Raw genomic sequence first — 72,089 nt, 5'->3', positions numbered from 1 at the left:
TTGCTTTAGTCTAAAATAAGAAGGCTAAGATTTTAAATACAAAACCAAGGGCAATTGTGTTAATGGTCTATTTCTTTCTTTGATGAGTATCTTGTTAAACTTTTCCTGAGACTAGGAAACAGGCAGACCTTTGCCCTGTATGATTCTAAAATACTACTTTGACAACATCACCTCCCAGCTCAAAGCCTCAGATAATTTCTTCTTACCCACTTTCTCTGTCTCTCTCCCTTTCATAGCTCTCAGCCAAGGCCAAGTAGCCATTTCCCTCACATGCTGGAGCCAGTCAATCTTTCTGGTCTTATGCCCTCTAGTGTTCTAGCTGGAGAAGGCAAAACATATAACTCTACATCTACACATCAGAACTCTAAATGCCTTGTAGCAATTACAGATCTAAATAAAAATAGCAATTGAATTGCTTGGATTGTAAAGGGAGGATGAAACAATTTTAAGTAGTTATTCTAATAATCTGCTGAAATCCCTATATAAACTATGACAGAAGAAGACTGCCAAACTGGTTGGAATAAAATGGGAATTAGACATGAAACTGCAAGAAAAACAAAGTAGTGCCTTTTTCTCTTTTTTTAAATTTTTAAATTTCTAAAATTGACATATAAAAATTGGATCTGTTTATGGGGTATAGTGATGTTTTGATTCCTATGTTGTACAGTGATCATAGCAGGTAATTGGTATATCCATCATCTCATTTATCATTTCTTTGTATTGGGAATATTCCTTCTAGTTATTTCAAACTACTTAACATATTATTGTGAACCATAATCATCCTACAGTTGTATAGAACAGCAGTTCAAAACCTTTCTGGCACAGGGACTGGTTTCACGGAAGACAATTTTTCCACAGACCAAGGGTTTGAGGGGTTGGGGTGGACAGCGGGGATGGGAGAGATAGTTTGGGGATTCAAGCACATTACATTTGTGGTGCTCTTTATTTTTACTATTATTACTATTATTATAACATATATTATTATATATTATATAATATGTATTAGTAATAATATATATTTTATTAGTAATAATAAATTATTACTACTATATATAATAAAATAATTGTACAACTCAGCATCATGTGGAATCAGTGGGAGCCTGAGCTTGTTTTCCTGCAACTAGATGGTCCCATCTGGAGGTGATGGGAGACAGTGACAGATCATCAGGCATTAGATTCTCACGAGGAGTGTGCAACCTAGATCCCTCGCATGTGCAGTTCACAATATGGTTCGCATTCCTATGAGACTCTAATGTAGTCACTGATCTGACAGGAGGCGGATCTCAGGCAGTCATGTGAGCAATGGGGAGTGGCTGTAAAGACAGATAAAGCTTTACTGGCTACTGTGTGGCCTGTTCCTGACTCCTGGTATAGAACACTGGAACTTATTCATTGTATCTAACTGTAGTTTTGTATCCTTTATCCAATCTCTCTCTATATTTCTTTAGGTAGCTGCTCTGGGCCAACATCACTGACGCCCATTTTCTTTAAAACCTCAAGCAGAATGTCTCCTGCCAGCCTGAACATCAAGAACAAGACATTCTTGAGGGTTTTTTTGTTTCGGTTTTTGTTGTTGTTGTTGTTTTAACAAATTAAACCCAAACCCTGGACAGCGTGTCTAGGAATTTATGGCTTTCTTAAGCTGTGTGCACCATTCTTACATTATTCTCATTCCATTGTGTTTTGATTTAAGTTTTTAAACTGGTATGTGTTGAACGATAATACAAGGAAAGCAATCTTTTTTTTTTTGAGACAGGATCTCACTTTGTCACCCAGGCTTGAATACAGTGGTGTGATCATGGCTCACTGCAGCCTTGACCTCCTGGGTTCAGGTGATTCTCCCACCTCAGCCTCCTGAGTAGCTGGGATCACAGGTGTGCACCACCATGCCCAGCTTCAAGGAGGGCAATTTCCAGAAGGGCAGGCTTTGCCAAATGGTTTTGCCTCTGGCACCAGACTTTGGAAAGAAATTGTCTTGAGAAAGTCCAGGGTCTTAGAGAGAGGAACAGGGAATGAACAGAGCTGCTTCTATCCCAGATAGAGCTTAGCAAAAAAGCCAGGAGAGTCACTGGCCCCAGATCCTGAGTGACCAAGTCTTCAGAGCAGATTCATCACCTTCGAAGTCTCTGTCCTCTCTGAAAAGTATAACTATGGAGGGGTAGGAGTTATTTCACCTGGGACCATGGTACAGAGGTTGTGTTATATACAGAGCTCCTATTCATTAGAAATAACACTGACGGGAAAAGGGAACACTTCTACACCGCAGATGGGAACGTAAACTAGTACAACCACTATGGAAAATAGGATGAACAGTCCTTAAAGAACTAAAAGTAGATCTACCATTAGATGCAGCAGTCCTACTCCTGGGTATTTACCCAATGGAAAATAAGTCATTATATGCAAAAGACACATGGACACACATGTTTATAGCAGCAAAATTTGCAATAGGGAACCAACCTAAGTGCCCATCAACCAATGAGTGGATAGACAAAATACACCATGGAATACTACTCAGCCATAAAAAGGAATGAAATAATGTCTTTTGCAGCAACTTGGATGGAGCTAGAAGCCATTATTCTAAGTAAAGTAGCTCAGGAATAGGAAAACCAAACATTGATATGTTCTCACTTATAAGTGGGAGCTAAGCTATGAGGATGTAAGGGCATAAGAATGACAAAATGATCTTCAGGGACTCGGGGAAGAGTGGGGGTGGGGTGAGGGATAAAAGACTACATGCTGGGTACAGTGTACACTGCTCAGGTGACAGGTGCACCGAAAATCCCAGAAATCACCAGTAAAGAATGTATCCATGTAACCAAACACCACCTGTACCCCAACAATGATTGAAATGAAAAAAAAAAGAGAAAAAAAACTATACTGACATACTAGCAGGTGAACTGTTTACAGATGAAATGATATTATGCCTGGGCTTTGTTTCAAATACTACAATGCTGGAAACTGTCAGAAGTGAGAGAGTCTAGGGTAAAAACAATGATAATGATAAGATGTCCAAGAAATGGCTAATCACTAAAACTGGGTGATTCATGGGATCTCATCATATTATTATCTCTAATTTCATGTATATACAATAGTCTATAATTTAAAAAAAAGAATATAAATTATCTCTTTCTTGCAGAAAAACACTCCAACCAACCTGGCCAGAAACTCTGAATAAAGTTGGAAAAAAATCACATTCAGTAATGATGGATCACAGTTCTCTCACTCATATTATTTCCAAGATGGGTTATTATTATTATTATTTTAATCGGCAATAAATATATTTGTGAATAATGAAATTTATTTTGCATTCTGTGTGCTTCCTTTAGGCTATATTTTATAACATTTTTTACGGCAATTAATGTTGATTCCTTGCCACACCATTTTTTTCAAAAATAATAATAACATTTTACCCTCCTCCCAGCAATGATTGGAGCGTCTCACTTTACTCCCCAGCTCATAGAGAGCAAGTTTGCTTTTCGTTTTTGTGATCACTATAGAGTTGCAGTGTTTCCAGTTTTAAATAATTTTATTTCCTTTACTGTAAAATATTTTTTCTCCCTTGTCACACTGAGCCTTTTTTTTGGAGATGGAGTTTCACTCTTGTCACTCAGGCTGGAGTGTGGTGGCATGATCTTGACTCACTGCAACCTCCGCCTCCCAGGTTCAAACGATTCTTCTGCCTCAGCCTCCTGAGTAGCTGGGATTACAGGTGCCCACCACCATGCCTGGCTAATTTTTGTATTTTTTAGTAGGGATGGGGTTTCACCATGTTGGTCAGGCTGGTCTCGAATCCTGACTTCAGGTGATCCGCCTGCCTCGGCCTTCCAAAATGCTGAGATTACAGGCATAAATCACCACACCTGGCCCATATTGCACTTTTGTTTGTTTGTGTTTTTTCCAGGTGATCTTCCTGTAATAAAGGTATTACCCATATCTACCAGTCACATTTTTTCCAACAGCCTTTCCAAACCAATTTCCTCTTGAATTTTATTTTCTTTGTATATTTTAGATACATTATGGCCATAATTACCTAACAAGCTTAAGAAATCTCTTCTCTTTCACCAATTAAATTAGATCAGGGCTTATTACGGTCATGAAGGAAGATATTTAGAATCAATATCTTCAAACAAAAACCTATCAGCTACACTTCACAGTTAATTCTGTTTCCTTAGGATTTTAACGACTGAAAAGAGAAACTCATCCAAAAATTCCACATTCCTGGCTTGCCTTAGCAAGGTGCATGCCCAGGCTTACAGAGATCCAAGAAATGTCCAAAAGAGCTTACTTCTGTTCTACATTGGACTATATTAGAGTAAAGTCATGCACTCTGAATTGGCTTTGCTTTCAAACCAGGCATAGGAAACCAGCCAAGGCATATGACCATCACCCAAGATTATATTTATTCATTTCTTAGCCTGACTGTATTGCTTTTCTTTCCTTCTCAATCCTTTTTATTTTCCTCTTGTTGATTTTTTTTTTTTTTTTTGTGGAAAAAGGTAAAGTTCTCTGTAAACAATCATCTGATCCAATTCTGCTTTGTTTTTATTTTTAAAAGTACAGCTTACTGTAATTTTGTTGTTCATCTTGAACACAGAATTTTTTAAATATACTGTTACTTATACATGTATCTGGTAGTAATCAATAGCACTATTTAGCAGGTTTCAAAGTAAATATAACTGGTAGAATTTTGTTGTGCCGCCCCGCACTTGGATTACTTCCAATCGTTTACTATTACAGACAGTGCTACACTGACTTTCCTTTTATATAGAACTTTATGTAAACATTCAAAAGCCTTAAGGTACAGGCATAGAAAATTCACTAGATATTGCTCAATTATTCCCCAATGGGTCATGCGAATTTTTGCTTCTCTCAGCAATGTAAGAGAGAATTTTCTTCAAATCTTAACCAGCACTTTATAGTTTATGCAACACAGAGGTTTTTCATCCTTCATTTGGATATTTTCTAGGTGGCATTTGTGTGTGTGCTCCTCCTGCATACAACATATTTCTGAGGAATTTGAATTCAACTTGTCAACCTTTGCTTTTGAATAGGTGAATACAATACATATGAATACACACATACATGCAAACACATACCACATGCAAACACACAGACAGACACACACATATACAGCCATGTGCTAATTATTCATTATTTGAATAATTTCTTTTTTTTTTTCAGCCCTTTTTTTTTTTTTTTTTTTTTTGTTTTTTGAGACAGAGTCTCACTCTGTCACCCAGGCTGGAGTGCAGCAGCTGGATCTCAGCTCACTGTAAGCTCCGCCTCCTGGGTTTACACCATTCTCCTGCCTCAGCCTCCCAAGTAGCTGGGACTACAGGCACCCACCACCTCGCCCGGCTAGTTTTTTGTATTTTTTTAGTAGAGACGGTGTTTCACCGTGTTAGCCAGGATAGTCTCGATCTTCTGACCTCGTGATCCGCCCGTCTCGGCCTCCCAAAGTGCTGGGATTACAGGCTTGAGCCACCGCGCCCGGCCACTTTGAATAATTTCTAACAATTATTTTTATTTTGTGATTTTACTCTCTTTTTGCTTCTCCTCTTCTTCCTACTACTCTTCTTTCTTTTGGATTAATTTTTTGTTGTTGCTTTTTTCTTGCTTGCTTCTTTGGAATCTATATGTTTTATTTTTATTCTTTTGGCAGTTACCATTACATTTTATTGTAAATATTGAATGGATATTATTTTAATATCATGTAAATGAATTATTTCTAGGATACTCTTGACTATTATGGATCTCTTATGATAACTAACGAATGATGGAGCTCTCCATTGTTCTTACAACTCAAAAGGTGGCCCATTCTGTATTTGAAACTTTATTAAATTCTAAGGTATATTTTATAAACTTACAGACATGTCATTGTTTCTCATATTCTTCTCTCCATATGGAGAATTCCACAGTTATATGAAATTACAGAAATTTATCTTTTCTGTAAGTTATATATTCAAATAATTTAGTCTTTTAATAAAGGTCATGTTAGGTTCCTATATATACATATATTATATATATACATAAATGAATCTTTATTTTGTCTTAATCTACAGTTTCACCACATAATCTCTATATGTGAATTTACCGATTTGAAAACTGCTGAATGCTTTTAAAAATTGACATATAATAATTGTACATGTTTCTGGGCCACATGGTGATGTTTTCAGTCTTAGTCTAGAATAATTAGCAAATCCATCACCTCAAACTTTATTGATCGTTCTTTGTGTTGCAAACATCCTTCTAACTATTTGGAATTACATAATATATGATTGTTAACTATAGTCACCCCGCCGTGGTACAGAACACAAGAACTTATTCCTCCTGTCTGGTTGTAGTTTTGTATTCTTCAACAAATCTCTCCCAATTCCCTTTGTCCCGCTAACATTCCCGGCCTCACTATCCTCTCTTCTACTTTCCGCTTCTATCAGAGCGACTCTTTTTCGCTTCCACATATGAGTGCGAACACGCAGTGCTTAAACTTTTGTTTCTGACTCATTTCACTTTTAATCTGAATTTTGGACCTTTCTTCAATTCTAGAAGATTATCAGTAATTATCTTTCTGAACATTGCCTTGTGACATTCATTTCATTGTTTTGGAAGTTTCAAATATTTATATAGATCATGGAAACTCCATCTTTTCACCATTTCTTGAATTCACTGTTTCATATTTTAACTTCTGGGTCTTTTTTGTGGTATCCTTTGATTCTCTTTCTTAGGAATATCTTCTAATTCACTATTTCTTGCTTCAGTTATATCTGATGTAGAATTTGTTTTGAATATATATATGGTTGTATATAAATGACTGCATTTTTACTTCACAAGAGTTTCCATAACCATCAGTTCTGCTTAATTTAATCAAGTTTTGATTTCATATTTTTTTTTAGTGGATAACACTTCTCTATTATTATTATTTTGTCTTTATTTTTTTGAGATGGAGTCTTGCTCTGTCACCCAGGCTGGAGTGCAGTGGTGCAATCTCAGCTCACTGCAACCTTCACCTCCCAGGTTCAAGCAATTCTCGTGCCTCAGCCTCCCGAGTACCTGGGATTACAGGCATCTGCCACCACACCCAACTAATTTTTGCACTTTTAGTAGAGACAGGGTTTCACTGTGTTGGCCAGGCTGGCCTCGAACTCCTGACCTCAGGTGATCTGCCTGCCTCCGCCTCCCAAAATGCTGTTCTTTGTTATTTTGACTATCATAAATATACTTAAGGACTTCTTCAATATTTTTAATAAGAAGATACCTTTTCCTTGAGTTATTTTAGGTCTTAACACTGATTTTTGATGCTGTCATTCCTAGAATTATATTTATTTATAGATTTTGCATTTTTTATTCACTGTTTTGTGTTGATGGGGAGTATAAAAACAGCTAAATGAGAGATTATTAAACTGAAATGGTTCTGATGCACCATAGAAATGGGTTCTATGGAAGCAAACCAAAAGCTTTCATCCTTCATTTGGAAATTTTCTAGGTCAGATGTGGATTTAGACGTTTCTTTTCATAATTTGTCAGATGTAGATTTATATATTTGTTATAATTGTTCATTTCCTCTAAGTGGCTAATTTATAGGAAAACAAAACTTTAGCTCAGTCAGTCATAAATGGCCAACTGAGCACTGGTTATATTGTCTCGAACTTTCTACAGAGATAGTCCAAATAAGGTCACTGCTTCAGCTTTAACCAATCACATTTTTGTTAATGCTCTGCTCCTGCCTTCATCCTATAAAAGCCTCTTTCATCCTCCTTCAGCTGAGCCCCAAACCACTTCCCATGTGAAGTTGCCAGAGTGATGAATCCCTGTAAAAAACTCAAATAAACGTTTTAAAATATGAATGAGCCAAGGTGCGTCTCTGAACAGTTTGGATGCGGTTTGAAATTGCTTTTCTTTAATTGGTTGACTTGCTCTCTGTCTCTCTGAGACTTTGTATTCCCCATCTCCATGCTTGCCTAATGTGGTTGCCCCTGCCCACCCACTCCAGGTCGAAAAACAGGTCTTTTTTTGTAATTTTTATTTTAGTTTCAGGGGTTCATGTGCAGGTTTCTTAGGTAAATTGCGTGTCATAGGGGCTTGGTGTACCGATTATTTCATGACCCAGGTAATAAGTACAGTACTCAATAGGCAGTTTTTTATCCTTACCCTCTTCCCTCCCTCCACCCTCAAGTAGTCCCCAGCATCTGTTGTCCCCCTCTTTTTTTCTGTATGTACTCAATGTTTAGCTCCCACTTGTAAGTGGGAACATGTAGTATTTGGTTTTCTGTTCCTGCATTAGTTCTCTTAGGATAATGGCCTCCAGCTCCATCCACGGTGCTGCGAAGGACACGATAGCAAAGACATGGAATCAACCTAGATGCCCATCAAAGGTGGATTGGATAAAGAAAATGTGGTGCACATACACCATGGAATACTACACAGCCATAAAAAAGAGTGAAAACTACATCTTGTAATGACATCGCAGTTGCAATGTCTCACTTTCAGCCTTCCACACAGCACACTTTTCTTTGAGTCCTCACTGTGAAGCCGGTCTTTTATTGTCCTCTCTCTGTAGCATCACGTCATGCTTAAAATTGTAGCACCTGTGCAGCTCAAAAAAAAAGGGTTGCCTCCTTTTTCAAAATTATTATTTTTGAGGTGAAACTCAGTCATAAAATTAAATATTTTAAAGTGTATAGTTCAGTGACATTTAGAACATTCACAATGTTGCACAATCACCTCTGTCTAGTTCCAAAATATTTTTATCACCCCAAAAGAAAACCCTGAGCCCATTAAGTAGCCACTTCCCAATAACCCCTCCCTCAGCCCCTGTACACTATATTATAATAATATAGTATAATATCATATAAATTTGACTATATTGTTTACTGCTGATATTTTGACAGGCAATTATCCAGGCAACCACCAAACCTCTTTCTGACTGTATGAATTGACCTATTCTGGAGAGTTTTTATAAGAGGAATCATGTAATATCTGACCTTTTCTGTCTAGCTTCCTTCACTTACAACGAAACAATGTTTTCAAGCTATTTTCACATCAAACTCTTTTTTGATTTTTTTGCCCCCTTTCTCAAGGTTGTGAGAACCGTTTTCATCATGGATATTGGTTTTACACTGCATCCCGGCTTTTTTCCCTATTTGTCCTGAAAGACGTTTAGAACTTAGCCACGACATCAACAGACCTCTAGCCCCCTCTACCTGTCTTCTGATCCAAAGTCAAGAAAGCCCAGGGCATCCAACCAACTCTCTAATGTGCCCTTCTTCCTTTCTTTTCTTTTCTTTCTTTTTTTTTTTTTTTGAGTATATTTTTTATATTCTGGCTAAGTCTTCTTAATGGAATCTTCTACATTTTATTAGTCTTGCTTTGTGTCTTGTGTGGTGGTGGGGAGTAAGTCAGTGCTTATACTGCTGTGCCGTCTTGTTCAGAATACTCTCTTGTATATCATTATTAGCATTAAAAGCAGCCAGAGGGCCAGGTGCAGTGGTTCACGCTTGTAATCCCAGCACTTTAGGAGGCAGAGGCTAGAGAATTGCTTGAAGCCAGGAGTTCGAGACCAGCCTGGACTACAAAATGAGATCCCATCGCTACAAAAATAATTATTATTATTTTATATATATATATTTAAAAAATTAACTGGCATGGTTGTGTGAACCTATAGTCCTAGCTACTTGGGAGGTTGAAGTGGGAGGATTGCTTGAGCCTGGAAGTTTGAGGGTACAGTGAGCTATCATGACACTGCACTCTAGCCTGAGCAACAGAGAGAGACCCTGACTCAAAAAAAAAAAAAGGTTGCAAGATGTCGCCTAATAGAACAGCTAAAATACACTGTTCATCTGTAAAAGCCAAAAGTATAGATGTCCATTCATCTCTGCATCTCTTGTATATAGTGCAGATCTAGTACATGCAAACATCAACAAGATCAACAAGAACTGCTCACAAACAAACACATTTCAAGCAAACAATTCAAAAAATCTCCTAGAGACATAAAGAATTGCAGAGGACATTATTCCATGTTACAAAATTCTATGCTCTTCTGCACTCCAAAATCCTTTTATCCTTCTTCGCTTTTTCTCTTTTGTGCGTTTATCACCTTCTAGCATATGGCAGTCAATCATTTAATATATCTACTTTTATTCTTTCTTATGAAATTCAGAAGTTAATGTTGAGTGATGAGATTTTTGTCTTTTTACTTTATTATTTTATTTTTAGTGCCTGTATAATTGCCTGTCAAAATATTAACATTTAACAATATAGTCAAATTTATACTATACTATATTATTATAATATGGTATACATAGCATATACTAAATAATAACATATTATAGTATATATAATATATATTACATATACTATCATATTATATATATGCTATATAACATATAGTATATATATTATATAGTGTGTATATATATCTCTAGCCTCTGCCTCCCAAAGTGCTGGGATTACAAGCATGATCATATTATTACTAAATAATAATATATTATATAGTAAATGCTATATATACTGTATGGCATATATAGCATAATATATAATACTATATATTATAATATAGCATATCATTTTTGTGAAGACAGGGTTTTGCCATAGTATGGTATACATAGCATATACTATAATAATATAGTACAGTATATGCTATATATACTATATATTATGTTATATTATACTATATATTATTATATAGTATAATATACAATATATTATATATTATATTATCAAATATATACTATATACTATATTATAATAATATAGTATATAGTATGCATTATACTAATGATGTGTGATGAGATTTTTGTCTTTCTAGTTTATTCTTTTACCTTTAGTACATAGATAATTGTCTGTCAAGATATCAGCTTTTAACAATATAGTTGAATTTACATTATTATATTATATTATATTATACTATATTATTATATATGGTGTTATGTTGTATTATGCTACTGTGCTGTATTACATTTGACTATAATATACTTGTATTATTACAGTCTCTTATATTTTACTCAAACTTACCTATTTTTCATCACTCTGCCCTCATCACCTACATTTAAGGGTTCAGATACGTATCTGCATCTCCCACTTTTGTCCATCTTCCTTTTCATAAAGTTTTCAAGAACTTCTTAGTTTTTAACTTACAAAGTCATTTGTGACACATATATTGCTTAATTTTATTATAATGCTTTCAGTTAAAAGATTAATTAAGTTTCTGCTGTGTACCAGAAAGTAAAACTCAAAGTCTCTTAAGTGGTTATCGAAGACAAGTGATGCTGATTATAGTTAACTGCCCCCATAACCTGCTGACGTGGCCAGGCTGTAGCAACCAGGTAAGAGCCACAGTTCACAAGTGACCTGTCGGCCTCACTGATCAGAGAAGCTAAATAAGAAGAAAGTGTGTCTGACCTTCCTCCAGTCTCAAGTTGAGCAGGTCACTGGGTTCAGATCTTATAACTCATTATTCCTCTCCATAAAATGCTTTCCTTCCTCCTGCGAAATGACCACTGGGCTTCCACCATGACAATTAGGAGCTCAGGAAGGCTGATAAATACAATAAAATGAACAGAGTGGCCTTATGCTCAAATGCCTGCAGCCTCAGTTTACACACAGCACATAGTAAGAAGTCTCCCAGCCAGTTTAGTCTTCTTCATGTTGGGGATTTTCATAAATCAGAATGGCAAGAAGAGACGTGACTTCTCACATGGACAAGTGAAAACTCTTACTTCTCATCATAGGCCAAAGTGCAGAAATTTGAAATGTGAGACCATGGGGGCAGGAAATAATTCATCAACTAATTTTTCAGTGTAGACAAAATGGGTCGATTTGGGGAAAAGGGATGCCTGCTTTAAAAACGTGCATCCACAATAAAGAGAAAAATATGGTCTATAACTTTTAAGACACTGATTTATACTCCACTTGGGTACGAGAACACTGTAGGGTTAAACCTCTCTTATTCATTTTGGATTTAAAAGCACATTATTTGTAAACAGACTTCCAGAATTTAATCTGGAAGTGGTCACTTCATCACTGGGGGCACTGAATTCATTTTCTTTCCGTATATTCAAATATGCTGAACCTCAGAAAACAGCTAAAGCAGTGATTTTCATTTATATTGGAGATTACGCCACAAGGGAACAGGGCAAAAGACACTTTTGGTTGTTACAACTTGGAGGCTGCTACTGGCATCTAGTGGATAAGCGCCAGAGATGCTGAAAAACACTCTTCACAGGACGGCCCCTCCAGCGAAGCAGTATGCCTCCCAAAATTCAATAGTGCCAAGGTTGAGAAAACCTGATTTAAATGTTCCCGGGAAGCAGTTCACTAGCTTTGCATATAAGATATCAAAGGAACAACTTCATTTTCTCCATAATTAATTAATGATAGGTTTATAGCCATCTCATGTCAATATCCACCCTCTAGTTTATATTCCTAATGCTTAATTCTACTTTCCTTCATATTATTTGTATTGTTTTGGATTGCATATAGCTACCACTTTATATGTTTCCTGTATCATCCTTGATCTTTCTTCTTATATTTGTAGGTTTGAAGCTCATCAAATCCATATTTGTAACACCTTTCATGGTCTTCACATTTCATGTAAAGAAATTTCCTCACCTTTAATTTCCAACATCATTGTGTCTTTTTGCTGACTGCTCCAGTTCAAACTCCCACGACTTGGCTGCGGGTCTAACACAACAGAGTTTATGAAGAAATCTATTCCTGGAACGTAGATACTTATATTTTTTGAATCATCAAACTGGAATAAATATGCAGGTATGAAGCAGACAAGATCAAAGGAACACAAGAATTGCTGCTTGAAGGCTGTCACTGTTCCTCCTTTCAACACTGCTGGTGTTCCCGCCAAGTTTAAATTCACCAGGGTCCAAGAACTAAATAATAAACTTACATGCTGGTAGCCAATTTTCACCCGCAGTCTACAAATACACTCTGAAATATGGGATGAAGGGTAATGTGCCCACCTCTGTGGTTCATCTTTTGATAAGCAGCTCTTTTGAATTAAGGCCTTATCATGTTGACACAGGACAGACATGTCCTGAAATACGTAGAAGGAATTCATAACTGAGCTACTGGGAAAATCCATCCCTACTTTGGCTCAGATGAGATCAGTAGCAAACTTCCTTTATAGACTGAGCTCAAAAATTCAGGATGATATACAAAACCATAGGCAGAAGAACCGTCAGTTTGCAGTGCCTCACTCACGGTTCTTACTAACCCATCATATTAAAGCAGATATATTCTCTCCTGAAAATGTAGATTGCAACCCAGGCAGCATGTGGCTACCTCCAATCAGCAGGGGGTACTTCAAGCACAGGCAGGGATCCCTATTGTCTGTTGCAGACATATTTTTACACTTGATTATACTCCACGGAAGACCAATTTATACATCCCGGCCTCACTATTCATGGATTTCATTGTGAATTCATAGAATGTTTTGCTTAGGAAAGCCCTCAGAATCACAATATACATAGAAGAGTATTCTGGGTTAAAGAACCTGCCCGCAATCCCTCCCCAGGTAATAACAGCGTCTGGATGTGAAATCTTCGGATTCTATTGGAACACAATGCTGTTTCTTCTCCACTCCTGTCTCCGAAGATGTAAACTCCTTGATAACACAGTTCAGAACATAAAAGTAGGTGTATTTCATTGTAGTTACCACAGAATTAGGTATTTGTCAGCTGCACAATAAATACTTGTCAGACTAGAATCAAGGGTAAGAGTCAGCTTCAGACGTTCTGCAGTTCTGCAGAGGGGCAATGTATTCACTCTCATGCTGACTGCATCATGCACCGATTCAAGACCAGGATTCTTGTCTTTACACAGATCTATGACCAGATGCTTTGAGGAAGCAACTAAAGGCAACCCAATGTCTAGGCGGCACTCCTGCTGAAGAAGCCAGGTTGAGCCTGGACTCATCACTCAGAACAGAACAGCAGCAGGAAGAGATATTAGCATCTTCCACATTTGAGAATTTTCCCACCAAGAATGTCTTAGTTCATTCCAGCTGCTATCGCAAAATAGCACAGATTGAGCTGCTTCTAAACAACAGACATTTATTGCTTGCAGTTCTGGAAGCTGGAAGTTCAAGATCAAGGCGTGGCAGATTCAGTGTCTGGGGAGGATTTGCTTCTTGATTTAGATGATGTTTTCTGGCTGTGTTCTCACACGCTGAAAACAAAGAACTGTGTTCTCTTTTCCTCCTCAAGGAGCACTGTGCTATCATATATATGATAGGCTTTTGTTTATGGTTCTTGACTCATAGCTCCCATAGCTTATGTTATAATGTTGGGACGCTTTAAGTCTCAGAAGACAGAATCTCTCTCCCTGACCTTCTCCTGCCTTACTTTCACCAACCCAAGGCAGGACACTATTTTTACCTTGGGTTTCTTTTCTTTTCTTTCTTTTTTCCTTTTTTCCTTTTTTTCTTTTTTTTCTTTTTTTCTTTTTTTCCTTTTGAGACACAGTCTCATTCTGTAGCCCAGGCTGGAGTACATTGGCACAATCATGGCTCACTGCAGCCTCCACCTCCTGGGCTCAAGCAATCCTCCTACCTCAGCCTCCCAAGTAGTTGGGACTACAGGCATACACCACCATTCCCAGCTAATTTTTGTAATTTTTGTAGAGACAGGGTTTTGCCGTCCTGCTCAGGCTGGTCTCAAACTCAAGGCTAAAGTGATCTGCTCACCTCCGTCTCCCAAAATGCTGGGATGAAGGGCATGAGACGCAGCACGAGGCCCTTCTCTGGATTTCTGATTGTGGGTCAAAAGACTCTCATTTCAGAAGGGGTCCTGCCACACACCCGAGAGGAGGGAATGCTGTAGAGACACAGCAAGAAGAACTGGAACAGACAGACATTGCTGGGTTCCCCCACACAGTCTATTAGTGTCAAATCATAACCCTTTTGTCCAATCACATTCCTACATGGTTGTCAATCATGCCTAACCAATGAAGTCCCCATAAAAACCCAAAAAGACTGAGTTTGGAGAGCTTCTGGATAGCTGAACACATGGAGTTTCCAGGAGGGCGGTGCAACCCAGGAGGGCATGGAAACTCCGTGCCCCTTCCCCCATATCTTCCTTTATGCATCTCTTCAGCTGTGTCGCTGGTAATATCCTTTATAATAAACTGGTATACTTGCTTTTTAGAGCTCTGTGAGATACTCCAGCAAATCAAACCAATCTACATAGGGAGTCATGGGAACCCAACTTGAAGCTGGCCAGTCAGAAGTTCTGATGGCCCAGACTTGTGACTCCTGGGAAGAGGGTGCAGTCTTGTGGGACTGAGCCCTCAGTCTGTGGGATCTGACGCTGTCACCATGTAGAGAGCATCAGAACTGAATTGGAAGACACCCAGCTGGCATATGCTGCACAATGGCTTGCTTGCTTGCTTGCTTGGGGTGTGGGAAGAAGCTCCCACACATTTGGTCATAGACATCTTCTGTGTTGATTGTTGTGGTGTGAGAGCAGAGGAAAAACAATTTGTGTTTGTGTGGTAGGGCGGGGGCGGTTTCCACTCACGGGAACTAATCTCATTAATGAGTGCCCCACCCTCATGATCCAATCACCTCCCAAAGACCCCACCTCCTAATACTAATACATTGGGGATTAGGTATCACATATGCATCTTGGGGGAAAAGAAAAGTTCAGGCCATAGCAGAGTTTCCACTGCACTTCAAAAGCACAGCTCTGGTCCTTAAAAAATAAAACTGCATGTGAATTAAAAGAGAAAGCAAATACTCAAACTTTCCAGGGAGCAATGAATCACTAAGCGAAGGGTATTTTATTGCATTTCCTGAAACAGAGAGAAGAGTGGCTTATATGAGTGATTGTTAAAATATGGTTAAAGACTAAGAATTTTGCAGAATTTAGGGAAGTAAGAACCCTTATAAAATATTTCTTTGTTTTAAAAGAAATATGCATCAAACCTGCACAAGTACCCATGAATCTAAAACAAAAGTTAACAAAAAAGAAATCCGGTCTGGGTGCGGTGGCTCATGCCTGTAATCCCAGCACTTTGGGAGGCTGAGGTGGGCGGATCACCTGATGTCGGGAGTTCGAGACCAGCCTGACCAACATGGAGAAACCCTATCTCTACTAAAAATACAAAATTAGCCAGGCATGGTGGTGCATGCCTGTAATCCCAACTACTCGGGAGGCTGACTCAGGAGAATGGCTTGAACCCAGGAGGCGGAGGTTGTGGTAAGCTGAGATCAAGCCATTGCACTCCAGCCAGGGCAACAAGAGCGAAACTCTGTCTCAAAAAAAAAAGAAAAAAGAAAAAAGAAAAAAAAAGAAATCTGAATTTGATATCAAAGAACAAACAAATTGGATATTAAGTTATACGGGCTTGTCTGAGAACAGAGTAGTAAACATGGGCTTCAGTATTTGGGAATGCCAGAATAGTCACATTGGAGTTCACAGCTTCAAAGTTAATAAAAATGGTGTCAGATTGTTTTATATAGAGAATATTATGTGTCAAATTATTGTCCCAAAAATGATATGTTGAAGTCCTATCCCCTAGCACCTCAGAATGTGACCTCCTTTGGAAATAGGGTCTTTGCGAATGTAATTAGTTCAGATTTGGTCATACTAGAGTCAGGTGGGCCCCTAATTCACTATTCCTGATGTCCTTATAAGAAGAGACACAGGGGAAGTCCATATAAAGATGGAGGCAGAGATGGGACTGAGGCAGCCACAAGCCAAGCAATGCCAAAGACTAATGACCACCAGTATCTGCCCAGAAGAGGCAAGAAAGGATTCTCTGCAAAATTTTGAACAGAGAGGATATGCCTGGTAGACATGCTGATTTCAGATGTCTAGTGTCCAGAAGTGTGGGACAGACTGGGTATCTTCTAATCAATTGTCATAAATATATTATAATAAACAAACAATATTATTATTATGAGACACCCTGTTAATAGAAGTGTTCATTATTAACAGGCACTGATACAATGAACTATCTAATTTATTATATAACAATTTATTATTACATAACCAGAACTTAACACAAATCTAATACATTTATAATACATATAATAATTTATCAAATTAATAAATTATTATATGCCTGATAATAAATAAGACAGCAGGCATGGATGGAATGAACTAATTTATTATGTAATAATGTATTATTAAATAATAATAATTTATTTTAAGACAAATATAATAAATATAATATTGATTATAATAATTTATTACATTAATAAGCTATCATAGACTGATAATACTAAGTAAATTATTATTATGAGAAAGCAAGCATTGATGCAATGAACTGATTTATTGTATAATTTATTATAAATTTATATCTTTATTATATGATAGTTTATTATTATATATTAATTATTTAAAGACAAATATAATGAATGTCATATTAATAATAAATTATTATTATAGACATATGATAATAAATAAGTAATAATTATTATTATAGGACAGCAGGCTTTGATGCAATGAACTATTAACATCTAATTTATATATAATAACTTATTATATAATAATTTATTTTAAGACACCTATATTTATTATTATAATAATTTATTATATTAATACTAAGTGATTATTATAGACAGATATTACTAAGTAAATTATTATTATAAGAAGCAGCCATTGATGCAATGAACTAATTTATTAGATAATAATTTACTATCATAAATATATGAATTTATCATATAACTTATTATTATATAATAATAATTTATTTTATGACAAATGTTATAATAAACATTATATTAATAATAAATTATTACTATGGACATATAGTAACAAATAAATTATTATTATAAGAGCAGGCATTAATGCAATGAACTGATTTATTATTATATAATTATTTTAAGACTTAAAGACTTACTTAAAGTAATTATTATATAATTACTTTAAGTAATTTAAAGTAATTATATTATAGAATTACTTTAATACTTATAACATTTATTATATACACATATATTTATTATATACACATAACATTATATATATAATAAATGTAATATTTATTATAACATTTATTTTTATAATAAATTATGATAAACAGATAATAAATTATTGTAAGACAGCAGATATTGATGCAATCAACTGTCTAATTTATTATACAATAATAATTTTTTATAGACACCCAGTCTATGGTACTGTGTTATAGCAGCTGTAGAAAGCTAACACAGAGGATGAACGTGAAAAGGATATTGTGTCAACAGATTCAGTTGACTGTAATTTGAATTTCAGAAGCCTAAGTTGTTATCTGGTCCCTATTTGGCTACCCAGATTTTCTGCATCCTGTAGTCTAGGAATAACATCTTTCTTCTTGGTCAAGCCTGGACTTGCTTCGCTGTATAGATCTTACATGTCCAGCAAGGTGTCTTTTTCCCACTTGCATTCCACCAATTAAGTCAGGAACTCTGATAAACAGCCATAGATTCTTTAGCATTTCGTTGATGCTGATAAAAATGCCACTTCTCCATGACTTTTCTCTTTAGTATCTCATTCAGACTCCAGAGAGCCTACAATTACTGTTGTAAAAGTTATTCCCTGCATTTTAGCCTCACAATTCAAAGTGGCATCTTTGATTAAAGCATCCCATCGCCATCTAAAGCTATCAAATGGTACTTCAGAACAGTTACTTGAATTTTATGTCTGTTTCAACTGAATCCATCCTCTTTCAAATTGTAATCAGGCATAGGCTTGGCTGGGGGAAAGGTCACCTTAATGCCCACAATTACGTTGCTGAATGGAAAGCCCAATAATACTTGCATCTCCGAAGGACATGGCCAGATATTTATTTCGTGGCATAAGCATAGGTATGAAATGCTTCTAGCTTTCATGTAGAGAAGGAGAGCTGAAGGGAGAAGCTGAATATCTGCTTCACCTTATCCCAATTCCTTGAATTCCACAATCATCACAAATTTATGCTCACTCTCCAATTTAAAAACACTTTTTTTTCTCCATATGCTAAGCAATGGGTGTTGGACTCATTTCCTAGGGTGAAAGCATAGGGCCAAATGAAGCTGTATATACCCCAGGAGCAGTCAAGAAAGAAAAGACTCAGAAATGTTGTTAGGGGTTGAACTGGGTTTCCCAGAAATCTATGTTCCAGTTCTAATGTCACGGGATCTTTAGGGTGTTGCTTCACCAGCCGGAAATCTCTGTGGCCAATGATGCCTTCTGCCTGAGATGCTCACACCCACTGGCCTCATTCCGCCCACTCGGCCCAGCAGGCTGTGCTCAGTTGGCGCTACCAGCCTGGATCCCACACCTGCCAAGGACAAGCCAGGAGCAGAGTGGCAAGGGGTGTGTGGGTGAGCAAGCACGGGTTCTAGCCACTGCACACAGCTAGCCATGCCAGGGTGGGAAGTTCCAGGCGCCAGTACAGGTGCTGGCTCCATGCGAGGCTGCAGCTAGACCAGATGTACTGTACGAGGCTTCCACTGTGGGCACCCACATCTAGATGAGGATAAGGGGAACGTGGTGGTTCCCAGAAGCTTGGAGGTGCCAGGAACCACAGAGCCCCAGAGAAAATGTCACAGCCCTGGATCAGGGAACCCCTAGGTCTGGGCTCCCTGAAGAGCTGCAGTTCTCTCTTTCTCGTCACCCACAATGTGGCAAGCAGTGGGGCGTGTTTCAGTCCTGTTCCTGTTACAGCTCTTTCAGTCCCACTATTTGGCACATCCTGAGTTCCTGTCCTGCATCCAGGAAGAATGAGGTACATGAACATGAGCAAGGCAGAGAGGAACCTCACTGAGTGACAGAACGGCTCTCAGGTGACCCGAATCAGTAGCTCCTTTCCACAGGCAAGTTGTCCTGATGAGTGTCCAGCTCTCAGTGGAGAGAAGACTCACGGTGGGCAGCTCCTTCCCACAGCTGCTAGTCTCTGTGTCTCTTCAAGTCTGGCTGAGTTTGGGGTTTTTGTGTGCTCAGAAGGGAGAAAGTGCATGCTGATTTGTCCATGGATGGCCATGGGTGGGCCCAGAAAAAGCACTCCACCTGGAACTCACTCCAGTCCACAGACTCTACCTGGAACGGACAGCCTGGACCCCATGCTTCAGGCTGTCTCTGGCTTGAAGGTGGGGCTTCACTGAGGACCCACCCCTTTCCACCCAGGAGCCTGTCTCTTTCCGGCCACTATCAATCATGTTGTCCCTGGTGCCCAGGCAGTTCATGCCGAGGGGCACCTGCAGGCCCACCCTGAGCCACCCTCAGCCCCTTCCTTGGCCTCCCTCTCATGCTCCTCAGTGCCCAAAGTTCAGAAGTGGCTGAAGCAGCAAGGGGCTGGCATGTCAGCACTGCCCTGAGCATGCACACACCTGGCCGGGTTGTGACAGTGCCCAGGCTCAGCCTCAACTTTGCTCCAAAATCAGAGTGGATTTCAGGAGTGGGGAGAGGCCAAGCAGTGGCAGCAGGCACTTCTGAGCCTGCGAGGGTACAGGAGACTTCCTGGGCCTCTGAGAGTGCAAGGATGATTAGGTCCACAGCTGCAACTAGGCGGCTGCAGCTGCGCCCAGGAGGGTGGCTCTCCCACCCCACCAACTCGGAGGGAGGCAGGGCTCCCACTTGTTCCTGGCTTCTACCAGCTCAGTGGAGCATACAGCCCTGGCGGTGCCACCCCTGCTACAGTCAGCATCTTTATAGCGGCCGCTCCAGATGGGCCACCGCTGCCATCACTAACATGCAATAATTCAGAAAGTGACTTTATTTGAAATTAGAGTGATATGCTTTCACTCTGTGTCCCTGTCCATATCTCATGTTGAATTGTAATCCTCAGTGTTGGAAATAAGCCTAGTGGGAAGTGATTGGATCATGGGGGCAGATTTCTCTTGAATGGCTTAGCACCAATCCCCCCGACATCGGTACTGTATAGTGAGTGAGTTCTCATGAGACCTGGTTATTTAGAAGCGTGTGGCACCTCCCTTATCTCTCTCTCTTTGTCCTGCTCATGCCGTGTGAGACGCCTGCTCTCACTTTTGCCTTCCTCCATAAATAAAAGCTCCCTGAGGCCTTGCCAGAATGAGATAATGCCATGCTTCCTGTACAGCCTGCAGAACCCTGAGACAATTAAACCTCTTTTCTGTTTAAATTACCCAGTCTCAAGTATTTCTTTATAGCAATGTGAGAATGGACTAATACATAGCGGCTTTGCAGATGTAGTCAAGTTAAAGTGAGTTCATACTGGATTAAAGTGGGCTGGCATTGAATGACTGGTGTCTTTATGAGAAAAGGAGAAATTGGATATAGAGACACTCAGTAAGTACACCATGCAATGATGGAGGCGGATATAGGAGAGATCCAGCCACAAGCCAACGAATGCCAAGAACCACTAGCCATCACCATAAATTGAGAGGGAGGCACAAAACAGTTTCTCCCTTCAAGCTTTCAAAAGGAACCAATCATGCTGTGACCTTGATCTTTAATTTCTGGCCTACAGAGCTGTGAGAGAAAGAAAGAATCTTGTTTAAACCACACTGTTTGAGGTCATTTGTTATGGCAAGTTCAGGAAACTAATAGAGCAGGGATTAGCTTTTCAAAATAGTAGCCATTGTCCAAATGTGACTATTGATCCCTTGAAATACAGATAGTGTGACTGAGAAACTAGAGTTTTAAATTTGATTTAATTTTATTTCATGGTAGAATAGTCACCTGTGACTGTTGGATGCCATATAGGACAGTCTAGTTTTAAAACAATTATTCAAGTTGGTTAGTAGTGTGTTCTCCCAAAGTCCGCAAATCATCTAGTGTTTGTAAATGCCCTTCACATCCATGGATGGTGAGCTATGAATAACTGTTAACTGGAAACGCTGTAAACAAATATTTAATAATGTAGATTTATGTGGCTGAAAATAAAGTGTTCTTATTTCAAAATCACTGTTCACAGAAAACAAAACAAAGAAACAAATAAAACAATGATGTATGTATGTGTGTTTAAAATATGAAACATTCTAAAGAGAAAATTATGGAAGCCTTTTTTCTCAGGTGCAGAGTATGGCAATGAAATGGATTGAAATGTCTTGCAGGTAAGAAGTTATAAATATGGGCTCCATAGATACAATAACAGACAGCCTAACATTCCTGCCTAACCTGAGTGTTATTAAGAATAAACAGAAAACACAAACATAAATACAAGGTCTTGTTTTAGTACATTCTGAGGATTGTGATATATACAACTTTGGGTATGTCTCTCCTTGAAATTACCACTCTAGACTTCTGGTGTTTACATTTCTTCCTTTCATAACTTCTTTCCCCCAAAATCCTCAAAAGTTAGCTAGCCCACTAGCCCTTTTGGAATTATTTCAGTTATTTCTAGAAGCAGTTTGTAAAAAGCCCTTTCAAGTCTTTAAAATTAGCATGAGAAAACTTAAAGAGCTTTGTAAGGCATAAGTAAGTAATTTAAAAAGTGCTTTCATCATGTGTCTAATAGTAAATGTTAACATAAGAACACCTTTGGATTTCTGATGTTTGGGTTCATGGTAACACAGAGCTCACATCAACACAGACCTGAAAATTAACCAACACAGCAGGCATTGATGCAATGAACTATCTAACTAAAACAAAATGGAATGTACAATTCTGGTAACAAATAAGAAGAAGAAGATTTCTTTTTTGTAGTTTCATTTGTTCTGATTAGGTGTCTAACTCTTTTAACTTAATGGTAAAATAGGTCTACTTCACTTGGTCTAGGGTCAGAGCTCCTTGGGGAAGCCATGTTGAACCTCATCTAAGTGTCCATTATTCTTTCAGCTGTTCAATTTGCTAATGGCTAATGAAATACTGTAGGAAAGGAGGGTTCGACTTTTCAAAATGGTTCAGATACGAGAAAGAAAAAAGTTTTATTGATACGTGTATACTAAAGGGGGAAAATGAAGACTCAGACACATTTGGGAAGGCAAAAATGTAGGTTCCTTCAGAAGAGACTCACACACACACACACACACACACACACACCTTAAGAGGATAATTTATTTTTTATTTATTTTTATTTTTAATAGGAGTAAAGGCATGCAAATTTATTCAACGTGTATATATGGGAGTCCTCAGAAAAGGAGAATTTATTTACTTAATTATTGTGATAAATGGTTGGTTTCTTGAATAGAAAAAGATTTATAGTGGGTTTGTAGAGAGCCCTGAATTAGTACTACAGCAATTTATTCTATCATCAAACGTTTTCGAATAATGTATAAAGGGACTCATGGGCAACCTGGAGGCTTGTCTCCATTGTCCTAACACAGCTAAAGAAGGCAAACCCTAGGAAACTCAAGACACATTAGATTCCACAGCCAGTAGTTGATGGGCCTCAACTACAAGAACTGGCAAACTCTCTCATCGGCATGGAGAGAAAAGGCATTTGAAGACATATGTTGGGACAAACAGCCATCAATATTCCTGAAACCAGTCTGTGTGTGTTAAGTCACGTATGACACTTCAAATGTTATTCTCAGTCCACCCCCATTAAAAAGCGTGTTTCCTACCTCAAATCCAATAACAAAGGTAGAAAAATGAGAAAAAAAGAAAAGGGGGCCACATTTTTACAATAATGACACTGGTGATGACAGCCCTTTGAACTTCACATTTTGGACCGAATGCTTTAAAGTTAAAAAAACGTTTCTTAAAAAATGTCTTGTAAAAAAAGTTTTTAAAAAATTGTTAAATGTTTTTCTTAAAAAGGCATCTCCATTGAAAGTTTATTGTGAGTTCTACTAAAAAGTGGTGAAATTACTGTCTTTAATTTTTCTCAGAAAGATGTGTATATGTGTGTATGTGTGATTTTATAATATATTGATAACATGTTCATTTTCTTTGTAGACAAGCCTATTTTAAATAAATATATGTGTATATAAACACACACATATACAGCTATATGTAAACAAATCCAAAGATATATAAATTAAATATATAGAAATATTCTTTGAATATTTCCTGTTTCTCCCCTGGTAAGAACTCATTTCCTCTGTCTCCCCTGAGCCCTAAAGGTAATACAATTTTTGTTCCTCCTATGTGCAGGACACACTTCGGGTTTCTTCCCTTTTAAGGACACACTTCTTGTTTCTCCCCTAGGCAGAACACACTTTCTTTGTAGCCCCTGTGGGTAACACACTTGTGGTTTCTCCCCTATGCAGCACACACTTTCTCTTCCTCCCCTGTGCTGGACACACTTCCTGTTTATCCCCTGTGCAGGACACACTTCTTGTGTGTCTGTTGTGCAGGAAACACTTCCTCTTTCTTCCCTGAAGAGGCCACACTTCCTGTTCTTCCACTATTATGGACATACTTCCTGTTTCTCCCATGTGCCTGACACACTTCCTATTTCTCCCCCCTGCAGGACACACCCTAGCCTCATTCAATAAAGATCTGTTAAGTGGTTTCTCTAATAACACTTACGTGTGATCTTTCACTAGTAAATTAAGGACTATTCTTTTTTCTTACTTTGAATTTGTTCTCAAGGAGTTAAATGGCTATTTCTATTTAGATATCTGAAATCCATTTATAAAGTATATTACCGACTCCACTAGAGAAAGCTGCATAGAGTGACTGAGTTTAGTAAACAAGGGTTTGAAAACTAATCATGTTTCTGCTGAAGGCCAACACAAGGGTAATAAACTTTCAAGCAGACGGTCTATAACAGATTATCATGGAACCAATGAGCCATCACTTCGCCAGCCTCGGAGGTGAAGGCAATGTTTTCACCACTTATTTAAGCACCGGTTGGTCACTGATAGAAACCAGAAGCCAATTAGAATGACTCAGAGATGAAGTACATCAAAGCTATACTGCTTTCTTGACCGATTCTTCATTTTTATCATGTCCTTGGGTGAGTTCCACAAAGTATGAATTTCTTTTGGCTTCATAAGCAAACTCCAAATTCAAACAGAATTTAGAGCAATAGCACTACATGATATATGAAACCAACTAAACCACTTTGGTTAAAGTATAATGTCTCCATAACAGCATTTAACTACATTCACTCCGTAAACTCACCATAAAATACTGAACAATAAAGTCCAAAAGTAATCACCGCTTCTGTATTTTACTATAGACAAGTCAGTAATTCTATAAGATAAATTGATTGCAGGATAGGTAAAAGAAAAATTAAAAATAGAAAATATTCTTATCTTTCTTAGTCCATGGAAACTATTATTGTAAAATGCATCTAAACAGGATGACCCTTAAAATCTAGTAAGTACAGCCTTTATTTTGTTCTTCTTGGGGAAAAAAAAAACACATCAAAGAAATCTATATTATTGACCCCTTAGAATAAACTGAAAGCAAATATTTATTATATTTTATTTATTTATTTACTTACTTACTTACTTACTTATTTTGAGATGGAATCTTGCTCTGTTGCCCAGGCTGGAGTACAGTAGCACAATCTCGGCTCACTGAAATCTCCACCTCATGGGTTCAAGCAATTCTCTGCCTCAGCCTCCTGAGTAGCTGGTATTATAGGTGTCCACCACCACGCCTGGCTAATTATTTTGTATTTTTAGTAGAGATGGGGTTTCTCCATCTTGGCCAGGCTGGTCTTGAACTCCTGACCTCAGGTGATCCACTCACCTTGGCCTCCCAAAGTGCTGGGATTACAGGCGTGAGCCACCACACCCAGCCTTACTTGATTTTTAAAAGTCAATGTTGCGGTTTCAATGCTTTAGATGTTTTAAGACAACTGTAATGCGTAATGTAATTGAAGAACAAAAACTTGTAAAATCTTAGGCTCTATGATGTAAGCTTACTGAACCAGGGATTTATCTTTTTCATTTTTGTGCTTCTTACAACATGTGCAACTGGCCCACTCCCTATGAAGCACTTACCTTACTAAATGATGTTAAAAAGAATTCAAATGCAGACAGCAAATTAATTTTAAAAATGCAAAGAGTACATTTTTAAAAAAACAAAAAGCAATGCTTAACCATGTAATATTTTAAATGATTCAAACAACATTTTAATTTTTATTAATTTAAAGACAAAGTTTTTCATCATTCAATCTGCTATACTGTTCTGGATGCGGACATACATATTTATATGCATATTTATATTTATATCCATATTTAAACTTTACATATAATATATACATGAGCATCCATACACAATCATGTACAAGTCTTTTCCTATAAGAGAGGTAAATGATGATTCATGAAGTTTTATCCAAAAATCACAACAACGTTTAACCATAAAGGGAAACTTTGCTTAGTTGTTCAGACTGCAGGAAAAGGGGAGAATGAGACATTTAGGAAAGAAGAAAGCTTGCATGTTTGTAGAAAGCTACAGTAAATTTCATGTCACTCCACACTATGCATTTTACCAATGACACACCCAGGAACAATATTTTGCCTCCTTCGATCCAATCAACTTGACACTTAATATTGACCATCACACCAGGCACAAACCAAGCTGTTCTAGACCATTCCCCTCTATGGGAGGGTTCCCTCCCAGCAGTGCCAGGTGATGGTAGTAATTTCTATATTCATTTACTTCATACTGCACCACATCATTTTCAAAGCGCTTTCATTTGCACTATGAAAATATTTATAATTTCTAAAACAATGAGAGATGCCAAATGACCTTTTTCAGATTACAAATGTTAGGTGTTGGACAAAATACTCAAATGCAATATATCGAACCTAAAGACTTCATGTTTCCACTGGATTAGACTTATAATCTTGGTCTCCTTGCATTGATAGAAGTGGTGATCAGGATTGCAATGTGCCATCAAAACTTCATTTTGGAAACTAAGAAGCTGAGTGGTTTAGAAAAATTAAACAACACACCCAAGTTCACTCAACAACTACAGGTAAGAAGAACAATACAAATAAGCTTAACCATATGGTACCATCTCTTTTTTAGAGATCATTGTACCACTACCAAAGCAAGTTCAAACAGAGGAAAACCTATCGTGGAAATACGTGAATAATTTATACCAGATATTTACCCAACACATTAACAAGGGGTATTAGTCAGGATTCTCCAGAGAAACAGAACCAATAGGATCTATGTCTATATGAAAAGGAGTTTATTAGGAAGAATCGGCTCATATGATCACAAGGTGAAGTTCCACAATAGGCTGTCTGCAAGCTGGGGAAGAGAGAAGCCGGTAGTGGCTTGGTTCAGGTCCAAAAGCCTCAAAAGTAGGGAGTCAGATGTTTTAGGGCAGGAAGCATCCAGCATGGGAGAAAGATGAAAGCCAGAAGACCCAGCAAGCCAGCTTCTCCCAGCTTCTTTTGCCTGCTTTCCTCTAGCCACACTGGCAGTCGATTGGATGGTGCACACCCACACTGAGGGTGGGTTTTCCTCTCCCAGTCCACTGACCCAAATGTTCATCTCCTCTGGCAACACCTTCACAGACACACCCAGGAACAATATTTTGCCTCCTTCCATCCAATCGAGTTGACACTTAATATTGACCGTCACACCAGGCACATACCAAAATGACACAGTTGACTTAAATGAGCCTTTGAGATACAGATATTTACATAAAATGAGGGAAAACATGCAGAAATAATTTGAGTAAATTATATCCAAAAGTAGTTAAAGCTTCAAGGGGCAATACAACTATAACCTTTGAGGTCATTTTATTTTCCTACCTGTCACTAACCATTTGCAACTTATTAGACTTCTACAAGTTAATGTGTGACTTCTCATAGTCTAAGCCTTAATTCATAATTAGTGAGTCAAAGAAAATTAGCTTCATTTCAATAATTAAAAACAAAATTGGTGGACCTATTAAATCAATGTTCGTATATATCACTGAAGAGATGTGCAGTCATTCTTTGGACCCATTCCATGTAGGAATTTTTTTTTCTGTATACCTACATCTTTATGGTATTGATTCACAAGAGGATGAAAGTAAATTTCAGCATATCTTAAAAGTCAGGGTCCTTATAGATTTATCTTTATTGTCAGAGTATTGAGAGCCTCATAGTTTTTTGATACTCTTTATTGGAGGAAAACAGTCCAGCCACATATGAGTAAATAATTTAGGGGGTTTTTGGATGGATCTTCAGAATATTCTTGACTGAATGGTTGCAATGAAATTATATGCAAGTGAACAATGTGAATTTAACACTCCAAAAATCTAAATACATTGTAAAGTACAACTTAAGTATCCACTTACCCTATTTTAGGGAAGATGTCCTTTTTTTGAAATCTATAATCTACTACTGGCAGCTAAACCTGTTAGATTGCTATCACTTCTTTACACACCCTTTTAACATTCAGTTCAGGGTCAGTTTCACAAATTCATAAGTTGAATTATGAAAGTCATCATTTTGTTTGTGATTCCCGGCTGTGCCTGGAAATGACCTATGTACTCTATGTCCCGATACGTAGAAAATGATCATTAGATATAATCCTTTTGTTTCACACTTTTCAAAAAACCTGTTTAAAAAAACCACATCAAGCATTAAAGCTTAAAGAAAATATTTCTTAAAAGAGCTGTGCTTGGAAGATGGAGCTGATAATAGAAACAAGTGATTAGAAATGTGGCCAATCATGAAATGGTTTTATCATTATTCACTGAATTTTTATTCACTATTGAAAAGAGAGGTAGTGGTGCAAGTGAGCTGATTGCACCACTGCACTCCAACCTGGACAACAGAGCAAGACACTGTCTCTTTAAAGATAAAAAGAAAAAAAAGGAAAAAGAGGGACATTAATTTATTATGGTTTATAATATAAATTATTAATTTAATTATTCATTAACATTTTAATATAATGTGTATAATTTATAGCAAGTATTAAGATTATTAATAGGTTATACATAATATATTTAGTATCACATAATAAATATAACACATACAATGGACTTACATTATTTTGGAACTGTGGTGGCCTCGGAATTCGATCAGTTCTATTGATGTATATCAGCCCTATGAAATTAAGAGACCGTTTTTATGTTTTTGTGGTTTATTAATTTCAGCCATGAAAATTACATACTAATTTCTTCACTCTACCCCTCAATATCAGGTTGTAGAACTGGGATTACATTGGTTGATATCCACGGTAGGCCACGATGTTAAGCAATTTTCCAGAATCATTCCAGTGAATCCTCAGTTAACAAATCAGTTGGCATACTCTCCCCATTTTACAGATGGAAGACTGAGGCATAAAAGATTAAGTAACGGCTCAGAGTCACATGGACAGTTCATGGTGGGAGAGATGCTTGTAGGCAGTCTGACTCCAAAAAACGACAAATAACTAAACAAAGTGAGACTCAAGGAGCTTTGAGGCTGACGGAGCAGACAGGGATTTGAAATGGAGCAAGCAGATGGAACTAAAAGAAAATTAGCAAGAGGCATCTGAAATGCAGGAAGCTGTGGATGAAGAAGAGGGAGTGGGCAAACAGAGTGAATTGGTCTAGGTTGGCTGAGCAGTCACCGAAAGGATGAATGGGAGTCACTGGGTGTAGCAAAGGCCTAGGGGGTGTGCAAGGAATGTTAGAGAACCCAAAAGAAAGCAGGTGCAAAAGGAAAGTAGCTGCAGAGAAACAAAGATCCTTGTAGTCATCATGGGGCTTCTTGTGTTCTATTCAGGCTGGGGGGTCTCTTTCTTAGGATAAGGTTGAAGCTGGAAGCAGTCCAGCTTAGATTGTTTCAGAAAACAATGCCCAGCTGCAGGACACACACCATGAAGTGAACCCCAGGAATGAGCCAATAGACATTGCTTTCAATGATTAAATCCTGCCCCTTTTTAACCTCAGGTATTGAGACTATATTGCTCCTGGACTTGATTTAAACTCTAAAAGCAGGTGGAGGGAAACGAAAAGGTGGCAAGATATTTTTTAAATGATAGACCTTCCTTGCGGAAACATGTGTCTACCAAGCGGTAGTAAATATCCTGCTTTGTCATGTCAAAGGGTGAGTTCTCTGTGGAGTGTCATTGCTCATAAAGCTGTTTATGCCTCAGGGCTGGCCAGAGGCAAGACTCAAGTTTCTGTGACAGGTGTCTATGGGCTGGACATTGATGTTGCCAGGGTAGCATTACAGGAGATGAACCTATCTATGGAACAGAGCACCACATGTGAGCAAGCACTTTGATCACCTGCAAAGATGCAAAACTCGAGTAAGCAAAGAAAGGTTGTGAGGCTATGCAAGGAATTCTCAAACACCTTTATGTTGATTTTTGAGGTAAGCAAAACACAGGAAAGTGCCATCTTTCATATTCGATGCTCTTCTAGATATGAGAACAAAAGTGCAACTGAAAGTTGCGCGAAAAAGATTGACACTTTCCCTGAGGCTGTTTCTTTTTTTCTTTTTTAAAACATGTAATAGCTAGATCAAATATTTTGTTCTCATAGTCTTTGTGTCTTGCTCTGCGTAAACATCTATTCTTCCGTCTTGCTGGTAACTGTTTGCGGAAACCATTTCTTTACAGTCCATTCTCAGCCACCTTCCGAAGTCATTCTACTCTAGATATAACACCTTCTGTGAGTCCTTGGCACTGGAGACCTTAGCTTGAGCTTTAGTTCACTTTGTTTCCCTTTACCTTTGGAAATTGTTCAAAATTTCAACTTTCTTTTGACCTCCCACCCAGACCTGCTTGTAATCAAGAAACAGACTCCTCTCCACCTCTAGAGATGTGGATGCAGGCATGGGAGGTAGAGACTTTTTCTTCCTCTCCTTCCATCTCAAAATGTCCTGCCCACTTATTACCTCAGCATTCACCTTCTATCAAAAAGAATGCCGTTCAATGAGCTCTCTCTGAGGACCCCCTGAAAACTCAGGCTCAGAGACATCTGTGCTCTGCAGGCTGTTTTAGCAGGTCCTGAACTTGTGCTCTCTAGACAGTAGATACAGAGAGAAACAACAAAGCTGACAGATAAGCCATTTCATTTACAAAACCCAATTGCCACTTGCCCTCCGGAGAAATGTCATGCCTTCCAAACATCACCTCCTTCATCTCAGTAAAAGAAAATCCAATCCAACTGTCTTCAATTAAGAAACTTCTGTGTTTTCTTTTTCTTCTTCTTTTCTTAGGTATGTGGTCAGGCACGTTCATGAGTCCACGAATATTTAAAACCTTTACTAATCCGAATTGTCCACTTATTCCATGTAAGTGAAGTGTTATACAGGCAGAAAAATCTAGTCACTATTGTATACCTAGGGGAAGATCTTAGGTGAAGTCCCTCAAGGAATCTGTAAATATCCATTTCGTATAGTAACACATAAGGCTGCTTTTCAAAGGAAGTCGGTATTCCCAAATGGTATAAGCCCTCGAGTGTAACTGAAAATCTCTACCACTCTTAGGAAGAAAAAGTATCATTTTATTATAAAGTAAAACTAACTACATGACTTCACCATAAATTCATTATCATCAACAAAAATTATATAATTAATTTTGTTATTTCTGACTTGTTCTTATTTATTTATTTATTATTGATGTATTTTTTAATTTTAGATTCAGAGGATACCTGTGCAGGTGTGTTACAAGAGTATATTGCATAATGCCGAGGTTTAACCTTCTGTTGATCCTGTCACCCAAATAATGAACGTGGTACCACATAGAAAATTTTTCAGTCCTTGCCCCCTTTCCAATAGGAAATTTTTCAGGCCCCAGTGTGTGTTATTTCTGTATTTATGTTCCCATGTACCCAATGTTCATCTCCCTCATAAGTGAGAACATGCAGTATTTGGCTTTCTCTTTCTGTGTTAATTACCTCCGTGTTTTCTTGATTTCTTTTCTCTTGAAAATATTTTAGCACCTAAAATTCAATGGTACTCATTGAGAGACTTTGCATAAAGTGGCTGAAGTAAGAGATTTGAAAATGCAAACAAATGAATTAGTTCTTTTTCATTTGCTTAGAAAGAAGAGGAAGCAGCCAGAGGGTATTAATAGAGCAATTATCATAAAAAGTAACCATTACTCTTATGCCCTGTGTTGTTATGGTAAAGTTGAGATTCTAAGTGTGTTACTAAAACAGATCAAAAACTTCCCATAATACTTAGATGTTTGTTTAAATCATTATCCTTCAAGGCCTATTTACCTATAAATTGTTATAATACATGTTTATATTAGAAAGCTTCATTTGCTAGAATGCTTACTCTAGAAAATTTTCACTATTCATCTAAATTTGGAAACCATATGTTTCTTGAAGCTGGAAGTTGCTCACTTACTTTGTGATAATTCACTGTTGACTATGACCTCACAGACTTGAAAATGATTGGTGAAAGAAGGATAAAAGGCCAGACGCAGTGGCTCATGCCTGTAATCCTAGCACTTTGGGAGGCCGAAGCAGGTGGTTCATGAGGTCAAGAGATCGAGACCTTCCTGGCCAACATGGTGAAACCCTGTCTCTATTAAAAATACAAAAATTACTTGTGCGTGGTGGCACACACCTGTAGCCCCAGCTACTCAGGAGGCCGAGGCAGGAGAATCTTTTGAACCTGGGAGGCAGAGGTTGCAGTGAGCCGAGATCATGCCACTGCACTCCAGCCTGGGAGACAGAAAGAGACTCCATCTCAACAACAACAACAACAACAACAACAACAAAGAAGAAGAAGAAAGAAAAAAGAGAAAGATAAAAGTCTTTGTAAATTCTCTAGGAGTTAGGAAAATAAATACAATTTCAAGTAAAACAAGTCATTGATTCTGAGAGATTAAGGCATGCTGCACAGTCTTGTTTTTTATATAACTGAAAGCTAATCAACCAGCATTACTTTAAAATTAGAGAAACTGATTCACAATACTAAAGACATGGAATCAACCTAGGTGCCCATCAACAGTGGATTGGATAAAGAAAATGTGGCACATATACACCGTGGAATACTATGCTGCCATAAAAAGAATAAAATTGTGTCCTTTGCAGCAACACAGATGGAGCTAGAGGCCATTATCCCAAGCAAATTAATGCAGAAATGAAAAATCAAATACTGCATGTTCTCACTTATAAGTGAGAGCTAAACATTAAGTACTCATGGGCATAAAGATGGAGACAGTAGAAACTGCAGGGTGGGGGCCAAGGGCTTAAAAACTAACTATTGGCCACTATGCCCAGTACCTGGGTGATGGGGTCAATTGTACCCAAAACCTCAGCATCGTGTAACATATTTATGTAACAAACTTGGGGTAATACATGTACCTCCTGAATCTAAAACAAAAGTTGGAAAAAAAAATGGAAAAACAGATTCAGAGAGTTTGGTTATTAACATGTTCTTCCATAAACGAGTCACTTATGCAGTCACCTGTCAAAATTGTATAATGCCTTCTCTTCAATTATATATCACCTCCTGTTTATTTGTTTAGTAATTACATAACTAAAAACTCACCAAATATGTTGTTTAAAAGTGTATAGCTTTTGTTCCCTGTATCCATCTTCAGTGTACAAATATACTGAGGTTTGTTCTCTGAGCACATTTATAACCTAATGTTTTGCCAAAATAAAAGTCAATCACAAGATTTAAATCCCTTTGATCTTTGCCCTTGAAATTCATATTGGTGGCCCATATGATTCCATTGCCAACAACATTGGAAAGTCAGTTACCCCTTACACCTTCATGAGATTTCCCCAAAAGCCCCAGATGGTTGGATTCACAAGTTTCAAGTTCTGTCAGGAATCCTGGACTCCAGAAACTTCAGACACCTTTTAGATGGAGTTTTCACTCAATGTGGGATGACACATACTGAGGGTCAAACCAACTTAGCATTTTCCTGAATCACACAGGGAAGAAGATTTCTAAACTCTGAAGAAAGCTTTCTCCATTCCTGCCTTGAGTTTCTCTTCTCAGATACTCATAGTATGTTTCCCATCTCCATTCAGGGTTCTTAGTTAATTAAAACCCAAACTCCATCCTGACATTCTTCTGAATGTTTGCATGGTCACTTAAGTTCAGCCTCAGGAATTACAACTGGGGTAACCTTGGCTAGGAGAAAGGAAATAAGATTTCTAGAACATCAGCTAATGTTGAATTGAATTGTTAAACCAATGGTGTCTCTTTATAGTATCTAGTTAAATAATTTATGATGAAGTATTTTTATTTGTGATAACATAAATTCCCTAATGAAGAAGGGATAATGCATCCCAATTATTGTCCCAAACAGTAATTATGCTTGTTGGGTTGGGTGTAAATGTCTTTTTACCAAGCACCATCTAAGTAACCCCACTGAGCCCACTATATTTTTCAGTTATATAACTGATGCACAATCAACTGCATGGGTGTTTAAAGTCTGCACTTCAATAGATTTTAACACTTCGCCACTATCAATAAAATAAACATATCCATTAACTCCCCAAGTTTTCTCATGTTCCCTTGAAATTTTTCCCTCTCCCTTTTCCTTCTTCAAACACAGGCAACACTGCTGTGCTTCCTGTCACTACAGATTTTACGTTCTAGAATTTTACATAAATGCCATGATGTGTTATGAAATCTTTTTTATTTTCTTGCATTAGTCAATAAAATTATTTCAAATTTCATTGGTGGTGTTTTATGTATCGATAGCTTATTCTTTTTAATTTCTGGACTGTATTTCACTATATGTATACATGAAAATTTGTTTATCCATTCAACTCTTGATGGAGGTTCAGGTTGTCTCCAGATTTTTGCTAATAAAATTAAAGCTGTTATTTACATTTGTATATGTGCTTTTGTTTGGGTAAGTGCTTCTATATATTTTGGATAAATACCCATGATTAGAATGTCTGAGTTATAAATCAGGTATATTATTAAGTTTTAAAGTAGCAGTCCCCAACCTTTTTGGCACCAGGGACTGGTTTTATGGAAGACAATTTTTCCATGGACCAGGGTGGGGAGAGGAGGGGGATGGTTTCAGGAGGATTCAAGCACATTACATTGATTGTGCACTTTAGTTCTATGATTATTACATTGTAATATAGAACAAAATAATTCTACAACTCACTATAATGTAGAATCAGTGGGAGCCCCGAGCTTGTTTTCCTGCAACTAGATGGTCCCATCTGTGGGTGATGGGAGACAGTGACAGATCATCAGGCATTAGATTCTCATAAGGAGTGCACAACCTAGATCCTTCACAGGTGCAGTTCACAATAGGGCTCATGCTCCTATGAGAATCTAATGCTGCTGCTGATCTGACAGGAGGTGGAGCTCAGGCAGTAATGTGAGCAATGGGGAGTGGCTGTAAATACAGATGAAGCTTTGCTCATTCACTGGTCGCTCACCTGCTGTGTGGCTGAGTTCCTAACAGGCCAAGGACTGGTACTGGCTGGGGGATTGAGGAACCCTGTTTTAAAGAAACTAAAACTGTTTTCCAAAAAGTTGTTTCACTGTTTTACATTCTTATCAAGGATGTGTGAGTGTTCAAGTTCCTCCACATCTTCACAAACTTGCTATAAACAGACGTTTTTCTTAAAAGGTTAAATATATGTATAGTAGCATTTCATGTGGTTTCAACAGAATTTCCCTAATGAGTATGATGTTCAGACTCTTTTCTTGTGCTTATTTTCCATTAGCATAACTTTCCTGTGTCTGCTCAAATGCTTTAACCAACTTTTTAATTGGGCTGCTTATTTTCTTATTATTTTTCTAGAGTTATTTATGTATTCTGTACAAAAATCTTTCATCACGTGATTTTCCTGTATTTTCTTTCAACCTGTAACATGTGCTTTCATTGTCTTAACAGTGTCTTACAGAAAAAGCAGACGTTTTTCTCTTTGTTAAAATCTAATGATCAATTTTGCTAGATGCAAAATTTGCTACAAATGTCTACTTGCAAGTGAGTTTCTTGGAGGCAGCATAGAGTTGGATCTTGCATATTTTATTCAACATGACCATCTCTGAATTTCAATTTGGGCATTTGGTTCATTACATTTAATGTGACTATTGATATGGTTGTGTTTAAAACTGCCATCTTGTTATTTATTTTTTATTTGTCCCATCTGTTCATGCTTTATTTCCTCTCTCTTTTTCTGCCTTCTTTTGGACTGGGTGTTTTTATGATTCCATTCCGGTTAATTGTGTTGGTTTATTAGTTTTAATTATTTGCTGTATTACTATTGTGACTGCTTTAGAGTTTAGGGGTACACTGTTTTTTCTTATCACAGTCTAGTTTCAAATGATATCATACTACTTCACTTTTAGTATCAGAAGCTCAAAACACCGTTTCCAGTTATTCCCTTCTGGTCTTTGTGCAACTGTTGCCGTCCTATCTGTTTAGTTATGTAGTTGTACCTTGAGGTGGTGGTGGTGGTGGAATAAATTCATCTCATTACTCTTTCATGGAAAAAGTGGAAGTCCACATCCTAATTTTTATTTTATATTTGTTTTCTTCTGTTTGAGGAATGGTACCAGGAGCTATTAAGATACTATCTTTCCATGGTCTCCTATTCATAGTATCTGGAAAGGTATGGAAAGAAAGATGATCAGATATAATAATAAACTAGAGACTTTCTTGGACAAGCTATTTGGGATTTTTCTTATTTTGCATCTTAATGTATGTAAAATAAAGTTCCACATAAACTAGTGATAACCTTTATTCACCAAACATCTATAAATATTCAAGAAAATGGGAAATATATATTATCTTGTGTAAGCATTATTGCCACCCCTTTTAATGAATTTTGTTATTTATAATTTTCTTTTATTTAGGATACAAATTTTGCCTGTAATAGATATACATAGATAGGTAGATAAATAGATAGATAGATGATAGATAGATAGATAGATAGATAGATAGATAGATAGATAGATAGATGATAGATAGATGACATATAGGTAAGATAGATGATTGATTGATAGATTTTTTTCTAAGAAATAAGTACAAGAATTAATACTAAGGGTTAGAAATCATTATTTCTTTATTTTCTTTTCCCTTCTGCCTCAAAAAAGCACATACAAAAACTCAAAGCAAGACTATATAAAAGAAAATAAGATAAGAGTGGTACAGATACAGCAAACTTGAGTGATGTTTTCAAAGATTCAGTGGTCTATAAGATATCGAGAAAGAAATCCACAAAATTCAGAGGCATACAAATTATGATAGCCACATTTAGCAGGATTTGTCAAACATCCTAATGGCAGAAGTGTTTTTTTGCTTCCCAATATCTTGTAGTACTTTCTGGAAACCCATCTTGGGTTTTCCCATGAATGGAAGCTGTCGGTAGCTCCTTGGTAAGCTGACATGTGACATTCACACAAGTACTCATTTTTCAGAACCTGGTTCAAAGTTAGCACCCCATAACAGTCACTAACATTTCATGTCAACATTGTTCAAGAAAAAATAATCTATTGATCTAGATAAATATACAATAATCAAACACATATAAATCATATAAAGAATATTGTTCTTTGAAAGGAAGCCTATACATCAAGTCATTGTATTAATAACTCCCTGAAAATACACTCTGCTGGCTTCTTTGTCTTTGATGTGATAACATCATTCAAATTCTTTTCCTATTTTATTATCTTCATATTCTTAAGGTGAAGAGAAATGATTTATAATATGCTATAAACATTTAAAGAAATATCCATATATTTTATTGCTTTCATCAAGATACTTGTTAATTCAAATTTTATGGTTTAATTTTAGGCAAGTTTTGAATTAGCAATGATTTCAGTATACTACTTTTATTAAACCCCGCATTATGAACCACTTAGGAGCATTTTGAAATTCACATCACCTGTCAGGTATAAAATGGGCACAAAACATTGGCAAATGCCACAAGAACACTCAATCTCAGTAAATGTGCTAACATAGCAAGTTGTACTTGCTTCAGACTATTTAGCAAATGTTGTTAAGCAAATTGGTTTTGTAGTAAAGACAAAACAAACATGCTTTGCTCTTAAAATAATGTAAAACCTATTATCCAAAACAAGGAAGAAGGTAAAGATTTATGTTATCAATAGTACCATAATTGGCCAGCTTATTCCAATGTGTATGTGGATAAAGGTTTTGTTTTTCCTTTTTAAAATAAAGCAGCTTTTAGTCACTGTCACTCACACAAACAATGCCCTGCAGTATAAGATCAGACTCTTTCATGTATAAAGGTGATTTTAACAATGAAAGTAAAGAGGTTAAACAAAGACAACCACACTTTTCATTTTGCTAGCTTTCTGTTAAAGATTGTTGTGCTCATATATGAAACAAACTTTACAATAATTTCAGTGACCAGTTCAATTTTCAGGCTTAAGCAATCAATTTGGCCACTGCAATAATATCAAGAATCTATGCAGACTTTTTTTTAAGAGACAAAGTCTTGCTCTGTCATCCAGGCTGGATTGCAGTGGTGCAATCACAGCTCACTGCAGTTTCAACCTCCCAGGCTCAAGTGATCCTTGCACCTTAGCCCCCCAAGAAGCTAGAACTACAGTCTTGTGCCACAATGCCTGGCCAACTTTTGTTTATTCGTTGTAGGGATGAGGTCTCATTGTATTGCTCCAGCTGGTATCAAACACCTGAGTTCAAGCGATCCTCCTACCTCAGCCTCCCAAAGTGCTGATATTACAGGCATGAGCCACCATGTATGGTCTTACATAGACTATTAAAAATAGACTTAGCCAGAGTAACTAAAAAAGTGATCAAGAATAGTGTTGGTAGTGAGAAACAGCAAAAGAGATACCCTCCAGTGGGTAAAGCAGAGAGCAAGAAGGCATGAGTGGCGAGGAGAGAGAAGATGGAAAATGGAGTTGCCTTTATGAAGATGGGTCTGACTCAGCTGACTCAGGAACCTTATTCTTGCCTTTGAGGAACTCCCTCTCAATGGTTTTAGATGACCACGGATGCCAGGGCAATGTCCTCACCAAGTCCAACGTACATCAGGGAGGGAAAGACACTTAGTGAGGTGGTAGAGCTCAGAATCAGTGATATTTGAAAGCTTAACTAAAATGTTGGACACCAAGTACGTGCCCTAGCAATGGGGATGTTTCTGCCAGTTCTGGTTATAGCACAGATTGGACTTGTACCCAACAATCAGATGGTCATGTGAACCCTGAAAATCTAAGACAGGTCTCAGTTAATTTAGAAAGTTTATGTTGCCACGGTTGAGGAAGCGTGCCTGTGACACAGCCTCAGGAAGTCCTGACAACATGTGCCCAAGGTGATCAGGGTACAGCTTGGTTTTATACATTTTAGAGAGACATGAGACATCAATCAATGAATGTAAGAAGTACATTAGTTCTGTCCAGAAAGGTGGGGACAACTCAAAGCAGAAGGGGGCTTCTGGGTAGGTGAGAGACAAATGGTTGCATTCTTTTGACAATTCCTGGGTCTCTCCTGTGCATGACAAACTTACTGTTTCTTCCCTGTGGAGGACAAACTTCCTGTTTCTTCCCTGAGCAGGATGCACTTCCTGTTTCTCCTTTGTGCATGACACACTTCCTGTACCTCCCTGTGAATGACACCCTTCCTGTTTCTCCTTAGTGTAGCACGCACTCGTTTCTCCTCTGTGCACGACACACTTCCTGTTTCTCCACTGTGAAGGACACACTTCCTGTTTCTTTCCTGTGCAGGACACACCTCCTGCTTCTCCTGCACAAGACACACATTCCGTTCCTTTTCTGTGCAAGACACACTTCCTGTTTCTCCTCTGTGCATGACACACTTCCTTTTTCTTTCCTGGACAAAACACACTTCCTGTGCCTCCCCTGTGAATTATATCCTCAGTGTTTCTCCTCTGTTTAGTACACATTTTCTCTTCCTCCTCTGTGCATGACACACTTCCTGTTTCACTTCTGTGCATGACACACTTCCTGCTTCTTCTCTGTGCAACACATACTTCTTGTGCCTCCCCCGTGAATGACACCCTTCCTGTTTCTCCTCCATGTAGCACACACTTTCTGTGTCTCTCCTGTGCATGACACACTTCCAGTTTCTTCCCTGTGGGTGACTCACTTTTTCTTTCTTTTCTGTGTAGCACACATTTTCCATTCCTCTTCTGTACATGACACATTTTCTGTTACTCGAATGTGCATGACACACCTCCTGCTTTTTCCATGTGGAGGACATACTTCCTGTTTCTTCCCTGTGCAGTACACACTTTCTGTTCTTCTGGTATGCAGGACACACTTCCTGTGTTTCCCCTGTGAAGGACACACTTCCTGTTTTTTCCCAGTGCAAGACACACTTTCTGTTCCACCTCTGTGCATGACACACTTCCTGTTTCTCTGCTGTGCAGGACACACTTCCTTTGTCTCTCCCGTGCATGACATCCTTCCTGTTTCTCCCTTGTGTAGCACACACTTTCCATTCCTCCTCTGTGCGTGATACATTTTCTGTTTCTCCCCTGTGCAAGACACATGTCCTGTGCCTCCTCTGTGAATGACACTCCTTCTGTTTTTTCTCACTGTAACACAGGCTTTCTGTTTCTCCTCTGTACATGACACACTTCCTGTTTCTCTGCTGTGCAGGACACACTTTCTGTGTCTCTTCTGTTCATGACCCACTTCCTGTTCTTCCCTGTATAGGACACACTTCCTGCTTATTTCCTGTGTAGCACACATTTTCCATTCCTCCTCTGTGCGTGACACATTTTCTGTTACTGCCATGTGCATGACACACTTTCTCTTTCTTCCCTATGCAGGAAACACTTCTTGTTACCCTCCTGAGACATACACACTTTCTGTTCCTCTTCTGTGCAGCATACATTTCCTGTGTCTCCCCTGTGCAGGACGCACTTTCTGCTCCTATCTTGTGCAGGCCACACTTTCTGCTCCTCCTCTTTGCAGGACATACTTCCTTTGTTGCCCCTCTTCTTGACACACTTCCTGTGTCTTCCTTGTGCAGGACACTCTTCCTGTTACTCTCCTGAGACAAAGATACTTCCTGTTTCTCCTCTGTGCAGGACACACTTTCTATTCCTCCCCTGTACATGACACACTTCCTGTTTATCCCCTGTGCAGCACACACCTGTTCCTCCGTTGTGTTGAGACACACTGCCTGTTTTCCCTGTGCAGGAAACACTTCCTGTTTCTCTCCTGTGCTGAACCAAATTTGCAGTTTTTTAATCCCTCACCCCCTCCCACTCTTTCCGTCGAACCCCCAAAGTCCATTCTATTGTTCTTATGCCTTTGCCTCCTCATAGCTTAGCTCCCGCTTATGAGTGAGAACATATGATGTTTGGTTTTCCATTACTGCATTACTTAGAATAATAGTTTCCAATTCCATCCAGGTTGCCGAAAATGTCATTAACTCATTGCTTTTTATGGCTGAGTAGTATTTCATTGTATAAATATACACCACGGTTTCTTTATCCACTCATTGATTGATGGGCATTTGGGCTGGTTCCATATTTTTGCAATAAAAACCGCAATTACTTTTGCACCAAACACAATACTATTCTATAGGTGGAGCACTCTCCTAAGCATTTGAGATACTACACCATACAAAGGAAATAATGCTCATCTTTTATGAAATTCACGTTGTAGTAGGGGAAGAATGGTAATGAACAAATGAATATGTCTTTAGTCAGGTAACGGTAATAATTGGAAAGAAAAACCACAATGCTGAGAGAGGCAAGTCAAGGAGAACTTTTGTAGAAAGTAGTTTGGGAATACCTCTCTGAAAATGTTATGTTTTGAAGGAAGTGAGACAGCACACAATGTTGATAGCTGCTGGGAAGAGCATGCAAGAACAAAGGAACAGAAATAGCAAAGACAAAACCCCTAATATAGCAGGGGGATTGTGACGTTTGAGGAAATGTGGGCAGAAGTGTGGTTGGAACACAGAAAATGGAGTTGACAAAAAGAAATGGGAGAGAATGGGAAGAGAGGTGGATGAGGGTCTTGTAGGCCTTCTAAGGACTTGATTCTACTCTGGTGAGATGCGAATCCTTGGAGGGTTTTGAGAAAAGTAGAGGTGTTCCCTTTTTCAGTTTTTAAAAAGATCACTCCAACTACAGACTGAAGGAGGACAAGGATAACAGAAAGAAGACTGACATGAGGCTATCATAACTGGCAGTTGAAAAGAGGATGGGGTATGAAAAAGACAGCACTATGGCACTGGAAACTATTTGTTCTGCATATATCTTGAAAGGGGAGCAGATAGTGTAAGTTGATAGATTTGAGTGTGGGTTATTCATAAAAGGGAAGAAGAAAGATTTTTAGTCTATGCAACTGTTAGAGTAATAGTGTAACTTTTTTGTTTAGGTGGGAAATATTTGGGGACCAAATTCAGGAGGGAGGTAGGACTCAAGAGTGTATTTTTAACAAGTTCATCCAGAGATGTTCAATCAGGATCAGCATCATGCAACTACGCCTCCTACTCCAGCAAAACAGCTCAGCCCATTGCACATCTGCTGATATTAACAGTCAGGAACAAACAGCAAAATGAATTGTATCAGGGGATGCTTCCAATATCTTAAAAACACTGTGTACCTGGGAACTAATATAATGACAGATGTGAAGGATATTCTCCACAAAACTATATCGTTTAGAGAAATTTTACATTACCTTGAGATACTAAGCACAAAAATACAGTTAGAAGCCAGGTGAGGTGGTTCGTGCCTATAGACCCAGCACTTTAGGAGGCTGAAACAGGGCAATTGCTTGAGGCCAAAAGTTTGAGATCAGACTAAGCAACACAGCAAGACTCTGTCTCCAAAAAAAAATTAAGTTTGGCTGAGCATGGTATGGTCTCAGCTACTTTGAAGGATGAATGTGGTGGGAGGATTACTTGAGCCCTTGAGTCTGAGTGAGTCTGAATGCAGTGAGCTACAATCACACCACTGCACTCCAGCCTAGATAACAGGGAAAAACCACTTGTCTAAAAAAAAAATAAAAATGCAATTTGCTAGAAAAAAATAAGAAGTTCTCGTGTTCGGTAGCACAGTAGGGGGACAACAGTTATAAAGAATTTACAGCATATTTCAAAATAGCTGGAAGAGAAGATTTGAAATGTACTAAACAAAATAATAAATGTTTGAGGCGATGGTTACCTCAATTACCCTGATGAGATCATTATATATTGTATATCTGTATCAAAATATCACATGCACTCCCAAAATATACACAGCTATTAGGTATCAGTAAATAAATAAATAAATAAATAAATAAATAAATAAATAAATGCCTAAATAAACAGACAGACAAATTTTTAAAATATTTGGAGATGTCAATAATGCATCTCAGTGTGAGTGGCAAATTGGTGGTGGGATATAAAACTTTGGAGTTTTCTGCCAAGATTCTGGGAGAAGCAAAAAAGACATTGGTCCAGATATAAATGTAGGCATTCACAAGAAATAAAAGCTATTTAATCCTGTAGAACAGGATGATATCAAACATAGAGTGAATATACAAAAAGATGAGTTCACCCTAAAACTGAGCTCTGGAACTCTCCAAATTTTAGAGTTTAAGGGAAATATAGAAAAATATCAAAAATACAGAGAAAGGAGTTACCATTGAACTAAAAGGAAGTCCAAGAAATGGCATCATTTCAGGGAACAAGTAAGGAAATCGTCACCTACTTCAACTGGAGCTGGTAGAACAAGTATGTTGAAATTATACAAATGACTATTGGATCTGTCACCAAAGAGGCACTAGTGGCCTAGGTGATAGCAGTCTCTGCACAATAAAAAGAAGGAAAATCTTATTGGAGTAGATCCCCAAAGAAAAGCAGGAAATTAAAGATGGTGAGTATAGTTAAAGATAGACACTTCGCATTACTGAAGTGAGGCTATGAGTTTTGCAGGGTCTAGATGGTGTATGTGTGTGTGTGTGTGTGTGTGTGTGTGTTTTAAGGTAGCTTATATTTCAGTGTGTTTTAAATTGATTGAATGATCAACTTAAAGATTAATGATGGAATGGCCAGGCACAATGGCTCATGCCTGTATTCCTAACACTTTCAGAAGCTGAGACAGGAAGATTGCCTAAGGCCAGGAGCTCAAAAACCAGCCTGGACAACACAGAGAGATCCTGTTTCTACAAAAATAAAAATAAACAAATTAGCTGGACATGGTGGTGCACACCTATAGTCCCAGTTACTCCGGAGGCTGAGGCAGGAGAATGGCTTGAGCCTAGGAGTTTGAGGCTGCAGTAAGCTGTGATTGCACCACTGCACTCCAGCCTAGGTGACATGGTGAGACTTTGTCTCTAAAACAAAACAAATATTGATGATGGAAAAGGTTATCCATGGAGAAAAGAGAGAGGATATAAAAGATGAATCATCCTTGCATAGATGAGAGGAGATAAGCCTGAGTGTCCAAGTAGGGTGAGTATTTTAGAAAGAAACAATAGGAAAAATACATTTGTAGACAAAGGTTGGGAGAGTCACATAATTTTTTGACACTTCCTTCTTCTTTTCTGTGATGGTTACACTCTCCAGTGTAAACCTTAGAGATGTGTGCAGGATCTCCACCCAGGGAATCTAACTCAAGTCCCAGGGTTCAGAATTATAAAAGAAGGCTACTCATATAGGTACATAATCTTAGATGACTAGCCGTGATGCTGAGCCCAAAACCCACACAAGGCTCATGTCACAAATCTTCTTCTTTACAGCAAATAAGGTTGACAGCCCGGTTCATCTTGACCGACTGCTTGGGCATAGAGAATAGCATCTTTTCTTAGTATCATAGTCAATCTGACTGAACTAAGGGATGCCAAATAGCTAGAGACACATTATTTCTGGATGTGTTTGGGAGGATGTTTCCAGAGGAGATTAACATTTGGGTCAGTAGACTGAATAAAGAAGATTGCTCCCACCAATGTAGGTTGGCATCATCCAATCCATTGAGGGCCTGAATAAAAAAATAAAAATAAAAGGTGAAGGAAAGGTAAATTTACTCTCTCTTCTGTATCTGGGACATGTGTCTTCTGCTCTCAGTCATTTCATTTAGACTGAAACTACACCATGAGCTTTCTTGGACTTCCAACTTGCAGAAGGCAGATGATGGAATGTCTCAGCCTCCATAGCAAAGTAAGTCAATGCCCCATAATAAATATATTTCTATATATCTCCGTATATATCTTATTTGTTTTTGTTTCTCTGGAGAACCCTGACTAATACACCAAATACGTATCTGAACATTCCACTAGTGTTTTTCTCACAGTTTCATTAAGGGTCATTGTCAAAGCTGCAGAGATAAGCAAGAATTAAGTAAAACAGACCCACCACATTAACTATTTCATCAAGGTGAATACCTATAGATGTGATACCATAGTTGACATGGTTTGTCTCTATGTCCCCATCCAAGTCTCATGTTGAATTGTAGTTCCCAATGTTGGAGGTGGGGCCTGGTGGAAGGTGATTGGTTATGGGGGTAATTTCTAATGGCTTAGGACCATCCTCCTAGTGTTGTCTCATGAGTGAGTTATCACAAGATCTGCTTGTTTGAAATGTGTAGTGCCTCCTTTTCGCACTCTCTCTCTCTCTCTTGCCAGCGATGTGAAGATATGCTTGCTTCCCCTTTGCCTTCCACCACGACTGTAGGTTTCCTGAGGCCTCCTCAGAAGCAAAAGCCTATACAGTCCACAGAATGACAAGCTGATTAAACCTATTTTCTTTGTAAATTACCCCATCTCAGGCATGTCTTTATGGCAGTGTGAGAATGGACTAATACAATGAGCAACTTCCCTCCAATATGCCTCTTTTTTTTCTTTCTTAGAGAAACGCAAAGCAAGGTAGTTAGCCAAGTTTGAAGAGTACAAACAGGCTTTAGAAGTTTAAGGAGAAAGCATAAAATGCAAAGTTGTCTCGCATGGGATTGGGAGAACAAATTAAGAGGCATAATATAGTAGGACTTCTGGGCAGTACTACAGTCTACCTTATTGGTCATTGTCATAATTTAAAGTTAGACCATCTGGTATGTTGCTTTTCTCCAGCACCTTCAGAGGCAAGTTAGGAAGAGCTGGTTCTTCCAACTTTAGGACTTTCTTGTTGGTAGGCTAAAAAGTAGAGGGGCAAAACAGTCCAAGGATAATGGATCAGGAAATCCAAATATATTAGGAGAAAAGAGAAGACATGCTCTACTCATATCTTTTGGAGTGAATTCAAGATCCTTACTTCATAGCACTTTATAATTTATAAAACCATCTCATATACAATCAGTCATTTTATATTCATAATAACCTAAAGAGCTACGTGGAACACATTTTTTTATTTTCACCTTTCAGGTGAGGGATCTTGGAGATCTTTGGTTTGCCCATGGTGACAAAGAGGGTAAGAGATAGACCTGGGATTAGAACGTGTTCTTAATTACAATGCCATGCTTGTGAATTAAATTCTTATTTTCTGACTGGAAAATGAAGAAAGAGATTAGTAAGAATCAATTTTAGAATCCATGTGGACAACCCATTGGCATAAACCTTCAAATCCTGACATTTAACTCCCATGAGACATATAAATGCATTCGCAGTAAGTCCCACAAGCATCAAGCATTATATTTAGAGTTTCTATTCAGGAATCAATATCCAACATGTTGTTTGAGGTTCAACCACACTTAATGGATGGAAGTTTCTACGTGAAAAGTATCTTAACCCTATACATGGATTCACCATTGCTGCTCACCTGGAAGATCAGTACGTCAGCAGATGAAACACTATGTTTTCCTGTATTCAGCACGTTCCATCAACTGGTAAGCTTTTGTTTCTATGCTTTTGAAATGACTGGATGTGCATGATCAGATCGAATTACTTGTAAACCCGGGTAGCTGATTTTGTTACATGACTTCTTAGAATGGTGCTGTAGGCAGGATGAAATAATCATAGCAGCCAATGTCTTTGGGGGATTTCTCTACACAGGCTTTCTGCCACCCTCTCTGCTTGCATCACCTAATTGTAGCCTTATGATGGATGCACTGTGATCTTATTAACAGATAAGAAAAGGGAGGCATTGGGATCATGAACTTACTGTGATCATGTAGCTGGTAAAAATAATCCACCTATCAGTAAAGTCATGGAATTCCTTATTCTGGGGAAAACAGGGGAGGAAAAATTCAAAACCATGTTCAAAATGCTAGGAACAAAAGTTTGATGGCCTGTTTTTCCTAATCAATATGCATTAACCCCCCAAACTCCTCCCTACCTCAGTTCTTTGCCAATGTTTCAAGAAACAGAATATTTTGGATACTAAGAACGGACGTTTGAAATACTCATTCAATCCAGGGTTATAGAATGTCCCAGACCATGACCTTGAAGGTCTGAAAATGCATTTCCAAACAATTTCCTGAGACAAGACTGCAATGAGGAGAACTGGATTCATAGTTAGTGATCTATTTAATGCAACTGATGATGTTTTAACTAACTGCAATTGATTTTTGGAGGACCTCTCCGTCAGATGCAATGGTAGATGAATTTTATTTCGCTTGGCTTTGTTTGTAGTCATTAAAAGCTAAACACAATTAAAACCAAAATGTATCTGAAGCCAGAAGCTAAATCCAGATAGAGCGAAGTTCAGGCATTAAGTAGATGCTCCCTGACACCCACTCTGCTCCTTGGAGGGAAGAGATCAACAGAATAAAGCACTCATAATCCTGAAACATTATTTATCGGAAAGGGTAACATCAATTCGCTAAGATCAGGAGATCAAGCAAAGACGACGTTGGTCAGTTAAATGAAAAATTTTTTTTCAACTGATTTATTCAAGGCTTGTGTGCCATGGCTGGTCTAATATTTGCGGGATTAAGGTATTAAGAAATAAAATAAGTCATCGGTTTTGATTGTACTTTTTCAGTTGGTTGGCAAAAGATTAAACAAAGTTAATTGTAGAGGTCTTTGTTTTAAAGCTAGCTAGCAGACAGGACTGATATTCCACCAAAATAAGCTTGCCTTGGGTTATTGCATCTTAGGTGATTGTGCTTTATAGAGGTTAAAGGGCAGAACCACAAACTCAGATGGCTTCCTCGGTCAGCAAGACAACTCAAATATACAAATTTGTTCAGGATGGAACAACCAGGAGCTTTGGGAACCGAAAGGAAGCCAGTTCTGAAGATGTTAAAAATTGAAGTGCTTATCACCAATGAATGCACGAAGAGGGAACACAAAACTGGTCTTCAAATCACACCTCTAAACCAGGTGTGGCATTCTGTTGTGGGATGAATGATTCCTCTGCTACAGGAGTAGAACTTGTGGTGGTTATAAGGCAAACCTTTATTCACAGCTCATCATTCTCAATGGTAGTGAAGTATGAATAAATTCGATAACAACTCTGACCTTCAATTGCTGATCAAGAAAATGGGCTCAATCATACTGTGGTCAAAATAAAACGATAACAGATTTTGGCATAGAAGTGGTGAAAAGGGGACACTTGTACTCTGCTGGCAGGCATGTAATCAAGTACAACCCCTGTGGAAAACAGTATTGAGATTCCTAAAACACCAAAAGAACTACTGTATTAGCCAGGATTCCTTAGAGGGACAGGACTAATAGGATAGATGTAAATATGAAAGGGACTTTATTAAGGAGTATTGAATCACACAATCACAAGCTGAAATCCCACAATAAGCCATCTGCAAGCTGAGGAGCAAGGAGGCCAGTCCGAGTCCCAAAAGCTCAAAAGTAGGGAAGCCGACAGTGCAGCCTTCAGTCTGTGGCTGAGGGCCCGAGAACCCCTGGCAAACCACTGGCATAAGTCCAAAAGTCCAAAAAGTTGTAAACCAATGTTCAAGGGCAGGAAGTATCCAGCACAGGAGAAAGATGGAGGCCAGAAAACTCAGCCAGTCTAGTTCGTCCACGTTCCTCTGCCTGCTTCTATCCTAGCTGCACTGGCAGCTGACTAGATGGTGCCCACCCAGAATGAGGTGGGTCTGCCTCTCCCAGTCCACCAACTCAAATGTTAATCTCCTTTGGCAACACCATCACAGCCACACCCAGGAACAATACCTTGCATTCTTCAATCCAATCAAGTTGAATTCAATATTAATCATCACAATTACCATTTCATTCACCAATCCCACTACCGGGTATCTACCCAGAGGAAAATAAGTCAGTGTCTATATAAAAAAGACGCTTGGACATGCATTTTTACAGCAGCAAAATTTGCAATTGCAGAAATATGGAACCAGCCTAAATGCCCATCAACCAACAAGTAGATAAAGAAAATGAGATATACATATATACACACACACCATACACACACACATATAATGGAATACTACTCAGTCATGAGAAGGAACAAAATAATGGTATTCGCAGCAACCTAGAAGGGGTTAGAGACCATTATTCTAAGTAAAGTAACTGAGGAATGGAAAACCTAATATTATATGTTCTCATTTATAAGTGGGAGCTAAGCTATGAGGATGCAAAAGCATAAGAATGCTATAATAAACTTTGGGGACTTGGGGAGAAGGATGGAAGGAGGGTGAGGGTAAAAGACCACATATTGGGTACAGTGTACACTGCTCAGTTGATGGGTGCAGTAAAACCTCAGAAATCACTACTAAAGAACTTTTCCATGCAACAAAACACCACCTTTTCCCTCAAAACTATTGAAATTAACGACAACAAAAAAATGTAACGGATTAGTAGAGAAGTAAATTCATTGTGTTACCTAATAATATTTTGTTATTGCCTGTTAACCCCAATCTAGAATAAAGTAGGATAATTGAAAAAATTAATAATATGATCTGTAAACCCCCCAAAATCCCTGACAATTACTAGTATCCATCAATAAAGGATTGTCATCCCCTCCAGCCATATAGAGACCACATATCTCAGGCTCCTGGCTATTGAGTGAGATTATTCACCTATTTCTCACTAATTCCTTTCCTGTATACACTGAGGCCACCTGTTTCCGATTGTTGAGCTACAAATTAGGAACACTGCCATCTGCATGGGAAATAGCTTCTCTGAACAGTTGTCAAGAGTTAGAAATAAACCCTGCTAGCTTAAGGGACTGAGAATTAGTATATGATTTTCATTACTGCAACATCACCTAGTCTATCTTGTATAATAAAATATCAATCTGTCACTGTATGTATTTTTTTTCTTTTTTTCAAGTGAGGTTTCTTTCCAGAGGGTAAAGGGAGTCATAGGTGAAGGCAAGCAAGGAATATCATGATGGCACACATCACTGAAGATAGGTAAGAGTGGCCATAAGAATAGGAACAGGGCAACAGATAGCAATGCAATGGTAAAAATCAAACAAAAAACAGTAAGCTTCAGTCTTAGCAGAGCTGAAGACTGTCAGTGTGAGGAACAGAAATGAAAAAGTGATAAATGGTAATTAGCGGATGTTAATCACTAAGACTGGTGTCAGAGTGATGAGTGATAAGAAGGTGGAGAGTATGGGCATGCATGCCAGAGTCAGGAACAAGGAAAAACATGCAAGAGAAGACATAAAGAAATGGAAATACAAAGGCATTGGAAAGATTGTCTATGTTTTTGGTTGTGAGTAATGAGAAGGTCGAGAATATAGGAATGCACATCAAAGTTAGGAACAAGGAAATCTATGCAAGAGATCAAGAAATGGAAATACCAAGATATTGAAAAGACCATTTATGTGTGTAGTTCAGTTGGGAAACTTCTGAAAGCAGAGCCCAAGTCACAGAATCTGAATCTCTCTGAGGACAGAGATCAGGCTTTATTATTTTGTAAATCTCCCCCAAGATGTCGATATGTACCTGAGGTTGAAACCCCATGAATTTTAAAATCCTCAATTACTAAAACAAAAGTAGTGTTTGTGAATCCCATGCTAAAATTTTCAACAAACAATGGATTCCTTCAATGGCTGTCCCTTGGAGGGAGGGGGAAAGTGACATGGCCACATAGCCAATGTCATGAGCTCCAAAGCTGGTCTTTTTAAAAGAGGAGATTCTGGAGGAGGCTGTCAGCAGGCAAAAAGAGACCATGCCACCTCTAGCCCTGAGGATGAGAAAATTGAAAATGAGAATGTCTGTATTGAAGGATACTGCCAACAAATTGTTACCCTCCCCCCAAGGAAGGGTCAAGCTTTCAATGAGAAAAAGAAAGTAAAGGAAATGTTCAAAAAGTGTTTAAGGTAAGAAGAATTTTGTTAAAAAAATTTGTGAGTACCACAAGGCAAGTGGAAGCTTCCAGAAATTGAGAACTTTGGGAGATAAGGGAATTTGTGTCAGATAAGGGAATCTAAAGACCTCATGGGATGAGATGGTCTTGAATTTCCTAAATTAATAAAATCTATGAAAACATGATTTGTCATGGGATCTACAGAAAACATCCCAGATGGAAATTCAAGAGAATTCATCTGTAATTGCGCATAAGACATAGCAACCCAGATAGTCCTTCCTTTCTGCATTGGATAGAGCTTCTCTGACAGAAGGTTCCACTCAAATTACAACAATACATGTAACGTGTAGCAGCTCCTAACAAATTACCATTGGGAAACATTCCATCGTGTATCTTCAAATTCTTAGGACTCAGGAAGGTGAAGTCTGTGACTCTTATAGAACAAATCACTGAGAGAAAATAAATGATTGAATCAATATAGCAGAAGAGTTTGATTCTACAGACTTTTACTGAACCATGAATAAGAAGAAAAAAATCAAGGATCTCTAAGGATTTTTTGCTTGTTTTTGGTAAAGCTATGTTAGACATTGGAACATAGAGGTGGAACCAAGATCAAGAGTGAGAGAATCCCAAGGGCAGGTCATAATTTTGGATCTGAACATAGAGGTACTGGTAGATTGCAGAGCTGGATATACAAAAAGATATAAGGGAAAGAGGAGTAGAACTAAATAGCAAAGATGTGTAATTATCTTTTTTGTCTTTTTGCTCAGATTTTTTTTTCGTGTTTTTCCTGATTGTAGTATCTTTTGAGCAAGATGGAATTCACATGATTAATTTGCTCCTGGTCATCTTTTTTTTCTTCTTCTTCTTTTTTTGAGAAGGAGTTTCACTCTTGTTGCCCAGGCTGGAGTGCAATGGTGCCATCTCTGCTCACTGCAACTTCTGCCTCCCAGGTTCAGGTGAATCTCCTGCCTTAGCCTCTCGAGTAGCTGAGATTACAGGCGCCCACCACCACACCCAGCTAATTTTTGCATTTTTAGTACAGATGGTGGTTCACAATGTTGGCCAGGCTGATCTCGAACTCCTGACCTCAGGTGATCCACTCGCCTTGGCCTCCCAAAGTGTTGGGATTACAGGCGTGAGCCACCGCACCCAGTCCCTGGTCATCTTTAGAGATGTCTTTATCAATCCTTTAAATTCTCATCTAAAAGTCCACTCAAAATTGTATCTCAACCAGTGGGAAATTCAAAGCTTAGACTAAATTACCAAATAGGCAGTTGTCTTACAAACTAGACCCTCAACCTACTATAGAGGTCACTAATGAATGATTAAGTCAAAGCTCTAAAACCAGAAGGGTCCAATTAGCTAAAATGGTTTTTCCACTTCTGTACATAAAGATTAAGAATGGACTAAAGTCCAATCCACCTTCTATCATGCAAAAATGGAGGGTGGCTGCTAACAGAGTAAACCCAAAGAAGCAAAGATTGGTTAACACAGTGACAATTTCATATATTGTAGGATTTACAGATTATTTTAATAAAGACAAACATTGCTAATGCAAACATTATGAAATCAAATAATCTTCTATTTTTATTTCCTTTTGAACGTCTACCAATGGAAAAATCAACCAATTCATAAAATATCAAATAATTCAGTAGCAGAAGAAATGAAAGCAAAACAAAGCTAATAAAAAAATCACATTTTTAAATTATTGCTTAAAAATGGCTTATTGCTCACTTTAATATTAATTATTTTCACCAACAAATGACACATTAGTTTAATTTGTAATCAATAATAAAAAATTGCTGGGGGGTGTTTTATTACTTATTGTTGATATTACTATTATTTATTGGAATAGGTTGCTAAGCAATTTTTATTAATAATACAAATACGTCCATTTTTCCTTTAATGATATCTTTAGATCTCTTTTAGAAAACCTTATTAGTTTTCTACTTGCTTGAAAAATTAATATAGCACAATTAAATCCTAGATATTAAATATCACTATTCTAATAATGTTAAAATTGACTACAAACTTCTTTTCTGACATAGTAAAGTATACTTTCACAGACTTAGAAGGCTGAAAGCTAACTAAGTAGACAGAGAGAAAGAGAGAGTGTGTTGTGTTGGGATAGTGCCTGTGCATGTTAATAACAATAAAAATCTTTAGGTTTCTTCACTGGGAAACCCACAATTAAAGTCATAGGCTCTCTACCCATCCAGTTCCTTTACTGTACACGTTAACACAAGAGATTCAGACTCATTTCATTCTAATTATCCTCCTAGCAGACTTCATAGTGAGCCAACCAAGTGGTTCTTGCTAGCAAGACAATCCTTATCTATGGAATGTTTTAGCATGATGTACCTAGTTGTTTAGGATTGTTTTATGGCAAGGAAACATGACATCTGTGGATTTATGTGACATAGCTCCCTGGAAACCTTCACCTAAGCTGTGAAACTGAGGGAAAAAAAAGATATTCCATGACCCCAGATATTTCTTTTTTGATGGTAAAGTGGTCATGGGTCTTTGTTAGAAACTTCATCCATCAACCTGGGCTAGAAACATGCAATGAGAGAAGAGGAAACTTGAGGAGTCTTAATGGAGGAAAACAAGTATCTCTAGTTTACTGTACTGCAAAATTACTCATGCCTCTAACATCCTCAGTAAAGCCTGGCCTGGCTGACTCCAGACGGTGTGATTTGACAACTCAATGCTTTACGTCATGTCATTTACTAAATTGATGGTGTATTTAAATCAGGTAGTGAATCTCTTTTTTCAAATCAATGTGTAAAGCATGGTGTAAGGGAGTGTGCGTTTTACAAAGGGCATCAGGGAAACTGTTAAGGTGTTTATCATTAGAGCCCTATAATGTTGACCAGTGCCCAGCGGGGGCAGCCAAGACTAGGCACAAATGGCTGAACGATGGGCAGATGCAAGGACCCAGAGAGTGGGGGGTTCAGGCCAACAGCAGTGGCTAAGGTTCCCTACAACCATCACTTCCCATACCAGGTGTACACTTTACCAGCAATATGAGTGACAGGATGTGAATGTTGCCACAGAGGAGTTAATGCAAAAAGAGAAGAGAACTACATTTTAACCTGGCAATATAATAACCGGGGCTAGGATGTGGTTTCCAAAACTCACTTTTTTTCTTGGGATCCAGATTCCCGTAGGTAGATAGATAGGTAGTAAGGATGTAAGTAGCTAGCTACTTTGATATAGGTAGGTGGGTAAGTAGCTAGGTAGGTAGGTTAGTAGGTAGAAAGGTATATAGATAGGTTCTTAGGCCATATTTAGTTGGTAGTAAACACAGTACTTAGACTGGTAGGCAAATAGGTAGGTGGATTGTTAGGTAAGTAAGTAGGTAAATAGATAGGTAGGTAGGTAGCTAGGTAGGTTAGTAGGTAAAAAGGTAAATAGATAGGTACTTAGGTCATATTTACTAGGCAGTAAACAAGTAGGTAGATAGGTAGGTAGGGTAGATAAGTGCATAGGTAAATATATTCATAAGTAGTAGATAGTTAAGTAGATACATATGTAGGTATAGGTTGGTATGTAGGTAGCTAACTAGCTAGGTAGATAGGTAGTTTAATAGGTATAAAGGTACATAGATAGGTACTTAGGTCATATTTAGTAGGTAGATAGGTAGGTAGGGTAGATAGGTGGATAGTTAGGTAGGTATGTTTATAATTAGTAGATATTATATAGGTATAGGTCGGTAGGTAGGTAGCTAACGAGCTAGGTAAGTAGGTAGCTTAGTAGGTAGAAAGGTATATAGATAGGCACTTAGATAATATTTAGTAGATAGTACGCAGGTAAGTGGATAGATAGGTAGGTAGGGGAGATAGGTGGATAGTAAGGTAGGTGTATTTATAAGTAGGTAGGTAGGTATATACATGAGTAGATAAGTATGTAGGTAGGTACATAGCTAACCAGCTACGTAGGTAGGTAGCTTAGTAGATAGGAAGGCATGTAGATAGGTACTTAGGTCATATATAGTAAGTAGTAAATAGGCAGATAGGTAGACAGGTAGGTGGGAATATATGTAGCTCAATTAGTAGGTAAGTGGGTAGGTAGGTAGCTAAGTAGGTACGTAGATATGTAGCAAGTAGTTAGCTAGTTATGTTACATGGTAGGAAGATATATAATATATATAATAGATAGGTACTAAGTAACATTTAGTAAGTAGTAGACAGACACGTAAATAGAGCGGTAGAGAGGTAGGTAGGTGGGTAGGTAGCCAAATAGATAGGCAGATATATAAGTAGGTAGGTAGGTAGATTAGTAGGTAGAAAGGAATATAGATAGGTACTTAGGCTGTATTTAGTAGATAGTAGACAAACAAGTAGGTGGATAGGTAGGTAGATAAGTAAGTAGATAACTCTGTAGGTATATAAATAGGTAGCTAGCTAGCAAATTAGCTAGATAGGTAGGTACTGTGCTACGTGCTTAATTTACAATCTGCCAAATAAGAGATGAGTCTCTTCTTACACGAGGCAATATAAAAAGTCATACAAGTCAAAGGATTTTTATTGTGACTTCGTTCTCCTGTACAAGACAATGGACAGCATTTGGACCTCACCCCAATTGTGTTTACCTCTCTGACAAAGGATAGAGTCAGTCAAACCCTGCATTGGCTATGACAGTCATATGCCAGTTTGCATATGACAGAGTGAGTTTCTGGATGCAGGACTTTCGGAGGTAGAACAAGAAAGTTCCTGAGCAAACTTGGATGAGTTGGTCAGCCTCAAAATATCTGAACAAGCGTAGGCCCTTTAGAAAGCCTCATTGACACAGAGAGAAGAGGAAAACTAAAGAATGGGCTGGGACCCCACAGCCAAGCTCCGAGGGACCAGCCAGGAAAATGCTTCAGACAAGAAATATTCTCGTTTCTTTTAATCCGTTCCCTGTGCAAAAAAATGATAGTGGATGTTGAATGCCCAGAAAGGCCCCTTTGCTTTATATAATTGTAGCTGGTTTAATAATGGCATGTAATTGAACAGCGGTTCAATGTGTCCGTCTTAGTGGAAGTACTAAATTGTACACCACTTTCTAGCCTCTCTATACTTTAACAAGTAAGCTAATTCTTCAGGAAAGTAATTTCCCAGGAATTCTGTCATTATCTTGTTTCATCCTTTAGAACAACACTCACAATTTTGGGGGGAAATATTTGGAAATTTGGTTTCAGGGTGAGTTAGAAAATAGACATGCTCTGTTCACTATATGTTGCTTATCTGGTGGTGTTTGAATCCTTAGATAGGATCTGACCGGGGGTTTCCAGCAATCACATGTTACACAGATTCATTTAATTTTTACATGAATCTGTTGAAATGAGAGTTGCTGGTGCTAATGCTTTTATGAATAAGAAAAATGAAGTTTGGATAAGAGACTTTCCCAATATCAGACAGCGATCAAGCCGAGGTTTAGAATCCAGTCTTGGAATCTAAGTTACCCCATCTATGTGTAGGACTCTGACCCACACAAATTATTCCAATGTCAGTCAAGTTAAACTAAGATCATATCGCATTAGGGTTGGCTCGAAATCCAATGGCTGCTGTCCTTATAAGAAGAAAGGAAACATGGAGATACAGGCAAACAATAAAGAAAAAGTCCATGTGAAGATGCAGCCAGTAATTGGAGTTACTCAGCTGCAAATCCAGGAACACCAGGAACTACTGGCAATCATTAAAAGCTAGGAAAGACGAAAGAAAGAAAGAAAGAAAGAGAGAGAGAGAGAGAAGAAAGAAGAAAGAAAGAGAAAGAAAGAAAAGGAAGAAGAAAGGAAGGAAGGAGAAAGAAAGGAAAGAAGGAAGGAAGGAAAAACTAAAAGAAAAAATGCCATGAACAATATCTATGACATAATTATATAGTCATGCTCTTACATACAATTCTTTTCATAAATTATTGGAGTACAGATGGCATTTGGTTACATGAATAAGTTCTTTAGTGGTGACTTGTAAGATTTTGGTGCATCCATCACTTGAGCAGTACACCCTGCACCATATATGTAATCTTTTATCCCTCACGCCCTCCCACTCTTCCCCCCAAGTCCCCAAAGTCCATTGTATCATTCCCCTGCCTTTGCATCCTCATAGCTTAGCTCCAGTGTATCAGTGAGAACATACAATGTTTGGTTTTCCATTCACTTAGAATAATAGTCTCCAGTCTCATCCAGGTCCCTGCAAATGCCATTAATTCATTCCTTTTCATGGCTGCATAGTATTCCATCATATATATATCCATATGTATCCATATATATATATTCCATCATATATGTGTGTATATATATATTCCATCATATATATATATGTGTGTGTGTATATATATATATACATAAAATCACAGTTTCTTTATCCACTCATTGATTGATGGGCATTTGGGTTGGTTCCATGATTTTGCTATTGTGAATCCTGCCACTATAAACATGTGTGTGCAAGTATCTTTTTTGAATAATGACTTGTTTTCCTCTGGGTAGATACCAAGTAGTGGGATTTCCGGATGAAATGGTAGCCCACTCTCACCACTCCTCTTCAACATAGTACTGGAAGTCCTAGCCAAAGCAATTAGACAATAGAAAGAAATAAAGGGCATCCAAATCGGTAAAGAGGAAGTCAAACTGCCACTGTTTGCTGAGTATATGATCATTTACCTAGAAAATCCTTAGGACTACTCAAGAAAGCTCCTAGAACTGATAAAAGAATTCAGCAGTGCTTCCGGATACAAGATTAATGTACACAAATCAGTACTTCTTCTATATACATCAATGGCAATGAAGCAGAGAAGCAAATTAAGAACTCGACCCCTTTTACAGTAGCTGTAAAAAAAAGAAAAATTTTGGAAGATACCTAACCAAGGATTCAAAAGACCTCTAGAAGAAAAACTACAAATCACTGCTGAAAGAAATCATAGATGACACAAACAAATGGAAACACATCCCATGCTCATGGACGGGTAGAATCAATATTGTGAAAATGACCATACTGCCAAAAGAAATCTACAAATTTAACACAATCCCCATTAAAATACCACATACAATTTAAAGAATATAAATCTCAAACAAGTAGTTATGACATTTGCTTATAGGGTTCAGCATATGCCCCATTCTCAAATCTCCAAAAGAAAAAAAAATTGCATTAAATCAGGAAAAGAATAAAGGATTAAAATGGTGAAAAATTTAAATCAGAGGTAAAAAAAAGTTTATTCCTTGTAAATGAATTGCCTTCCAACTTTACCAAAGTTTTTGCTTTGGTTTGGAACATCCATACTGTTTACAACAGAAAGAGAGAAAGTTTTAAAATATTTTCTCTCTCTTTGGTGTTTTAGTTCCTTATGGGAGTTTCCTTCTATTTTTATTCTGCATATTGTCCTATTTAATGATTGTGTTTGTTCACTTGTGGCTTTGAAAAAGGCTTTATTCATTTTTATTTCTTTTTTTCCCTGATTCTAGAAATATTAGTACTGCATATATAGAAGAAGACAATTAAATGAGACCCAGGGGAGGGGAGGGGGGGATGATAAGGGATTTGCATAATTGTATGCACATGGTTGTCAATTGTTGATCTTGCTCCGACCCGCTATGCTATAACTCAAGCTGTCATACTGTGTGGAAAGCAGTAAAATTTCCTATTATGAGAAAATGAAGGCTTAAATCAACATGCACTTATTCTGTGAGCAATCTATTATTTAAATCAAAACGTATTGAACGTTACTCTTAAACTATCTCATTCAACTCATTTTAAACAAGTGTTATAATCAGTTTCTTTTCCATGCAAAGAAATTAAACTTCAGGGATATTACAGTTGAGTGATTTCTGCAAGAGAGATTCTTCTCCATATGTTTTTGTTTGTTTGGGGGTTTTCTTGAAATTCCATTAAAACTGATAAGTTCTAAAGTGATATTTTTGTTCACAATTTATTTTCCAAATTGGGTTTGCATAGATGTCATGTAGACATTTTGAAAGAAATTTGAGATAGAAGTTTATGATTTTTTTGTAAGTTTTTGCCAGTCTTACTCAAATTCCAGGAGAATGTTAACAACATAATATTTATAGATCTTTTTCTCTCACATGATAGAAAAAAAATAGCTCAGAGTACTCTGAGTTATGTGAAGTATGCCAAACTTATGAGGCCCAGGGAGACAAGAGTGTGTGAGACTTCAGCCACACTCAGTCACCCTCGTACCCATGCCTTGGGGCAATTGTTTGAAAGCATTTTATTTCTGACTAGCTGCCTCACTTAGTAGCTTCATGTCCCTGGAATTTGTGATACAAAGAACAATGTATAGCCAATCAATATTTTATGTTACTTTCACATAAATTCTTGGTAAACAATTTAGGAACTGCCTCTTCTTTTCCTTTAAAAACTCACTTGTTCCTGCTGTTAATCAGAGCATACATTCAGGACAACTTGAACCTGTGGTCCTGGGTTACAGTCTTCAAACTTGGACCAAATAAACTCTCTACTTATAACACGTGTGTCTCATGTTTCCCCCCCTGATTAGGCTAACATGTCTACACAGCTAACATCTGTCTAGATGATGAGAAAAGCTAATAGAGTCCATTGTTGGGACACACACACAGAGACATACACGCACACACACACACACACAAAACAGAAGTCACACACTTAGAAAAGATCTGGTCGTATATTCAAAATAACCCTAATTGCTCATACTTGTAACAACCACACAATTCACTGGACTTCTCAGGGGTGCAGGATTAGCAATTAACAGGAGTTGCAGTGCTGTTTCCATAGCATTTGAAAGCTTTCCTCCTTCCCTCGCAGGACCTCATCAAAATAATCCAGGCCAGGTGCAGTGGCTCATGCCTGTAATCCCAACACTATGGGAGGCCGAGGTGGGCGGATCACTTGAGGCCAGGAGTTCAAGACCAGCCTGGCCAACATGGCGAAACCCTGTCTCTACGAAAAATACAAAAATTAGCTGGGTGTGGTGGCGCATACCTGTAGACCCAGCTGCTCGGGAAACTGAGGCATGATAATCGTTTGAACCTGGAAAGTGGAGGTTGCAGTGAGCTGAGATCACACTGCTGCACTCCAGCCTAGGTGACTGGGCAAGACCCTGTCTCAGAAAAACAAAAACAAAAATCCAGAAGATGGAGCACATGTCAGTGTAAAATAACTTTGATGCTGAAGGAAGCCACAGCTCTTGAAAGATTCACACACATTTCTTTTACAAAGGTACTATTCTGACTTCAGTGGTGAACTGTAAGTCTTGTTAAATTAAATGAGGTGGTCAGGCTTCCATACTTGGAGTCTCTACGTAACAGAGATCTAATGTAATATGTAGAAAAGAAAAAAAAAAACGTTTGGGTTTCACCTCATTACAAACAGTTGAGCTTCAGTTAATCACAGCTATCCAACCAATCAGATTGTTCTCAAATAAGGTGAATGCCTCATCATATTATGTTCAAATAAAGAAGATGGCCAGCTGTGGCCAATCAGATGATTTTTCTACTTTGCTTCTGTGTTTGGTCTATGAAAAACCTCTCTCGTCACACTGGTTGGCACAACTTTCCAAACCTCCTCTGCTTCCAAGTGCTGCCTGACTTGTGAATCACTCTTTGCTCAAATAAACTCTGCTAAATTCTTCTAAAGTTTTTATTATTATTATTTTAATAGTATAAAAAACTCACATAATCAAAATACTGATTTTTTTGCATCATGGCTGATAAAGGCTTGTTTATGTAGAGGAGAGACAATACAGTGTCTGCTTAGATGTGATGCATTTCGGAAGCCACCTTGAGAAAGATCGTACTGCCCATATATGTTCCTGTGAAATTACAACAAAACATTCCATCTAGGAAGAAAAATAACACTCTTTGTTTCTTAACTGAAGCTCCTCATGATTTCATTTAAAAAAGTAATTCCAACAGGAAAACAAAATTGCTGGGTGGATAAAGTAATGTTTCGGGTCATAAAAAAAGTATCTTTGTTGTTTGCACTCTTTCAGGCAAGATAAGTGAGGAGATATTGTGCTAGCAAAGAGGCAAAGGTGGGTAGGTTATAGAGATTCTTTTATTCTACTAAGATGTGTGACCATACTGCAGAATTCCACTTTTATTTTCCTGGTTGACTCAAACCTGAGTTATTAATGTTAAATTATCCATGTGTTCACATATTATTAATGTAATTGGAACAAACTATTAATTTTATGTATAATAAATGTATTGTAAAAGTTAACAAGTATTCATTAATGATCTGTTGTTATTAATACTTATATTTTTGTGTTCTGTGGCTTTCTAAGGCCACTCCAGGGACATTGAGAACAATGTCTTTGCCTGCACTAAATAAATGAGCAGAACAATGGTTAACGGAGTTCTCTTTACAGGGCTCTTCTTTAATCAGTGATGTCTTCTTGTTTTAGAAGGATAAAATAGCCTCTCTTTGTTGTTAAGTTTAGTGTCTCTATTTTTGCCCTAAATTGTATTGGTCTTTGAGATTTCAATATGGACCATAATTATATGTATTTGTTGGTATTCAATATGCTTCACATATTCAATTTGCTTCACATTTCAAACGCAATTTCACAATAAAACATTCTACGGGGATTCATTTTCCAGCCCTTCTACGTAAATATTCAAAAACACACTCTTGATCCTAATCCATAGAATCATAAAATCACGCCCTGTAGATTCATACTTCAGGATAATGAAGATAGTGAGTGATCTGAAATAAATCACACCTGAGACTATAGGCATGCACCACCACACTTGCATTTAGGCCAAGGTGGGAAGATCACTTGAGGCCAAGAATTCAAGTCCAGCCCTGGAAACATAGTGAAACACCATCTCTTAAAAATAAAAATAGATGGCCAAGTGTGGTGGCTCACGCCTCTAATCCCATCACTTTGGGAGGCTGAGGTGGGTGGATCATATGAGGTCAGAGTTTCAAGACCAGCCTGGCCAACATGGTGAAAACCCATCTCTACAAAAATAAAAAAATTACCCTGGCATGATGGCAGGTGCCTGTATTGGGAGGCTGAGGCGGGAGAATTGCTTGAACCCAGGAAGCGGAGGTTGCAGTGAGCCAAGTTCACACCATTGCATTCCAGCCTGGGCGACAGTGTGAGACTGTCTAAATATATATATATATATATAATATTTAAAAAATAAATTAAAATAGATTTTTTAAATTTAAATGTTTTACCATTTGACAAAGATGTATATATTAATTGTGTACAGCATGATGTTTTGATATTTGTATACATTGTGGGGTGGCTAAATCAAGCTAATTAACTTATTTATGACCTCATATGCTGTGTGTTTTTGTGTAGCATGAATAATAGATTTTGAGCAATTAACGGGGCAACTGGGCATTTTTTCATCCATGCTGGCTCCTGGTCACTCACGTTATATGTCCAGGGCACTAATAATGCTGTATCAGGGCCCTCAAGCTCCACAATAGAAGGCTGGGATTTTTAAGATGGTAAGTAAGGCTGTAATTTTCCTTCAGTCACTTCCTTCAACCTTGTGTCCAGCTCATACACAGATGACAGTAGTCATAAACCAAGACCTCAGTCTCTGAATTTACAAGAGAAGAATGACAATGTCTATGGAAAAAAGTGATTCAATTGCTTTTAAGCCCCAACTGAGTGTGGGGAATGGGGTTCTTTATGCTGGATGCATGCACAGCAAAGGGAATTGTATTAGTTCGTTCTCACAGTGCTATAAAGAACTACCTGAGACTGGGTAATTTATAAACAAAAGAACTTTAATTGACTCACAGTTCCACAGGCTTAACAGAAAGCATGACTGAAAGACCTCAGGAAACTTACAATCATGGCAGAAAGCTAAGGGGAAGCAAGCACCCTCTTCACACGGCGGTAGGAGAGAGAGAGCGCGCAAAGGGGGAAGTGCTACACACTTTAAAACAATCAGGTTCTGTGAGAACTCACCCATTATCATGAGAATAGCGAAGGGAAAGTGCACCCCCATGATCCAATCACCTCCCACCAGATCCCTCCCTCGACACTGGGAATTACAATTTGACATGAGATTCGGGTGGGGACACAGAGCCAAACCGTATCAGGAATGAATTGAAGATCAAGTGGACATACTTATGGCAAAAACACCTGCAGAGCAGTAAGACAGTTCTCCGAGCAAGCCACCAGTCTTTGATTATATCTTCTTTGAACTCAAATGTTTTTGTCAGTGACTATCACAGTAACTAAAAGACTGTTGAGTTAGAAAACAGATTGGTGGTTGTCAGGGCTGGAGGGAGAGTGTATGGGAAGTAACTACTTAATGGGTACTGAGTTTTTGTGTGATGATGAGAATATTCTGAAGTTGGATAGTGGTGATGGTTGTACAGCTCTGAACCTAAAAAAAGTCATTGAACTGTATCCTTTGAAAGGTCGAATGTTATGGTCTATGAGTTATACTCTTTAAAAAGCCTCTAAACTTTAAACATTTAAATCTGTTATTCTAATGTATTAAATTGTTAAAATACATGATGCTGAAAATGATGTAGATAAATTATAGAAACCAACAATCTTATCATTTTTAAATTGAAATTTAATTGTTTAGTGAACATTTTATTCTTTAAAAATTTTGATATCAAAAGAAGATTTTTCAGGGATGGGAATATTTGATTAAGGAATCACATTTGGAAGGCAGGAACATTCTCCAGAGATGTTAATTTTGACAATAAATCTTCCCCTAAAAGGAAATCCAAATAGAAATTTGAAGTTGGCAAATCTTGAGCCTGCATCTAAGAATAAGAATATCCTCCGGTCGGGTGCAGTGGCTCACGCCTGTAATCCCAGGACTTTGGGAGGCCAAGGTGGGTGGATCACGAGGTTAGGAGATTGAGACCATCCTGGCTAACACAGTGAAACCCTGTCTCTACTGAAAATACAAAAAAAATTAGCCGGGCATGGTGGCGGGTGCCTGTAGTCCCGGCTACTTGGGAGGCTGAGGCAGGAGAAAGGCGTGAATCCAGGAGGCGGAGCTTGCAGTGAGCAGAGATTGCGCCACTGCACTCCAGCCTGGGCGACAGAGTGAGACTCTGTCTCAAAAAAAAAAGAAAAGAATATTCTCCCTTAATAAAACAATCGTATACATGCATTTTGAAAAACAACTTCAGCTCACATGGCCAGAAGATATTGCAGAAGCAAGTGCCATAAATTTACTTGTATGGTAAGCTCCTCAAGACTGAAAGAAATAAAATCATATGTTTTCTGTTATTTAGAATGGTTGTATTTAGAATCATGCATAATACTCATAAAAAATCTAAATTCCAGTTAATTTTTAAGTCCTACTTCATAGTATATAGGTTGAATGGTAACTAAGGTGATTCAGCTGTTAATGTTCCAAAATATCACCATGAGTAAGATGCTATGAATTGGCCTTTTCCCCAAATAGATGTTTAGTGCCCATTATACTTAATTTCACCTAGTTCTTTGTGTCACCTTGTCTACTAATATCTTAACATTTTAAAGACAATAGTAGTAGAGAAATAATTCTCCCTCCCTCTCTCTCTCTCTCTGTCTCTGTCTTTCTCTGACTCTTTTTCTCTCTCTTCTCTTATGGTGTCTTACTTGGCAAACAGCTTAGGATTTCGTAACCATACACACTTATTCCTGTACTAGGCAGTGAAGAGGAAGAATAGAAGAAGGTTACAGCCCTTCAAAATCTCATATTATTTTAAAAGTGCAGGCCCAGTGAGCTGGCTCACACCGTAATCCCAGTATTTTGGGAAGCCAAGGCAGGAGGACCACTTGAACCCAGGAGCACAAGACCAGCTGGGGCAACATAGTAGACCCCTTCTCTGCAAAAAAATAAAATAAATTAGCTGGATGTGGTGGTGCCCACCTGTACTTCCAGCAACTTGGGAGGCTGGGGTGGGAGGATCACTTGAGCTAGGAGATGGAGGCTACAGTGATCTTTGATTGCACCACTGCCCTCCAGCCTGGGTGACAGAGGGAAATTGCATGTCCAATAAAAAAATAAATAAGCAAAGAGGTCTTTCACACAGATAATCTCATCTAGTCCCCATTTTATGAGTGAGAAGATTGAAATCCAGGGCAATTAAATGCCATCTGTTGGTGGTTCTTAGCAACTCTCCACACTTTCATTCCAGCCACAGGCTTTCTTTGTAACAGCAGAAAATATATGTAATCAAATTAAATTAAAAAGCACATACCACATCTTCCTCTTCTGTTGATACTTTTCCTGTGTATGCAACACACTTTTTTCCCTGCACCATGAGAGTTTAGCAAATGCTGACTGATGGAGTGCCAGGAGCTGGGAGCCCCAGTACTCAGTGGTAGAGAATGATCAACTATGTTCACAGCAGGAACATAGCTCAGATTCTCTGGGCTGTCTATCACAGGGCACTGTTGCAGGGAACTCCATAAGCACAGTGGAAATAAGATGACTTGCTAGTTTGCCAGGCCCCATGCCACTGGGAAGAGGCTCTCCATCACTATATCTGTAATACGGGAAGTGCCACCTTCAGCCAGTACACACTGATGAAGGCCATGTGGATGCTGAGAATGAACCCCTTACAATGGCACCTGGTCTTTGACAATGTTCCACAAACAATTCTTTTCATCACCATAAGGCTCCACATCGCACACGCATAATGAAAGACAAATTATCTCTTTGAAACAATCATTAACAAAATATAAAAGGATTCATCTGAAGTCTAGGACAGTCACCTGCAGAGATCTAAGAGGTCACCTGCCTACAGCTGTTGTTGTTGTTTTCTTGTTTCTTTAAAAAAAATAAATTTATTTTAGGTTGGTGTACAGATTATTTCATCACCCAGGTAATAAGCATAGTACCCGACAGATAGTATTTTTATCTTGACCCTCATCCCACCCTCCACCTTCAAGTAGTCCCCAGTGACTATTGTTCCCCTCTTTGTGTCCATGTGTACTAAATGTTTAGCTCCCACTTATCAGTGAGAACATATAGTATTTGGTTTTCTGCTCCTGTGTTAGTTCACTTAGGCTAATGGCCTCCAACTCCATCCACGTTGCTGCAAAGAACATGATCTCGTTCTATTTCATGCCTGCACAGTATTCCATGTTGTCTATGTACCACATTTTCTTTATCCAGTCTACCACTAATGGACACCTAGGTTGATTCCATGTCTTTGCTATTGTGAATAGTGCTGAGATAAACATATGCATGCATGTGCCTTTATGGTAGAATGATTTATATTCCTCTGGGTATGTACCCAATAATGGGATTGCTGGGTCAAATGGTAGTTCTGCTTTAAGTTCTTTGAGAAATCACTTCGCACTACACAAACAACAGCCCTGTGGCAGAGAGCAACCCTAAGCTTCAGAACATACCTTTTCAAACAGATTCCATATCCCCTTTTCATTTGTCCACAGGATCCTCCCAAGTACTGTTAATATACCACACCAGGAAGAGAATCTTAATAAATTCATAAAAACTAATGTGGTCCAGGCAGAATTTTATCACTAATTTATAGTTGATGCATCAATTCATAATGACATCAAAATAAAAAATGTATGAAACAAACAACTGCAACTAATAAGAAACTCTGTCTGGTATAAATATTGGATGTAAGAGGAAATCAGAATTCTAATAAGCATTAATTAGAAAACAGTACATTACTAAACTACTAGAAAACATGGTATTACTAAAGTTATGGGATGTAGCCAATGCCTTACTCAGAAGGCAAATTTATAATCTTAAATGTTAAATGTTTCCCCATTAATAATAGAGAATAAAAATAATTGGATCAAGCAAAAACAAACAAAAAAACCTGTCTTTGTCTTGCCTACTGATAACATTTTATCCAGTGTTAGACCTCTGAACTCACTACTTGAAACCCCAATCCCTCATTTGAAAAAAAAAAAAAAAAATGAAATATCGGCACACACTAATACGTGGATAAACCTTGAAGAAGTTATGCTGAATGAAAGAAGGACACATGGTGTATAATTCTACTTAAAGAAATGTCCAGAAGAGGCAAATTCATGGAGTCAAAAAGTAGGCTCGAGGTTTCCAGGGACTTGGGAGGGTGAGAGAAACAGGAGGGAATTTTTTTTTCTTTTTTGTGAGACAGAGACTTGCTCTATCACCCAGGCTGGAGTGCAGTGGCGTGATCACACCTCATTGCAGCCTCCACCTCCTTGGGCTCAGGTGATCTTCCCACCTCAGCCTTCTGAGTAGCTGGGAAGACGGGTGCACACCACCACATGCAGCTAATTTTTATATTTTTTGTAGAGACAGGGTCTCACTATGTTACCCAGGCTGGTCTCAAACTCCTGGACTCAAACCATCCACCCACCTTGGCCTCTCAAAGTGCCAGGATTATAGGCACAAACCATCACACCCAGTTCAGCAACTTTTCGTAGAAATGAGGCTTCTTTGTGCAGTTATAAAAGTATTTTGCAATTGGATAGTGGTGACATTGCACAATTATGAATATACTAAAAGCCACGGAGTTGTGCTCTTTAAAAGGGTGACTACTATGGTATATAATTTTATTTCACACACACAAAGATAATTCCACATCAAGTGTGGTTGCCATTAGAATTTTCTACTATACACAGCAACATGGATGGAGCTGAAGGACATTACCTGAAGTGAAACAGCTCAGAAACAGAAAGTCAAATACCGCATGTTCTCACTCATAAGTGGGAGGTAAATAATGTGTACACATGGACATAGAGAGTAGAATAATAGACACTGGAGACTCAGAAGGGTGGGAGGGTCAGGGAGGGAAAAGCAATGAGAAATTACTTATTGGGTATGATGTACATTATTCAGATGATGGGTACACTAAAAGCCAAGACTTCACCACTAGGCAGTACACAGATGTAACAAAAATTGCACTTGGACCCCTTAAATTTATACAAATACAAAAGAAAAATGAGTTTATATATCCAGATTAAAAATAAGAAGAATATGCTGCCATGGTTAATATACCCAATAGTGGGGGAAATTAGTTCTATTTAGCAATATATGAGGGATTTTCTCTGAAAACCATCTTTTGTTATAGAGACACCACTGCAGACATTGGTTGAAAACTTCCTATGAACCTGGATATTCCTTCATACTGTACTATAAAAAAACTAAAAAATAAATAGCCTACTAAAATGAGTCGAACTAAAGACCTGAGGTTCTATCCTGAGAAAGTCATATTTACTAGGTTGGCCTATTGTGGGATCTGGCCAGCAGCCCGCAATGCAACAGGGCTCTCTCTTTGTTCTCAGGCGGATTGGCAGGTCAAGAAAGAATAGACACACACAAAATAGTGAAAGCTGGGTCCAGGGGAGTCACTGCCTTCTGGTCCCGCGGTGCCAACAATGCACTGGATATGCCAGCATTTATTATTAAGTTTAGTGAGGGCGGAGTAGGTTAGTGAGGGATTTAGAGTCATTTGATTATGAGGTTAGATGGGCACATGGGGATGAAGTAATTTGTTAACATAACATCTGTATGCAGAGGTACAGTATACAGAGATAAGAATTTACAATATAGTGTGTGCATCAGTAATTTCTAACAGAGCCTTAAAACAGAAACACGGTCTTTCCATAACCTATGATTAGCAAGATATTAATCAGCAGTAACAGTTACAACAAAAGCTGGTTACAAACAATCCATAGAAACAGGACGTGAAGCTAGACAACCAGTTAGACCAGAAATTCTCAGAAGGGAGTATGCCTTAACCCTAAAGAGGCCTAGAAGAGCCATGGCAAGATGAGGGCGTTTATAGCCCTATCTTATCCATATGGACAGGCGCCTCCCCACCCCACCGCCTGTGTCCGTTTATAGGCTCTCCACAAGGGTCACATTCCATTCCCAGAGCTATGAACATCTGCTTTTCTGGGATAGGAATCTTGGTGACATGAAGCCTCCCTGACTGCACGTCCGTTCATAGGCTCTCTGCAAGGGGAAGCACATCACATGCTGTTGGCTCGTTATGGCAGCCCAACCTGGCACTGTCTTTACACAATCCTGTATGCAATTTTGTATTTACAAAAATCAGAGGCATTTCATCTTTTATTCCGTAGGAATAGTTTCAGAGGGTCTCCCCACATTGGCCCAAGACTGCCATTTAAGAACTTGGACTTAGGGAACTTCCCACTACCCTAATTGATAAGCATAGTTCATGATGTCTAAATCACACCCCAAAAATGTAATTTGGGGGGAACACCTGCCTTCCTTCCAGGTGGCTGAAATTTTGGTAGATGTCTTTGTGAATATACCCCCATAAAAATCCCGGGTACTGAGTCTCCAAGGAGCTTCCCTGGTAGAGAGCATTTCAAACATGTCAAAATTCATCACTGGAGGAATGAGTCACATCCTCTGTGACTCCAGTGAAAGAGAATTTCCTTGGAAGTTTGCACCTGGTTTCTCATGGAGTTCACCCCATTTGCTTTTTCCTTTGGCGAAGTTTTCTTGCTATATTTTGCTTACATAAATCATAGCTTAAAGTATGATTATCTGCTCAGTCTTTTGAGTTATTATAGTAGATCATCAAATCTGGAGGCGGATTTGGAGGTATGTTAGCACACCAACCTTCCCATAAGTTGGGCTCATAAAACTGTCTTAAAAAGCCTCATGAAGTTTGTGAACACAGGAGCTTGGAGGTATCAAAAAACATGGCATATTTCGGATCTTATCTGTAGACTTTGTATGCTCTGTTCTTGGAGGATATGAGCTGTCATTGCTAAAAACATTTTGCACAAAGAGTGTTTTAGTAGAACAATTAGAAATGTTGGCTGCTGTGGCTCATGCCTCTAATCCCAGGACTTTGGGAGGCTGAGGTGGGAGGATTGCTTGAGCCAAGGGGTTTGAGACTAGCCTGGGCAATATAGCAAGACCCTGTCCTTACAAATAATTTTTTTAAATAGCTGGGCACAGTGGTGTGTGCCTGTGATTCCAAGAACTTGGGAGGCTGAGGTGGAAGGATTACTTGAGCCTAGGAGTTTGAGACCAGCCTGGGCAACATAGCAATACCCCATCTCCACAAATAATAATAATAAAATAGCCTGGTGTGGTAGCATGTGCCTCTGGTTCCAACTACTTAGGAGGCTGAGATAGGAAGATCATTTGAGCCCAGGAAGTTGAGGCTGCAGAGAGCTATGATCACATCATTGCACTCCAGCCTGGGTGACAAAGCAAGCAAGCAAGCAAGAAAGAAAGAGAGAGAGAGGAAGGAAGGAAGGAAGGAAGGAAGGAAGGAAGGAAGGAAGGAAGGAAGGAAGGAAGGAAGGAAGGAGAAAAAGAACAGATATATTAAAAGACAGTATAAAATTGATCTCTTATAAATAAAACAGTGACAGAAAAGTGTTTTGGTTTTTAATTTCATAGGCTTTCCTTGTTACTTCTTCAGTAGTAAAAGCCACACTCCCTGGCCAGTCAACCAGTGTATGTGCCTTCTTTCATCATAAAATATCTGATTTATCTGCTATTTTCACATTTTCTGTGTGAAAACTTTCCACAAAATCTCACCAGGGCTATATTTATCAGAGGACACAAGTAAATTGGGATGAGGCTCATCTTTTTCTGGCTTCTTTCCAAGAAAGGTAAATGACAAGTCAGCCCAAACAGATATGAAGAGCCAGGCTGATTTATAAGAGAACATGGACTCCCCAGACAGTTCTGTAGTGGCAGTGATCCCAGCTGCGATAAACCTGCTTGGCACTTTATAACACATTCCTGGAAGGATGATTTTTTTCCCTCAAATAAAAATTGGCCTTTACTAACTTTGAAGTTGCAATTATATAGGACACGGTCTCCCCTGATTGATGACAATAGATTAACGATCTGTCCTTAGAAATTCTGTCTTCAATAACCAAAGTGGTGAAATTCTTGGTATGTATCCAAAGGAAAATAAATCACTATATCAAAAAGACAACTGCACTTGCATGTTTATTGCAGTACTATTCACAAATGCAAAGATATGGAATCAACCTAAGTGCCCATCAACAGAGGGCTGCATAAAGAAAATGTAGTACATATACACTGTGGAAAACTACTCGGCCATACAAGAGAATGAAATCATGTCTTTTGCAACATAAATGGAACTAGAGGCCACTCTTCTTGGTAAAATAAGTCAGAAACAGAAAGTTAAATACCACATATTCTCACTTATATATGGAGCTAAACAATGAGTCCACATGGACATAGAGAGTGGAATAATAGACAACTGGTGAATCCAAAGATGGGAAGAGTGGAAGAGGAGTGAGGGTTGAAACATTACCTAGTGGGTACAATATTCACTATTTAGGAGATGGATTCACTTACAGCCCAGACTTCACCAGTCTGCAATATATGCATGTCAGAAATCTGCACTTGTACCCCTTAAATATATAAAATAGTAATAATAATAGTTATTTTAAAAGGATGAAGGAAAACTGCTGAATGATTGCCAATATCTTCATTCTGCATTTGTTTGGCAAACATTCATGGAGGGCCTACCATAAGCCAAGCACTGCATCCTGTACTAGGAAGCAAGGAAACAAAGCTGAGTGAGACCATGGAATACTATACAGCCATAAAAAAGGAGATCATGTCCTTTGCAGGGACATGGATGGAGCTGGAGGCCATTGTCTTTGCCGAACTAATGCAGGAACAGAAAACCAAATAAACCAAATACCACATGTCCTCACTTATAAGTGGGAGCTAAATTATGAGAACACATGAACCCAAAGAAGTAAACGTCAGACACTGGGACCCACAAAAGGGCGGAGGGTGGGAAGAGGGAGAGGAGCAGAAAATACATGAATTGGGTACTAGGGTTAACACTTGGGTAATGAAATAATCTGTACAACAAATCCCCATGACACAATTTTACCTATGTAATAAATGTGTTGTATTAGTCTGCTTTCACACTGCTATAAAGATACAACCCAAGACTTGGTAATTTATAAAGAAAAGATGTTTAATGGACTCACAGTTCTACATGTCTGGGGAGGCCTCAGAAAAGTTACATTCATGGCAGAAGGGGAAGAGGCATGTCTTAACTGGTGGCAGGTGAGAGAGTGTGAGGAGCAAAGAGGGAAAAGCACCTTATAAAACCGTAGGATCCCATGAGAACTCACTCACTATCATGAGAACAGCATGGGGGAAATCACTCCCATGATCAAATCACCTCCACCTGGTCTCTCCCTTGACACATAGGGATTATGGGAATTTTAATTCAAGTTGAGATTTGGGTGGGGACACAAAGCCTAACCATATCACCTGCACTTGTACCCTTGAATTTAATGTAAATTTAAAAGAAAAGTTGATCTCATATAAGTAAAAACTAGACCAGAGGATACTACAGCCTGGGAAGGG

This window comes from Colobus angolensis, unplaced genomic scaffold, assembly GCF_000951035.1.
Source record: "Colobus angolensis palliatus isolate OR3802 unplaced genomic scaffold, Cang.pa_1.0 Scaffold459, whole genome shotgun sequence".
Lineage (NCBI taxonomy): Eukaryota > Metazoa > Chordata > Mammalia > Primates > Cercopithecidae > Colobus > Colobus angolensis.
The sequence above is the reverse complement of the archived record's forward strand: the minus strand, read 5'-3'. Positions refer to the sequence as shown.